The sequence below is a fragment of the Cydia splendana genome, chromosome 24 (assembly GCF_910591565.1).
Source record: "Cydia splendana chromosome 24, ilCydSple1.2, whole genome shotgun sequence".
Taxonomy (NCBI): Eukaryota; Metazoa; Arthropoda; class Insecta; order Lepidoptera; family Tortricidae; genus Cydia; species Cydia splendana.
This window is the reverse complement of record NC_085983.1, coordinates 7,335,025-7,407,113: the sequence shown is the minus strand read 5'-3', so window position 1 is coordinate 7,407,113 and position 72,089 is coordinate 7,335,025. Positions and strand designations below refer to the sequence as shown.

The 72,089-nt window shown below is 39.9% G+C and overlaps 2 protein-coding genes and 1 long non-coding RNA gene across 6 annotated transcripts; 2 read left to right on the top strand and 1 right to left on the bottom strand.

Moving 5' to 3' along the window:
- Nucleotides 1-36,700: 36,700 nt before the first annotated feature.
- On the bottom strand, nucleotides 36,701-37,930 carry LOC134802217 (uncharacterized). The gene is made up of 2 exons (XR_010145811.1): nucleotides 37,804-37,930; nucleotides 36,701-36,891 (listed from the first exon to the last, which is right to left on the bottom strand). It is a non-coding gene; the product is annotated as an uncharacterized LOC134802217 (long non-coding RNA).
- A 4,317-nt stretch (nucleotides 37,931-42,247) lies between these two features.
- Nucleotides 42,248-59,346, top strand: LOC134802384 (peroxisomal N(1)-acetyl-spermine/spermidine oxidase-like). The gene is made up of 8 exons (XM_063775020.1): nucleotides 42,248-42,390; nucleotides 43,744-43,923; nucleotides 44,775-44,984; nucleotides 45,976-46,192; nucleotides 53,683-53,861; nucleotides 54,746-55,016; nucleotides 57,231-57,340; nucleotides 58,169-59,346. Exons 2-8 carry the CDS (start codon nucleotides 43,751-43,753, stop codon nucleotides 58,407-58,409), a joined length of 1,401 nt encoding a protein of 466 aa, XP_063631090.1. The 5' UTR covers nucleotides 42,248-42,390; nucleotides 43,744-43,750; the 3' UTR covers nucleotides 58,410-59,346.
- Nucleotides 59,347-60,421: 1,075 nt separating this feature from the next.
- On the top strand, nucleotides 60,422-69,108 carry LOC134802401 (uncharacterized). Of its 4 annotated transcripts, none has more exons than XM_063775052.1 (6): nucleotides 60,424-60,972; nucleotides 62,307-62,460; nucleotides 64,352-64,552; nucleotides 65,210-65,431; nucleotides 65,959-66,010; nucleotides 67,391-69,012. In XM_063775052.1, the coding sequence occupies exons 1-6, from the start codon at nucleotides 60,850-60,852 to the stop codon at nucleotides 67,503-67,505; spliced, it is 867 nt and encodes a 288-aa protein (XP_063631122.1). In that variant the 5' UTR covers nucleotides 60,424-60,849; the 3' UTR covers nucleotides 67,506-69,012. The 4 variants fall into 4 exon arrangements, with proteins under 4 accessions (XP_063631121.1, XP_063631122.1, XP_063631120.1 ...); XM_063775050.1 differs by having other exon boundaries at nucleotides 60,426-60,972; nucleotides 64,061-64,552; nucleotides 67,391-69,007; XM_063775051.1 differs by lacking the exon at nucleotides 65,959-66,010 and having other exon boundaries at nucleotides 60,422-60,972; nucleotides 64,061-64,552; nucleotides 67,391-67,496.
- The last annotated feature ends 2,981 nt before the right edge of the window (nucleotides 69,109-72,089 follow it).

The following is a 72,089-nucleotide window of genomic DNA, read 5'->3' as shown; positions in this document are numbered from 1 at the left end:
CGCGTTTTGTTAGAGAGTGAGTCTTCTGTACCTAGTACTATTATTTATTATGTGCTACAAGGAATAAACTCCAGTCGTGCATCGGAGCTGACAGACACACACACTTTTTAGGGTTCCGTACCCAAAGGGTAAAAACGGGACCCTATTACTAAGACTCCGCTGTCCGTCTGCCTGTCCGTCTGACTGTCTGTCTGCCTGTCTCTCTGTCTGTCTGTCCGTCTATCTGTCACTAGGCTGTATCTCATGAACCGTGATAGCTAGACATTTGAAATCTGTTGCCGCTATAACAACAAATACTAAAAACAGAATACAATAAATATTTAAATGGGGCTCCCATACAATAAACGTGATTTGCCGTTTTTTACGTAATTGTACGGAAACCTTCGTGCGCGAGTCCTGCTCGCACTTGGCAAGCTTTTTATTGAAGCCTAATAAATATTATGTCCCTTCTTATTGTTACGCTCCAAAAAGTATTTTTAAACTAGGTGCCTAGAAGGCAATTATAATATAGATATGTATGTACCTAGGTAGGATAATAATGATATACTACCATAATACCTATAGTAAGAGTAGAACTATTATGTACTAACATGGATGTAAGTAAAAAGAGGTAGATATGGTACCAGGCATAGTCTAATAAAACATGGTCTTCCATTCCCAGAGTGACACGGGGCTACGTCACAACAACATGGCCGCTATATATAGCGCTATCGCATATTATCATATAGCGCTGTCGCATGATGACGTAAGCCCGTGTCAGTTAGGTGACCTAGAAAAGACGGGAATGGAGTACCAGGCGGAGTATATTATTATACCATGGTACCAGGCGCACGATCGTGAGCCATCAAATATAGGTTCCGGAACCTATATTTAGTTAGTCGTATGGGTGACGCCAACCTGTCAAGTTGTCAATATCGTTGGATCAAATTTTAGTTTTGTCAACTATGAACGTCACACGTCTACATAAATAAAAGGTCATTGTGTACTAACTAAGATTTTTATGAATAAGAGACAGACGAGTAATAGGAAAAAACTACTATTCAATTAAGTACCTATCAAGTACTTAATTGAATAGTAGTTTTTTCCTATTACTCGTCTGTATTACGTCTTAAAGAAACTTCGAATGAACTAGGTGAGAATTATAGCAAAGTCATGACCACATCATACGAGGTGAAACATTAACCAACATGACTATTGTTCTAAACAAAATACGACACAGGTTTTCCAATACACAGTTGTCCCGGAATTTAGGACATTTACAACCAATTCGATAGCTAATATGGGAGCGAACGAAAACGCCGGCATTCACATTACGCATTTACTGACAACTGCAAAACAAAATGTAATTTAAAAACAATATAATAAAATGACAAAAGGTATAAAAAATATAAATAATACATAAAACCTTATTAGTCCTCGACAACAGTCTTTACTGTACAATCATAAGTAATCAGTACGGCTACCATCAGTTTGTCACTGACATAAACGCCGTCGAGAACGTAATTTACTTTCTATACATCTCGCTCGCACTCGCATATTAGTGCAAACGGGATGTATAGAATAGTTATTTGTACAACAAGAGATCAAAGTTTGATATTTCTTCGAGTGCTTATTTTGAGTCCCGTGCAAGCGAAAGATTCTATAATAGATTCACGAGCGTAGCGAGTGAATCTAATCTAGAATCTTGAGCGTAGTAAGGGATTCAAAAGCGCACGAGATGTAAATAACTTTGATCTCGTGTAGTACACAAAAATTTTCACCCTAAGCAGTGAGAACATACCTAGAGGGACAGAGATAATAGAACCCAAGTATATCGAACTTGTATTAGACCCCGCATGTTGAAATGACATTTGACTATAAAGGTCACTTGAATGTCATATTGTCTCACTCAGTGAGCAAAATCGCATTTTGCTCACTGAGTCATTTTGTCTCACTCAGTGAGCAAAATCGCTCACTGTTTTTAAGAAGCAAAGTACCCTTGTTCGAGCTGCTGAGGTGAAAAGTAAATTACATTCTCGACGGCGTTTATGTCAGTGACAAACTGATGGTAACCGTACAGGTGCAATAAATAATACTTACTTACTTTATCTACTTAATTCTGAGTACAACTTTAGATAACCCTTAATTGGGTGATCCTTGCATAAGGGGTCATCCATTAATTACATCACACGTTTAGGGGGGGGAGGGGGTCAAGAAAATGTGACATGTTGTGACAAGGGTGAGAGGGGAGTCACAAACTTTGTGACGTCACTTTAACTTCATCAGTAATCAAAATTTTATTTTAATCATTTTATTTACTGTACAGTTCAAAAACAAGTTTTTGGAACGATAATCGTTTTTATTAGTTTAATTTTTTTTCATAATCAGTTTTGGGTTATAAATTTACTAATATTTTGACAAAAAATTGATAATACTTAATTCGATTTGCCGATTTCGTTGAAAAAATGTGACGTCACACCAGGGGGGGGGAGGGGTTTGCCAAATGTGACCAAGTGTGACAAGGAGGGCGGGAGGGGTAAAAAAACCTTGAAATTCATGTGACGTAATTAATGGATGACCCCTAAGGAGCATATTTTACATCCTATTTTGAACTTTATCTTTCATTGATAAGTTCCAAAATATACTAAATTTTAACACCCTAATTAAGGATAATTAAACAACTTATGGAAATGCGTTTCGTGAACTGTTGTTGCCAAAACTCGTTTGATAACAGAGTGTAGTATAAAAGGGATGGTTTTCCACGATTATCACACAATTTCTTTTCAACTTTCGTGCTTTTCACAAGTGAGTTGCAAAATGTCAGCTCTGTTTTTGGCTCTGTGAGCTGTAGACCTTAAACAATGTATAAATTAAAAATACTTACCTATAGTGCGACATAAAATAGTAGAAATTAAATAAAATTGAAATAAAAAATTCCATACTAAATTGTTGCCATGTTTTTCAGTATTTTACGTCAAAAATTGTGACAGTTACGTAGGAACTGGCGCCCTCGATCATTTTCTACAATTTGTTGTCGGACTATAGTTCGTTGAGTACTGAATACTAAATGAATAATGAATACTGAGTCATTATCACAGCGAACTCACAATGGTCTTAAGCCCCATAGACCCTACTGACGCTTTAAGCCTGGCAATTTCCGCCATTTAGAACTTTTTCCAAAAAACGAAACGGCAGAAAAATTCTATTAAACTACCGAACCTACCCTAGCCAAGATGCCAATCAATCGCAGCTCCGTAGCTCCGTAGCGAATGATATCAATGATACGCTAATGTCTCTCTATCGCACTAATAAGTATGGAAGAGAGATTACCGTTTCGTTCGCTACGGCGCAAACGTTTGGCACCAGTACACATTACATTTCATGCCATCGTTAAGGCCATTTTCTCAGAAATTTTTATTGATTTAACTTATATGGGCAAAAATTGGTATTTTTTTATGCAGAATTTTTTGGACTTTAACGTGGCGATGAGGCGATGAGGCTTGAATCGTTAGTTCATTTAATGTATTTTTCCCAGGTCCGAACGTTATTACCTACAAAATGGCCGCCCTCAAGACTCTCTTAATCTTGGCAGTACTAGCAATAATCCTCTATAGCACGGCCGCAGAGTGGGTAGGCCCGTGCGACCAGGTCTGTGATCGGATCCCCCCGGAGAGGAATGAGTGCTGCCGCGCGCATGGGAAAGGCAGTGCTTTCTGCTGGAGGGGGATGATGTGGTGTAACGACCCTTAGGACACACTATGTCAGCAAGTGGATCGCGCGAAACCGCCTTTCCATAGTCCGTATTTACCTAGCTGGATATTAACATTATAGAAGATATTCTTACGTAATTTGATGTGTAACCACAGCTATGCTTCGTTTGATTTATTTAGATTCTTTTAATTATCATAATAAGTAAGAACTTTTAAATTTTTGTATGAAAACGAAAACGAAAGAAGTTAGACATAAGCTATGATTAAAAGACATCATATTGTGTTATTTTTGTCCATGATTTCAATATCCAGAGAGAAAAATGGGGACCACATTTGTAGAAACGGTTGTCTACTATTCTCTTAGTCTATTGTGTTCTGAAATAAAAGTTAACACCTACTGACTGAATTTTTAATAGCGTCAATCTATCCCTTCATTTTTCTCTGAGGATGAACTGTTCTATGGGACCAGCTGTACATTTTAATTTAATTAAAAACCCCTATGCATTAAAATGCCTTACGTACATCATTTTTTAAAAGAGCTGTTACGAGTATGTATAAATTGCTCTTCAAATTGCTGGATCGATTTTTATCTATGAAGCCATGTGTCGTGGCACAGAAAAGGCGCTGGCTCAGCATTGTGATGCGGCAAGCCACATCGCTGGTATTCTGCCAGTACCTTACATACAAATATGCAACGCTAAAAACTACTTGACAACTTGTATGTGTGTGTGTGTGCGTGCGCGTACGCGTGTGAGTGTGTGTGTGTGTGTGTGTGTGTGTGTGTCTTATCCTACCGACTGCGCCAAATATGTACACTGTCGAAGTTCCTAAGTAGAATTATCATCATTTTACATACTAAAATACTAACATACATTTTATAAGTCTATTGATTCCCATAAAGTTTTAAGTCATAATGTATTGTTTGTCCGCATTTCCGTTAGTCATAATTTGGTTTTTCTCAGAAACGCGTAACTTTTCAGGATTGCCATAAAACAAACCTAACCTAACCTATCTATAGGATAACCTTACGAAACTCCTGAAAAGTTAACGGTATCAGAATTATGACTAATGATAATCTGACAATCATTACATTATGACTCTCAATAATTATGTCAAACAAAGGGATCCTATTTTATAATGTCTGATTTATTTATTTATTTAAACTTTATTGCACGATAAAAAAAATTACAAATGGTGGACTTAATGCCTTAAGGCATTCTCTACCAGTCAACCATTGGGTGAAACAGAAAACTTGTACTTAGTGCAGGATAGATTCTGCAGCTGCTTCACTTCAGCAGCCATGGCGGTGTTATGCAGGCCCGACTAGGGTTACCAGATGACAGGAATTTTCCTGACCTGTCAGCAATTTTGGCCGTTTGTCAGTGCGGCCGGAATACGAAAATGTCAGGAAATTTAGTGAATTAACAGACTTTTCTATTATGAACCTAAAAAGGTACATTATTCAAATTTACTGACATAAATCCAAAACAAATAAAATTTAAACAAATTCCAAATTTGGATTTGGTGACCCTAGGCCCTACACAAACAGCGCTTTACTCGGTGTAGCACCCCGCAAACCATAGCTAGCCGGTTTGGCGGTACCAACACTAATTCAGATATATCTAGCTGTTATTACTAAATAATATATGACCTAGTGAATCTAGTGATATACATAAATGAAAATCAACTCTTCTTTGGCCAACCCTCTTCCCAGCTGATCTGGGGTCGGGTCTCCTTGTACGTTTACGCCAGAGATCTCTGTTCTAAGTTGTCTGCGTTCATCTCTTTTTATACTTTGGCCCACCAAGTGGTGGGGGGTCTACCTCGTCCTCTGGGTCGGTTTGGTATGTTCATTTTGACTACATAGTCGTCTTCTTGCCTGGAAATGTGTATGACCCAGCGTAGTCGGCTTTCCTTAATTTTTTCATAAATACAAATCATATTTATCATAATTTCAGTAATCTTTTATTTGAAACTAACAAAACACTGTTGGTCAGTTGTTGCACCACATCATTCCCCTCCAGCAACTAGCGCTGCCTTTACCATGCGCACGGCAGCACTCATTCCACTCTGGTCTGGTACGGGGACAGACCTCGTCACACGGGGACACCCACTCTGCGGCCGTGCTGTACAGCATGATTGCGAGTACTGCCAGGATTAGGAAGGTCTTGAAGGCTGCCATCTTTAAACAGAGAGTTTTGGGCCTGGAGAAAAATTAGAGCTTGAAATCAGCCTGAAAAACAGGAGTGTCAAAGTTTTAAATATTGTTTTGTATTATTAATATTGTTTTAATCTTGTGGCTCTGTGTTCTCCATGTCCCGCCATTTGCAAAAATAAAATAAAAATAGGATCATTAATAAATAATCTAAAGTGTCATTCTATAGAACTTGCTAACTATGTAAACAAACCGCCATACTGAAACTGTCAATGAATGATGATTTTAGTATGGCGGTTTGTTTACATAATTAGTAGTTCCATAGAATGACACTTTATGTAATTATCGATCAAATTCATTTTATTTATTGAAATTACCAAATTTCACTAGCAATTAGGGCAATTAAACTCATAAGTTTTAGACATTTCAACAGAGAAACTTACTTGTGTAAAACAAGAAGGATGAAAGAAAATTGTGTGAAAATGGTGGTAATGTAGCGGTTTTTATACTGCAATTCGTTATCGAACGAGTTTTGGTAATGGCAGTTCATTTATCATGAAACACATTAAAGCAAGTCATTTAGTTTAATTTAAATTATCTCATTCTCGTTCTATGAACATAAAAGTATGTAGAATATCTGTACATGCTAAGTCGTCCACTTAGTTTTAAACGTGATGTATGTCGCGGTTATAGGTACCTGCCTTAAAAAAAATTTCACAGATTTCGTGCCTCACACGACTATCGAGCACATTGGAAATGAATCTACGGAATTCGAAAAAATATTGTCGCTGAGCGACGAGAAAGTCTGGATAAGGAAAAAGTTACAAAATAAAACTACAACGTTGAATGATAATTATTTTATTCTTAGACTAACACAAGTATCCTCCCTCTCCCTCTCCCTCTCCCTCTCCCTCTCCCTCTCCCTCTCCCTCTCCCTCTCCCTCTCCCTCTCCCTCTCCCTCTCCCTCTCCCTCTCCCTCTCCCTCTCCCTCTCCCTCTCCCTCTCCCTCTCCCTCTCCCTCTCCCTCTCCCTCTCCCTCTCCCTCTCCCTCTCCCTCTCCCTCTCCCTCTCCCTCTCCCTCTCCCTCTCCCTCTCCCTCTCCCTCTCCCTCTCCCTCTCCCTCTCCCTCTCCCTCTCCCTCTCCCTCTCCCTCTCCCTCTCCCTCTCCCTCTCCCTCTCCCTCTCCCTCTCCCTCTCCCTCTCCCTCTCCCTCTCCCTCTCCCTCTCCCTCTCCCTCTCCCTCTCCCTCTCCCTCTCCCTCTCCCTCTCCCTCTCCCTCTCCCTCTCCCTCTCCCTCTCCCTCTCCCTCTCCCTCTCCCTCTCCCTCTCCCTCTCCCTCTCCCTCTCCCTCTCCCTCTCCCTCTCCCTCTCCCTCTCCCTCTCCCTCTCCCTCTCCCTCTCCCTCTCCCTCTCCCTCTCCCTCTCCCTCTCCCTCTCCCTCTCCCTCTCCCTCTCCCTCTCCCTCTCCCTCTCCCTCTCCCTCTCCCTCTCCCTCTCCCTCTCCCTCTCCCTCTCCCTCTCCCTCTCCCTCTCCCTCTCCCTCTCCCTCTCCCTGACATTTTGCTGGGAGGTCATTATATTTACTTGTAAGTAATTTCATACGTGAGGAAAGTAGACCCTATTAACCTTAAACACGGTAAAAATACGTCAAACTCTCTCTATCTGTCAAATTCTACGGTGAATATTCGTATCATAATAGGAAGTTTACAGTCACTTACGACTTTTTATTTTCGAACCTCATCGTCACGGACGTCACGATTCCGTCAATCAATATTCCCTACGGTTGGCTACTTGCAAGCGTGTAGATATCTCGAAGACCCCAGTCACCCCCAGTGTAACGTGACCGTGATGTAGGGTTGCCAGATGCTCGGCGTTTGGTGGGATTCTCCCGATTTTTAGCATGTGTTCCCGATTCCCGACAAAGTGAAAATTGTCCCAAAAAACAGCTTCACGTTATAAAACAATAATTTCAAGTTCCGAACAGTCGTCGAGCGTAGTGCCAATAATGTAAAATATCGTTGTTTTTAATACAATTATGTACTTTAATTGGAATGTTTTTTTTCCCCACTTAAGTCCCAAAATCCCGAAAAATTTATATTTTTCCCGATAATAGCGCCTTTCGATCTGGCAGCCTACCGTGATGAAATCCTTAACAACCTATGCGTAATCGGAGAGCTTTTTTATACCGGTTTTTTTAGTCTTTGACTAACGTATGATAAGTAAGCGATATTGTACTAATTACGTATACATTACGATACAAGTGCCAAAAGTAGGGAATTCGCAACGAGAGGCGATAAATGGGGTTGGCCGGTGGAAGTTTTTAGCAGATGGCGCCATCATAGCTTGCCCCGTCAATCCCTAGAATTGTGTCAAATTTTGGTTTTTTTAATACCCTGGATGCCAGCTCTTTAAGCCAAATCTCATAGAAAAAGGGGCAAGCTATGATGGCGCCATCTAGGCAAACCTTTGACAGTTGCCAACCCCATTGAAACACAACCGAAGAAAGTGATTTAAATCGACACGAGTTGTGAATCACCTCTTCGCACGTTAATTGTACAACGTTTTACAGTAGGAACATATTAGTAGTACATACTAGCTAGTAGGAAGTAGCATCACATGTACCGTAAAATTGATTACAGTGCCATTACGTGTTGAGTAGCTGAATCATATTGGCATTTGGTGAGCTTTTGTAAGATAATTAAAGAGGACATTTATTAAGTTAACATTAAAAATGCGATCTTAATAGCTTAAATCTAATAATTTTCAGTTAAATGCCTACAATCCGAAAAGAAGTTTCACTTGTTCCGGTCAGTGGCGTAGCGTGCTAATCTAGCCGTGGGCGAAGTCTCATCTGCGAGGCCCTTTTCTTTCACTGTGTCCGAAGATGCCTCGCGCGAAGCCCCCCTTGGGGCGCGAGGCCGTGGGCGACGGCCCACTTCGCCCACGCCTAGCTACGCCACTGGTTCTGGTGAATTTAGTTTAACGAAACCAGAAAATGTGGCATAAAGCCAGAGTGGACTGTAATTGGTGATGGTACTATACTAACCCAGAAGAAGCTTATATACAGGTTGTCCCAGAACTACCTCGTCACAGTGACACCGGAGGTAGGTCAACTCAAGAGGAACCGAACCAGCCTAACATGACCCCAGGAAAAGTTGCACGGTTTTCGAGTTCACTTACTTAACTAAACTAAACTATTTTGGCTCAGCGATCCAAAGAGAATCTTGGCCTCCGAAACGAGAGCATCATGCCATCTGTCCCGATCCTGCGTAACTTCCTGCCAGTTACTAACGCTAAGCTGAAGCAGATCCGCCGGCACACTGTCTTCCCAGCGATACCTGGGCCGACCCACCGGACGGCTACCAGTCGGTCGTCCCAAGACGCCCTCTTGACAGCCCGATCCCTTACTTAAAGAGCATAAAATAATTAAATATATTGGGTTATTTCGGGTTCAGAAAAACCGATTCTGAGCCGTAATTCTGACCTCCTTACTAGGAACCAAAAACAATAGAACAAGCTTGTTCCATTCCCATCGTGGAACACCAGCAAGATCTAGCAGCATGCCGGTGATTTGTGGAAACAATGGTCGATCGGAGTCCTGGCCGTAAAGGATATTTCAGAACTTCGTTGGCAATAATAACTTAAGGGATGACTCACGCTAGACCGGGCCGTGTCCGGGCCGGAGCTTCCACGTAGTAGTACATTACGATAAAAGTGAGCAAAGTAGGACATTCGCAACGAGTGGCGATAAATTAGAATAATAAGAATAAGAATTTTTTTTTTTTTGTGGCGATAAATTGAAACACGACCGATGGATAATAAATTGAAGTTTTTTAAATCGACACAAGTTGCGGATTACCTTCATTTACAGGTCATGTCAGATATTATTGCATTAATGGTATAAGGGGATTACGGATCTAAAGGATGTCACTGTGAAATCCATGTGCAGTAGAAATCTTGACACTGTTGGTATTTAATTTTGTATATACTTAATAACCATCTTAAAACCTACAAAAATGAGGCTCAGCGCAAGCCAGAGCTAGCCGGTGGTACAGCCAACTGTAAAAATATGGGTGTACAAATCATCTCAAAAATATGTCCCATAACTCTTATGTCAGTGAATTAAGAACTATGGGACATATTTTTGAGTAAGTTGTCTACACCCATATTTTTACAGTTGACTGCACCAACACTTATTCAGAGATAATCTATCCTTATAATCTACGTAAATGAAAATCATATTTATCATATTTTCGTTAACTTTTTATTTAAAAGAATTAAACAGTTGGTCAGTGGTCTGTGCACCACATCCTGCCATGCCAGCAGTTAGCACTGCCTCTTCCATGCGCGCGGCAGCACTCTGTCCCCTCGTCTTGGGTACGGGAACAGACCTGTACGGTTACCATCAGTTTGTCACTGACATAAACGCCGTCGAGAACGTAATTTACTTTCTATACATCCCGTTTGCACTAATATGCGAGTGCGAGCGAGATGTATAGAAAGTAAATTACGTTCTCGACGGCGTTTACGTCAGTGACAAACTGATGGTAACCGTACTGACCACACTGCGGCCGTGCTGTACACCATGATCGCGAGTACTGCCAGGATTAGGAAGGTCTTGAAGGCGGCCATCTTGAAAGAGTTTTGGGCCTGGAGAAAGATTAGAGCTTAAAATCAGTCTGAAAAACAGAAGTGTCAAAGTTTTTAAAATTGTATTAGTTTTGTAACAAGTGCGGAAAATAGGAAATTCTAAACGAGTGGCGATAAATTAAAACATGACCGAAGGTAGTGTTTTAAATCGACACGAGTAGCGAATTACCTATTCGCACGTGTTCGTACAACGTTTTACAGTACATAATATGGCCCTTTAAATTTTCGACATATGCACGGAAAGTGCCCATTCTCGCACTAGTGCGGGAAAGTAGCACCATATGTACTGTAAAGGTTATTCTGAACATACTTGTGGTTCCGTGTCCTCCATTTAGAAAAATATAATAAATATAGGATCAACAATAAATAATCTATATAATAAATAATAATTGATCAAATTCATTTTATTCTATCAAACCACTAAATTTTACGACAGTGGGTTGAAATATGCGATCTGTAGAGAAGAACATCTGAACAGACATTGAAAGCGTTTGTGCCCAAGCTGACGTCTAGCTCATATATCATAGATAAAATAAATATAATTTTTTTTGAAAATCATAGATATAATTTATTACTTACTTTTTTGAAACATGAAACAAATAAATATAAATATTATATAAAAACTTATAAACTAAAAGTACCTAACTATTCTAAATTAATAAAAATAAAACATCCCTAAACCTAAACTACAATAAAAAATCACCCCTCGGCAAGCATTGACGTATTATATCTATGGACTGGACTTACGGGCACTAAAAATGGTACTAGTTCAGCTGTGTGACTCACCAATTCGAGCCAATCGCGCAGCCTAACGCAGCTAGTTGCGACCAATCGCGTGCGTGATGCGAACTCATCAACCAATCGCGTTGTAGCGGTGTCACACCGCTGTACTGGCCCCATTTTTATTGCCCGTAAGGCCAGTCCTGAGATTTTATACGTCAATGTTGGCAAGGTCCCGTAGACGCTGGCAGCATTACCTCGCTGAATTGCAATGCTTAATTTTATACATTTCAACAGAGGAACTTACTTGTGTACAGCACGAAGGGTGACAGAAGATTGTGTGAAAACGGTGGTAAAGCAGTGGTTTTTATACTATAATTCGTTAGGGATCGAACGAGTTTTGGAAATGACAGTTCATATAGCTTGAAACACGTTGTAGTAAGCCATAAAAATGTACCATGGAAGCAAGTACAAAATAATACTGCAAGTGCAATACATGTATAAAATATGTGTACAAAACGCGAGAGTTTAAGGTGCTATAAAAAAATAAAAATATACATTGTTACTACCTAAAAAAACCACTAAAACGATACAAGCGTTAATCTTTGATCAATAAATCCTATGAATGTCTATGATAAGCTCTAAAAACTTCAGAAATATAGCTGATTTGACCTGTCTCACTGAGTTCGAGCGCCAAACTACCTCGACAGAAATGGGTGCTTTTCATACCTTGACAATCTACTATTATTTGCAAAGGAGAGAGGAGAGGTACAAACAATAAATTAACTAATTATTTTTTTAATTGTATGGTGAACAATAAAGTATATTTACTTATTTACATATGGTGTTATTCTTAAACGAGTTACTGGCCTGAATTAGCTAATAATCGCAAAATAGTTATTTACGTTACGTTTTACAGTACATATGGCCCTTTAAAATTTTGACATAAGCACGAAAAGTGCTATTTTACGCACTAGTGCGGTAAAATGTCTTTACGTCTTTATAATAAATCGATTGTCTTTTGTTTTTTTTGAAGTGAAAACTTCTTTAGCGGCGCTGTGCACTTTTTGTGATGGGGAAAAAATGTTAAACACGCGACAGGTCACGTGACCGACAGATTCGACAGATTGAAAATTCGTAAGACGGACATGTGACCTGATCGAAAAACTGTTACAATGTCATTGAGTTTTCACTTGTGCCGGCACTCTCGGAGTGCAACCCGTTCTTATTTATTTTTATTTATCTGTCATTTTGACTTATATATTTGTAAGAAAGGGATATAACATAATTGATTTTAATCAGGCCCGTAAAGTTTTATGAATAAGGGGGTTAATTAGTGTGTGTAAATGTGGATGTGCGTTCAGCCGTTCATGTTATTGAAGAAAACCGGCCGGATCAAGCACTTAAATATTTCATTGAGGGATTCCCTGTGTGGAGGATAAGCATTGTTGGTTTGCAAGCCATTTGCAAACTCGTTTGGCTAAATATACATCAGATCGGAGCAGATAAAGTTGCGATGATTATTTACTTGATTGATTAAGTGCCTAGAATATTTTTTTTATATTTGAGATGAGAAAGTTCCATTGTATCCACAATAGAGGCATATTTTGAGTTGTTTCTTCATTGATGATTTTTACTTTTAATTGATGATTTTGAATGATAACATTGATAACGAACGATAAATTGTGAATAGAATCAGGCGTTACTTTCCGGAAATCCATATTAATTAAAACCAAAAATATTAGTTAGCTAATCCGCGAAAAGATAACGTGCTAGTCAATCAGTGCTAACCCGTTATATTTGCTTGCGTATTTTTTACATACACTGGGTTAGCACTGATTGACTAGCACGTTATCTTTTCGCGGATTAGCAAAGTAATATTTTTGGTTTTAACGAACGATAAGTATTTAATAACGGTAATTAAATTAGGATTTGTAACCGATGTAATAGAAGCGTGTTCAGATATTTGTGAGCACCTTGGCTGCCCCGATATACCTATCTAATGGCGACTGTACCTACAAATGGGGCATTATCTGTGAAAAGGGACCTTATTGTCGATGGCGCTTACGCCGCACAGCGTCGCGCGGCATTGTATATACAGCGGAGCATCGTTATTAATGGCGTAAGCGCCATTGACAATAAGGTCCCTTTTCATAGATAACGTCACAAATATGAGTCAGGTAGGCACACAGGTAGTTGAACCCGTCTTGATAAAAACTTATGCAAATATTATCAAGTCAGGCCGGTTTGGTGGGAGTGAGCGATACAAGGAAAATTGTTTGTTTACAAACATATAAGGTATAGGGTTATCCCGACAGGTCAAAGCCTTACTGATAATCCGATACCGATAAAATGTGATCATTGTATCGGAGAGCGTAGCCAAGATGACCTTTGAGATTGTTACTAATATCACAGAATAAATAATAGTACAGAAAGGAAACTGCCTACAAACCCGAAGTTTGACAGCAGTTCAGGGTCGAATCATGCTATCACTTTCTGCTAGGTTTGTCAAAATTCAAGCCATTATTTTATGTCGTGCATGCAAAGGGACGTCAAGTTGTGTGTCAACCCTAATAATTGCTCGGAGCAATGCTGAGCCGAACGGAGCCGAGTTTGCCCGAAGGGAGGAGTTTCGCACCCCTGCTAAAATTAACAGGCCAAAATATGTTTTCCTGCTCCCTATAAATAAACAGTAATTAAAACTTAATTATTCAAGACGTATCTATAGATGAAATAAAAGCAAATAAGGAAAAACTAAAATGCGTGCATAACGATAGGAAAAACCACACAGAATTATCCTGTACACATGTCTGAGGAAAACCGAATAACCGAATAATTTACACGTATTATATACAGGGTGAAATTTCTGACAACATATTTTTTTCAATATCTTTTAGTAACAACGCGCGGCGCACCTGCAGCCTACGCGATTCGATAAAGATATGTGACGTTCCACCGCAAAAGGTACCTTATGGCGGTTGGCGCTTAAGCTATTATTAACGCCGCTCCAATATTATTCCGGCCGCCATAAGGTACCTTATGCCGTGGAACGTCACATATCTTTACTATTTCATATCTAGTGAATCTCTAATTCATTTCCCGAATCGCGCCGTTAATCTTTGTGCATCCCGACATTCCCGACAAGGTTCTTTATGACGCTCCGTGAATTATTTTATTATTAAGTAAATAAACTTAACACATTCACTACCAGCGACCCGCTAGGCTACATATTTTCCAATGTTTTCCTCTACGCTCGAAGCGCGTAGCACCCGCTGGCGTTGAATGTGTTAAAAAAAAGTATTTTATGGCAATGGGAAAAATTAGTATAACATATGTTGACAATGTTGATATATCATTTTTAGTGTTTCGTACAAAACTTTGTTCACGGAACACTTATTTATTGTAATACCTTCAGGAAGAGTTAAAGAACGTTGGGTTTTTGTGGGCCCTTATAGTTTGTATCTTAAGGTATTTAAATAAAAGTAAACAAACAATTTGTAAACAATATATTTTCGGGTAATTATAACATTATTGATTAACCGACCAAATACAGAACCGTCTGGATCAGTCACTGAACGACCTGACTTTAACCTACATTATTTGATCGTGTAATGCCCTCAACTGGCTTAAGGAGCCATTTGAGGGTAGATTTTGTTTACTTTTATTTAAATACCTAAAGATACAGAGAGCCATCCTGTATATTGCAAATTACCCTGCAATTTCAGTGGCCCTGTTTGGTAATAACTGGTATTATGATATAAACTTGTTATGTCACTTTTTTTTTAATCTTGAACCAACAGGATGATTTGATTAGTTTTAGTAATTATTTAAACAAGTTTAATTGAGGAGGATAATTATGCTAATATTGGGTTAGTTACCGTAAAATGGGGTGAGTAGGTGCAAAACTGACATTGAAACCTCGATAACATTTTATTTTAACATATGCAAACTGAATGGTGTATATGTTGCAGTCAAAAGTGTGAACTGGTCAAAAGAACTTTTAACCGACAAAAACAGGCAAAACTGCTTTTGACTGAGCATGTTGGGGGCTATTCATAAATTACGTCATTTCAAATTAGGGGGGGGGGGGGGGGGGTCTGGACATCGGATGACGGTAGCATGAAGTAGGAGGAAATGGGGTCATTTGAAGCATGATTTTTGGGGGGGGGGGTCAAAAATCGTCAAAAATCGATCACGTAATTTATGGACAGCCCCTTGATCAAAAGTAGTTATTACCTGAAAATCATACCTATTTCTGGCAGCAGTTTCGTTTAAGGGGCGTAGCAAAAAAAAATAACCCTAACCTACCTATCTCTGGGAACAGTTTCGATTTTTGGGCGTAGCAAAAAGAAAACCCCAACCTACCTATCTCTGGGATTACTTTTGACTGATAGTAACAGTCACAATTACTATTAACCAATGCTTTTCAGGTAAAACTACTTTTGACCAACATGCTCAGTCAAAAGCAGTTTTGCCTGTTTTTGTCGGTTAAAAGTTCTTTTGACCAGTTCTCACTTTTGACTGCGACATATATAATAAGTGTTCCGGACGCTTGTATTTTAGTTTTTATTTTATTTTGGGTAGTTCCATTTCATAACTTTGACGATAAACAGGAAATCCCACCTCACCCCGTAGTCCCTCGTATTTGGGGTGAGTTGGGTTTTCATACAAAGGTGATTTTGGAAGATTGTTGGATCGTTTTTTTTTTATGAGTATTACTATAGCTCCATTTTAAATTGGAATACATTATTTTTGTAGCAGTAGCCTTAAAATCCCATCTCACCCCCCTTTCATCCCTTCTCTCCTTCTCTCCCCATTCATAACCCAACTCTCCCCGCGAACCCTACTCACCCCATTTTACGGTAATTAGTTTTCTTTTGATATGTTTGTTATGTCTTTGATATAATGATATTAACATATGTATTGCCAGCGACACGTAAAAAAACAGACGACATTGGCGTTGAACTTGTAGGTACAGTCAACTGTGAAAATATGGGTGTAGCCAACTTACTCAAAAATATGTCCCATAGTTCTTAATTCACTGACATAAGAGTTATGGGACATATTTTTGAGATGATTTGTGCACCCATATTTTTACAGTAGACTGTCAAGTACCTAATATTTTTTGCGTTAAGCCTCCTCCACACTCGTGCGCGAATCGCGATAGATAGAAGATATTTATTTACTAAGAGGCAATCGGCTTTGTATGGTGATTACAAGTCTTTGTATATTTTCTCCCTGATTATACTAGAACAGCGGTCGGCAACAAGCGGCCCGCGAACCTCTCACTTGCGGCCCGCGAGCCTCCCTGGCTATTTTGTATGTAATATGGACAACTATGTGACCCTTGGCTGCTAAAAGGTTGCCGACCGCTGTTTATTTAAGACGAAACGGGAGCTGAGCTAAAAGTCAATTTTGAGATTTCAAGCTGAATATACCCGTCGCTCTGACGGGGCGTGAGAGACTGTATTTGTGTGTGTAATGCACGCACACAGATGCGTACGCTTGCACCCGCGCGCGCCTCATTGCCGACAATTTGCAATGTTATTTTTCGTGCGTTACTGCCACGAGGCGTTCACTTATTACTTACTGTGTTGCGATTGAATTTTTTGACCCGGCTTACGTTTACGGAACTCGATAATCTTTCTACTACTGTGACTTGGCTTTGTTTACTTGACTTTGCTGATCAGCTTATTGTTTTGGACTCCGTGAGTTGTGGTTACCTATTGGACCGCACGCAATTCATCTACCTTTATTCAAGTAATTAAGCGTAATTAGCCGAAACCTTTATAAGAGTGTAATTCATAAGAAGTAAGTACATAAGATATAATTTATGTACTGGTTTGCTGTTAGCTTTTAATTGTATCACTTTACATATATGTTACTCAAATAACTAACACGGTTACACTGTTGTAAGAACATTATTTTTCAGGTAGGCCTTATTATACCTACTATAGGCCTTATTACCTCCTAGTACCTTAGTAGTAGTAGTACTACTACGGAAATTGATTCAAAGACTCAAGACTGACTTAAGTGGCAGTAGGGTGTAGGGTTTTTTCTAGGCTTAATGAGTTCGCTGAAGCTTATTTTTTATACTTAGCGCACAGAACCACTAGTTTAACAGTATCAGCTCTAACCACATGTCACCATTTTGTCCTTTACGTAACAAACTCAGGGGCCCAGAATATCCGATGTACCTATCAAATCAAGGTTCTGTACCAAATAAGGCCCGGTTATTATAGTTCGTTATTTTTTAGCATTAGAAAGAAGGTAAACAATCATGACGTGTCTTTTTATTAATAATTATTGAAAAACGCTTTCCAAAATTAGTTTATATTACTTATGAAAGCAAAAGAATATAAAAAAGTATATGATTAATACATACATACATACATACATGCAATCACGCCTATTTCCCGGAGGGGTAGGCAGAGACCACGGATTTCCACTTGCTACGATCCTGACATACCACTTTCGCTTCCTTCACATTCATAACATTCCTCATACACGCTCGCCGGTTTAGGGTGCTCTTGCTCATTAATATGATTAATATGATTTATAATTCTAACATATTTGCTATGACTTATTTTTCAATGGTAATTTTTAATAAGACATGTCAAAATCTGTTACCTTAATGCAAAAAAAACGAACTTTAAGCGTGCTAACTTTCAAAATTTCATTTTTTATAAGATAGTATAAGTAGATGGGCAAAAAATTTGCGTCCATGTCCACCAGTGAGTAAGTGATTGAGATACCTAAACATTTAACTTTATAATGTAAAATGATATAATTTACTAACCTACTCGTTTAATTTCAGGTAGGTTGAATAAGGAACCAAGTAACCATGGGGAGGAGCAGTATTTACTAACATTTTCTTTTTGGGTCTTCAGAGTGTATCGTTTCCTTTTTTTTGCACATATTACACTTAAATATATATTCTCTGTGTAAACCCTTACGTCTTTCAATGACAAAGGCAAGATCAGCAAATGTACAATTTGTATGATCGTGCCTGATATTTGAGATCACAGAAAATAAATATTTTAAATCCACTATTCTGCGACCTTCTAAAATTTTGTTTTATCATGATTCATGATCAAAAAGCTCGGATTCAATAGTCATATCAAACGTCGATTATGCAGTTGATGATGAGCTTGCATTTTCTACCATTGGTGCTGCAAATGCATCAACCGGTGGCGATAAACTTTGCCCTCTTGTAAAACAAATTACTATTGTGATTGTGTCCAGCAATAGGCCAAAATTCGGTTTACTTTCCTGTTTAAAATATTACTAATTTATTCATATTTCAGATTAGGTACATAGGTAACTGTCTGAATGTTACAATGCCAGCTGGCAAATTCTATCACATTTGTTTGTTTGGTAGTCATGGTAACATTCACTTACATTGATATCCTTATTAAGATCTGTATCTTATTATCCAGACCTTAAAATATTGCCACCGTTGCCCTTTAAAAAAATACTGTTTAAATAATTGGCTACTCAAACAATGCTTCTATAGTATAAATAATGACTACACAAAAATGGGTAGTATTGTATATAATGCACGAAATAAGGCCCGATTCTTAAGCGGGTTTAAATTTTGAGGCCATGTCCGCTAATACTATAGACAAAATATCAAGTTTAATAAACACAAAAAAAAAAAAACATTGATGGGCCTTATTTTATAATTTAGGCCTTACTTTGTAATTTAAAGTAGAGTTAGGCCAAGAAAAATCTATAGCGATTTTGATAGAACACGCAGTGCAAGTATTATTTCAAACGTCGCTTCTATGAAATTATGACATATAAATAACACTTGCACTGCGTGTGCTATCAAAATTGCTGTAGACTTTTCTTGGTCTGACTCTAAAATATTCTTTATTACACCACAAACATAAAAACAAATTTAAAAAAAACCGGCGAAGTGCAAGTCGGACTCGCACACGAAGGGTTCCGTACCATTATTTATAAAAACGGTCACCCATCCAAGTACTGACCCCGCCCGACGTTGCTTAACTTCGGTCAAAAATCACGTTTGTTGTGTGGGAGGCCCCACTAAAATTTTTATTTTATCCTGTTTTTAGTATTTGTTGTTATAGCGGCAACAGAAATAAATCATCTGTGAAAATTTCAACTGTCTAGCTATCACGGTTCGTGAGATACAGCCTGGTGACAGACGGACGGACGGACAGCGGAATCTTAGTAATAGGGTCCCGTGTTTTACCCTTTGGGTACGGAACCCTAAAACCGATTTACAATGTAGATAAAGGTAGCAACAGGCGGTCTTATCGCTGTTAGTTCTTATTCTCCGTTTGTTTAGCATTAGAGTGAAGGTGACGTGTCTTTTTTAAGCATGCAATCGTATAATTATTTAGCTTTTTTTGTAATAGTTATGTACTTAGTGGTTAATATTAGTATTTACTATTTTTTTTTTCAATAATGCTTAAAAACGAAGTATAGACATGACAACCAAATATTAACGCCATTGTAGGGCAGGATATACAGAACATGAATCATTTGTACTGTCACGCTCCGTGATTGTTGAGCCATTTAGGGTTCTAGCTAAATTGGACATTCCATAGAGTACGAGTAAGTATGGAACAACCAATTCAGCTAGGACCCTAAATTGCTCGACAATTACGAAGCGTGCCTGTAGGTACCTAAAAATTTTGTTAACCCATTTTAACCATGCAATAAAATATTTTTGATTTTGATTTCTAATTTGAAATATTAGAATCAAAAAGTTCATAATAGATTGTATATCATAACTACAAAAATGTGTTCCCTACTCTCAACCCAAAACCCCTTGTATCTTAGGATCTAGATATTTTCACACAAGACGGTTTATCGATAACTTCTTACATCACTAGATTATCGACATTAAATGTCGACTATTGCCCATCACTTTTCTGGCTGTGTACGTATTTAGAAACTTGACTCCGCCCCTAAAATTAGTGCGATAGGGACAACTGCAGCTGAGGCGAAAAATCCTGCGTAAAAATGACAAAAATCGAGGTTTCGTAGTCCTCTTTTTCCTCCCCCAAAACTTAACCAATCGTAACCAAATTTGGAAATCTAAATGATTATGAAATTATCTGTGTCGGACCGTTTTGCTTTTTTGGCTAATTGATATCAGTTTTGAATACCACGCCTCTCATTGCGGCATAGTCTATTAGGCCATTTTGGCCGTTTTTGAAGGGCTCTAGCGCCTTAAAAAACAAAAATATCAAAAAAAGCAAAACGGTCCGACACAGATATTGACAATATTAATCTGTGTTGAAAAAATCATTGCTCTAGCTTCAAAAACCACGGAGGAAAACGAGGACTACGTTTGTATGGAGGAATGACCACTCCTGTTGGCTCTTAATTTCGTCCTTGCCGACCGCTGTACTAGACTAAAGGAGCCCACACTGCCCACAGATTATCAGTTCGCCAGACGATATCTGCCTGTCAGTTAAACGCAAAAAGTGACAGTTCCGAACAACAGACAGGCTGATATCGTTCGGCGAACTGGTAATCAGTGGGCCCCTTTAAATATAAATAAAATAAATATCTGGAGATATCCTATACAGATCAATCTAGCCCCAAACTAAGCAAAGCTTGTACTATGGCTGCTAGGCGACGATATACATACTTATATAGATAAATACATACTTATATACATAGAAAACACCATTCAGGAACAAATATTTGTGTTCATCACACCTAGAGTCTACACCTCTAAATATTATAGATTTTTTTTTGTGTTTTGTATCTGTATTTTTTATGTAATTCCACATTAAGAGACCATATACATCTCTTAGTAATTGTAATACGTTAGATTGAATTGTTAGTTTTATTTTATAAAATTGTTGATGTTATTATTTTTGCTTGTATGTAAATTCAATGATGACGTGTAAAAGTGCCCTTGTGGCCTATTTGCTGAATAAATGTTGATGTTGATGTTGATGTTCAAATAAAAGCCCTTACCGGGATTCGAACCCGGGACCGGCTTCACAGGCAGAGTCACTACCCACTAGGCCAGACCGGTCGTCCTTTACACTATATTATGTATAAAGGATGACTCACGTTAGACCGGGCCGTGTCCGGGCCGGAGCTACGGGCGCTTACTTTTCTATGACATGACAGGCGATCACGTGATGCTTTCTAAAGAAAACGATGCGCCGGAAGCTCCGGCCCGGACACGGCCCGGTCTAACGTGAGTCATCCTTATTAGTCGTAACAGCCACAGGAAGATTCATTCAATAATTCACCGTATTCCCGCGCAATAAATTCTAACCCCCTTATTCATAAACGTCTACTAAAGTTGACAAGCCGATAATAATCGTTTGTCCTTTTCCATCATACCAATACGTCGGAAAGGGACAAACGATTGTTATCGGCTTGTCAACTTTAGTAGACGTTGGTAGACGTTTATGAATAAGAAGGTAAGTCCAAACTGATTTTCTATAGCTCTTGCGGCTGTTATACATAGAGGCCAATTGGAACTCATATTTTGATATCAAAATCAAATCTTAATGTTGTCATTTCGTTATCATTCACCCTTGCGTCTCTCTCGCACCCATTCACACACGAACAAGTCACGAGCGAAATGTAGCGCAAATGATATCAAAATTACATTTAGATGTTACATCAAAATGTACGTTTGAATTTAGCTCTAGGGCAGACTAGGTATATATATGAATCAGAATCACTCATTTTCATAGTATCACTAACAACGCGAACAACACAACAACTAGACGCGTGAAAACAGGTTTTAATCGTCAACCACAAATAAAGATGTCCTTTAAAGTAATGTTCCTGGTCGTCCTGGTTGCGGTAGCCATGGTTGCTCACACTGAGGCAACCAATAGGTGGACGAGGGTGCCGCCTTGTGACGAGGTGATTGCTAAACACGAATTAAATTGTCTTTATATTTTTAAATTTAGTGTGCCGAGATCATTTTAGTTAACAGCTGGGTGCCTAGCCAAATTGCCAATCGTATGCCCCGTAGCGAACGATACGCTAATGGCTCTCTGTGTCACACTGGAAGAGTGGTAGGGAAAGATTACCGTCATTGGCAACTTGGCTAGGCCCCTGATCTGATATTTTAGCAAAAAAATTGTGTAAAAGGGACAGGATGATTGGGATTTTTAATGATAAATATTTTATAAGGCGTTCGATTTTATTTTTTTATTTGTAGTGTTTGTTTTGTAAAACATCTTCAAAAAGGTTGGGTGCAAAGTTTGTTTAAGCCTTGGAACCCTTGATACCTAAAGCTAAAATATTCCACTTATCGAACCAATTTTTGGAGTCTTTTGCTTGTTCGGGTTTCAATATTAACACATTAATCTAACACTTTAAACTCTCGCGTGTTGTACACATATTTAATTACACAAACGGGTCTACCGCGGTATAATTTCATTGTTTTTACCAGAAATTCCGACGTTTCAGCTGAGTTGCACCAGCTGACCGTTCCGAAACCACAGCTGAAATATATCGCGGTAGACCCGTTTGTGTAAGTAATTAAATATGAACACACTAATCAGCAATTTTGCCCCCTTGTAAAACAAATACCTATTATTATTCACTGTTGATCTATTATCCTGTTCTGTTCCAGGTGTGCAACAGAAGTAACCCAGAGAAAGCGGAATGCTGCCGCGCGCACGGACATGCTACCTACGCTTCATGTGAAGGCGGGATGTATTGCTACTGAAGTAATTTAGTCGTGTAATACCCACTACAGGAACCCCAGCAAATAATCTGATCGTTATAATTGCAGTGTTTCCCTAAATAAATAAATATTACAAAGTTTTGTGTTTTGTATTTTACAATTAAGGCAGGTCTTGAGGTTCCAGTACACAGTGGTCAAGGATTGTCCATGCCAAGCCATGCTTTGCAATGTCATATGCGCAACTGTACAGCTTGGCAAAAAAGAGTAGAAATTAAAAAGTGGCAACACTGTAGTGTCGTCCCTTTCAAATCAATTTATATAAGAGAACGGGACGATACTACAGTGTTGCCACTTTTTAAGTTCTACTCTTTTTTACCAGGCTGTAGGCCTATATCAGGTAGATGTTCACACAATGGTGCATCAAAAAAAAAAACAAAATTGCAGGCTCTGATTGATATAAATCTATAAACTGAAAAGTCTCTTCATTGCTCCACGATAATGACATTTTGGGCTATCAACATCTAATCAAGCGGTAAAAAATTCAAGCTGTCAGTAATAAACTAAACAAACAATGGCGACTGTGTGAACACCACAGGCCACGGTACGCCACGATTCCTTTGAAGTGTGCCAAAAAACCGACAACTTCCCGATTGCCCACCACGGCTGACAACTGACGGCCAGTCGTCCGCCATTGTATACCATAGCCCCCTGTACATAATGGCGAAGGCGTGGCATGGCCCATCCTTCACCACTGTGTACTGGGGCCTTTACACAGCATTTAGACTCACGTGTATCCTGTAAACATAAACATACCATTAGTTATGGGCTATGAAGTTCAATTTATCTAATTTAACCCTTATCACACTAAGCGCTACTTGCACCATCCCACTAATCCGAGGATTTATAAGCGGTTAAACCGTTAACCCAGTGTCAAATTGTACTGGTAACCATGGTAACTCCAGGTTTAACCGGTTAACCCCGGGCTAGTGGGATGGTGCAAATCGCCCTAAGGGGTACTACTATATATTAGGCCAATCAAATTAGATCCATAAAAAGCGATTTGAGGAATTTTCCAGCAAGCTGGAAATGGTTTAATTAGCAATGCACGCACGAGAACTTTCCAAAGTTGCGAAACTTTCCACATGAGAATTTCTCGGTAACTTCTGAGAATGTTCTCGAGAACGAGAATTTATTTATTTATCGTAGTTTATACCATAATTATTCACGATAGTTTAGGTGTAGTATCCTTACCCCCAGAAAATTCCGACTTTTGGTCTACCGCTTCCGGTCAGTAAAATGTATGACGGCCCGGCCAAACGGTCAGACCTAGGTGGGGGGTGCTCGACCAAATGTCATAGAGGGACCCTGGCAGTTTTTGACGCGGCCAAGTTTTTTTCAATATGGCTGACTTTTTTTTTAATTTTTTCAAGTTTGTCCTAGCGCGCTGAAATTTTGGTCACGGAATGTCGGGGTCCCCTAGATACCTCTCTCTCTCTCTTCCTAGCTATCCATCCCACATGGTGGCGGGGTCAGCTTTCCTGCTTAACCTTCTCCACTTCGCCCTGTCCACGACATCGTCCTCGGATAGCTTGCACTCACTCATGTCCTTTAGCACTACATCCTTCCATCTTGTTCTGGGTCTGCCCCTAGATCTTCGACCTGGGATGGAAAGTTGTAGCGCCAAATTTCCTACGTAGTCAGAAGGCCTTTTTTTTACGTGACCATACCATCGCAGCCTGCTCTCCTGCATTTTATCGGCAATGTCGCGCACGCCCAGGCTTCCTCGTACGTACTCGCTACGGATTCTGTCGAGCCTGGTAACGCCGCACATCCACCTCAGCATTTTCATCTCGGCAACTTGGATGGTATGCACGTGTCTTTGAGTCGTTGCCCACGTCTCGCTGCCATACATAAGAACCGGCCTTATTATACTTTTGTATACCAGACCCTTGAGTTTCCTTTAGTACCGTTTGGTAACTAAAAATTGGTAACCAGCTTCGAAACGGGAAAGAAATACCAATTCGTAACTGGCTTCAAATTGGGACTTTTCCATTACCGATTTGTAACCACGTTTGGTAACCGGCTTCGAAACGGGAAAAATAAATCCCAGGTTGTAACTGGTTACAAAATGGGACTTTTGAATTACCGATTCGTAACCACGGTTGGTAACCAGCTTCCAAACGGGAAAAAATATCCCGCGTTGTAACTGGTTACAAAATGGGACTTTTGAAGTGACCATCTAACTTTCTAAGTGGTGACAATTGGCATTCACAGATTTTTGATAAAATGTACAGTCAGCGAGAAATTATCATTAAAACTTAAAATGAACGTATGCAATGACAATGACAATAAGTCTGAAGTGCTTTCGTATGTACACCGTTCTAGCCTCGAATTGGTACAATAAACTCCGATCAGTGAGTGACTCTGTCCCAATACGTAACCGGCTACAAACAGGTAATTTTGGATTCCCATTTTGTAGCCAGTTACAAAACTTATTTACCAAACGGTACCACTCTGGCCCAATTCGTAACTGGCTACATACAGGGAATTTTAGATACCTGTTTTATAGCTAGTTACCAAATTTAGTTACCAAACGGTAACACGCTGGCCCAATATGTAACCGGCTACAAACTGGGAATCTTGATTCCCATTCTGTAGCTGGTTACGAAATTTTGGTTACCAAACGGTACTAAAGGTTGAGTTTGACCGGGGTCCCCTAGATACCTATGAAAAATATTTTTTTTGAAAAATGCTACAATTGCGGGAAAACTGGCCACTTTTATTTTGTAGGTATGGCAACTTTTAAACGGTGCGTGATAGGTGGGAGTTGCTCGACCAAATGTCATAGAGGGCCCCGAGACAAAACAAACTGCATTAAAAAAAATCAAAATGGCCGACTTTTTTTTTTAATTTTTTCATGTTGGTCCGAGCGCGCTGAGATTTGGCATGCCGGGAGATTCCAAACGGTGTCGCCGACACTAAATCCGGCCTAACAGATTCTCCTATATTACCTCCCCTGACACCGACTTCGTACTCTAGTTCAGCCTTTTGCAATGAAAGATATTTAATTTGGTAAGTCATGTTTAGCCCGTAGGTGCGTGTTGCAATTTAACGAAGAATAAAAGCAGAAAATTATTACCCAGAAGAATACAGAAATAGAAAGAAGCAGAAAGAAGCAGAAAGAAATTGAAATCAACTTAAAAATTTAGGTAGTTAACAGTGATCAGCAAAATGTGGGTAGACGAAGAAAATCTCATAAGTAGCAGGTATAAATATCATTAACGATTTTACCAGCACGATTTTGATGATCACTGGGAAAGAAGACTTATAACTAAAGAAGCAACCAACACCAAAGATTACTAGATAATACTACAGCAAGCACAAGTGAATACGGCTCGAAACCTATTATTGGGCGCCAATGTAACAGTTTAGCTGTTATTTAGTGTTCTAGGAAGTAAAACAACTAATACATGATAAAAAACTATATTAAAAATAATAAAAAAAAACGATTTTGTAAAATTAACCAAATTTGAGGGTAGATTAAATTTATAGATCTCAGAGGTGGTTCCTTAGACAATTTAAAGCGAGCCCGTATTCAATTGCACAAACTCATGAACGAGTGCCACTCCCCTGCTGTGCGCTTGGTGCTATGGTGGTTGCGCATGTAAGTGGTGGTGACGTCACAGCCTTGAGGTCTTCACGGGTCAGCAGGGCAGCAGGTGGACTCCGGAGCCAGTGTTGGAGGCGTAGGTGGTAGGACCCCCAAGCGGGGGAAAACACTCACGCACAAAATAAATTTAGAAAACGATAGTTTCTATTGCAAATTATTAATTTTCCGACGGCCCATTTTTGGAGTCTTGCTTGAGACCGTTACAATTTAAGATGGAGCGAACACATCGCGCCGCCGCGGAAGTCCAAATGCACGAGCCATATGCATGAACTCCCCTCGCGCCCCGCGATGACGATACATACGTCACATACGTGTTTCGCGATGGATAAGCGCCTACATTGCTACATGAGCAATAATATTACAGTAGAATTATTTGTTTAGTTAGGCACTTATATTTTAGTTTTACCTTTTATAATTTATTTAGTTTTTAAGATTATTCTTAGTACCCTTTATGACAAAATTGATCACTCAGGGAGCGTTGAAACGCTAACGTTACATATAATTTATAGATCTCAGAGGTGGTTCCTTAGACAATTTAAAGCGAGCCCGTATTCACTTGCACAAACTCATGAACGAGTGCCACTCCCCTGCTGTGCGCTTGGTGCTATGGTGGTTGCGCATGTAAGTGGTGGTGACGTCACAGCCTTGAGGTTTTCACGGGTCAGCAGGGCAGCAGGTGGACTCCGGAGCCAGTGTTGGAGGCGTAGGTGGTAGGACCCCTGGAATTTATCATTATTGGACATTTAGTAAAATGCCCGATTTTGCGTTACTGCCTGCAACATTTTGCCGCGTGAAGAGAAAGCGCAAGATGAAAGTGCAGAAAGAAGGAAGGCAAGCTCAAAGCATTAAATAGTGATCAGTGATGTGGTAGAAGTATACAAAATCGGCTCAGTACTATGGAGTAAGTACTTATGCAGTAAAAATTATTAAATTCAAAACATGTAAATGTGGAATTTATATTGAAAAACAATTATGTTAAGCATTGGCAATTAAGTTTTACTCTAGTTGTATTTAACCTACACATTTACTTGGAAATTGCAAATCATGATTTCACTTTTTAGGCAAGAGGGTAGAAATTCGTTATGTTACAAGGAACAAAGGAAACCAATTGTACAGAATTACTGCGGCGAAGCGTAATAAAAGGATCTTAACTACAATTAAGCTAAACACACACCTTATTAGGAAGAAATAACTATCTAATGATACAATTAGCACATAGTAGCTATAAAATATCATTTTGCAACACTCACCCGAGCGGGGGAAAACACTCACGCACAAAATAAATTTAGAAAACGATAGTTTCTATTGCAAATTATTAATTTTCCGACGGCACATTTTTGGAGTCTTGCTTGAGACCGTTACAATTTAAGATGGAGCGAACACATCGCGCCGCCGCGGAAGTCCAAATGAATGAGCCATATGCATGAACTCCCCTCGCGCCCCGCGATGACGATACATACGTCACATACGTGTTTCGCGATGGATAAGCGCCTACATTGCTACACGAGCAATAATATTACAGTAGAATTATTTGTTTAGTTAGGCACTTATATTTTAGTTTTACCTTTTATAATTTATTTAGTTTTTAAGATTATTCTTAGTATCCTTTATGACAAAATTGATCACTCAAGGAGCGTTGAAACGCTAACGTTACAAGGCCTCTAGATTCCTATGACAAAAAATTTTTTTTGGAAAAAATCCAAGATGGCGGAACAATAAATTTCCATGTTGCAGAATGTTCTGAGAACATTCTCGAGTACGTTTCCGCTTTTTGGGAATGTTCTGCAATTTGTACATTGTTAGGAAGACCCCAAGTGAATGGGACAAGGGCAAGAGAATGATGATGATGTATTACTGTAAAACCGTTTAATACATTTCGTCCTGAATGCGTGCATCCGACTTGGAGGAATCCAAGGTGTGCATAAATTTTGGGAGCCTTGGGAGATACATTTTTGCTCGGATCAATTCCAATATGAGTTAGTCAAAACATTTATTTACATACAATATATATACAGTGGTACTACTAAACGAAATTAATAACTAGCTTAAATCTAAAATAGGCCCTTGAGGCATTGTACCAAGGATGCTGGCGGCATTTCCTCGCTGTATCGCAATGCTGATACGTTGTGCGAGGTAGCTGCCAGCTCTTCGGTCACCAGTTACGTCAACCAGACGCTTCGCGATTTCTGCGAACAACTTATGCGCGCTGGGACCCCATGGACCTAGAGTTTCAACACCAAATGGTACAAAATGGTACTCTCTACCGAGGCTCTTATATTTGTTACGTTTAGAATTAAATGAATAAGTAATTATCCTGGTTTTTAACTCTTGATTTCGGCTGTACCTACCACTACCACTGAACCGCATTTGAAGTTTAAGTCTCATTCAATTAATTTTTCGAATAAATCTAATTTGATTTCCCTAAAATTGTTTCTCTCGACTTGGCGGGGGCACCTATGCCCCGTGTCCCTGGATGTTTAATGCCCCACAGTCCATGCTCCATAGAATGTTATAAGTTTATTGTTAATTTACCTACTGATGACATTTTATTCACATATTTATTGGCTATTTAGCGTTATGTTTTTTACTATAGAAAACAATGCGCTTATGAACGTCAAATAACGCTACACAGAAGATTTAAGTCCCCCCTCAACTGAAGGAGGGTATCCCAATATGGGACCGGCAACAAACTACAAACGGATATATGCTCCTGGCCCGCGGTCTAGTACCTACACATGATTTCAACATATTCGTATGCGAAAGCATTTTTGCCCAAGCTGCCGGCCTAGCCAAGGTTACAATCGCCATCGCTTCGACAACGAAAAGCTTTATGTCTCTCTATCACTCTTTCATATTAGTGCGACAGTGACAGTTGCGTTTCGATCGCTACGGAGCGTAAGCGATTGGCATCTTGGCTACGCGGCCTGAACCGGAGACGGTTCGCAATCGCTTGATTAGTAGGTTTAATTAGCTTAATTTAAAACTCTAAGCGCCTCTTGCACCATCTCTCTAACCCGGGGTTAACCAGTTAAACCGTTAACCCAATGTCAAATTGTACTGGTAACCATGGCAACTCCAGGTTTAACCGGTTAACCGTGTTAGTGAAAGGTGCAAGTGGTCCTAAGTTAAGCAAACAATTTATTAAAAAACAAGTGTGCTTTTTTGCAAAATTTTCCTTATTTTTTTCAACGGAAATTTCTGTAGCGAACATGTTTCCATTATCTATTGACATTATTTATGGAGGGTTATTCTACGATTACACGAAAGAAGGTAAATATTCGTGGATGGTTTTATCCACGTGATAAAATAACTGTCACTTTTTAACTCCGCGGGATAGAAAGTGGCGGACACCGTTTTATCACGCTGTCACGTAGACAAGAACGACCATCATATCCGTACAAATATTATTGTATGATATAACGTGGATAATTGTAGGTTTCCATATAATATACGTAAAGTCCGCTCCAGGTATTACAACATCATCATCATTATCTTGCCCTTGTCCCATTCACTTGGGGTCGGCGCAGCTGTCTTTCTCTTCCATACCTCTCTGTCGCCCGTCATTTCATCCTTCACTTGCGTTCGTTTCATATCATATCTCACACAGTCCATCCACCAACAGGTATTACAACATAAAAACTTAAATATAAAATATAAATATATACCTACAGGGTGTGTATGTTAGCCGATTTTTCGTAGTTTTCGAGTTATGATTTTTTAAACTTTTAACTTTTGTTATGTAATTCCGGGGTTCCCATACACGGTGGCTAAAAAATAACTACATTCCCGTTGCCAGGGAGGTTTTGGGATTATACTGAGCAACTTTTACTATGAGACCAACACCGAAATCGCGAAAAAAAAATTTACCCTGCCATAGAAAATGGATCAGCCAAAATGTATGAAACAGCCAAATTTTTTTCATAACAAAAGTTATAAGTTTAAAAAAACATAACTCAAAAACTACGAAAAATCGGCTAACATACATGGGGTATATTCTGATAGCAGTGAGGAATCTAAAAAAAATTTTTGGACGTCAAGGTTTGGACCATACTGTATAAGTTATTACAATCTTACATTAAATTATCGGCATGGTACCGAAGACGTTGGCAGCTGTTCGGTCTCCTGACTACAGAATTAAATAGCATTTTTGCCTATTTGCCTGTCTAATACCTAACTATCCCTATTTTATTTTGGCAGTTGAATAGGAAAATAATACGTCGCAAGTCATTACGTAGGTACATAATAATTAAATATCTGGGAGACCGAGCTTTGCTCGGAAAATATATAAAAAAACTCAAAACAAGCGTTTTCCCAGAGATAAGACCTAGCTAGATCGATTTTTCGCCCCCGAAAACCCCCATATCCCTTCAAGTGGCGGTCAACCTGTGAATGGTCGATGCGAAAACCAGTAAACTGTCATCCACCAGTGAGTGGTTAATGAGGTGTTGACATATTTAGAGGTGAAATTGAACGCATTTAAGTATAGTTACGCTCTTCTAGCGCCCAAAATTAGGTAGCGAGTTAGAGAAGGATAGCATACCATAAGAAGCACAAAAACACTTGGTATGTTGGTGAGGACCATTGATCGGTAGCGACCGCCTAGTCCGAGGTCAGTCTGATTTTTTAAGAGGTTGTTTTGTAAAAGAAATTGTGTCTTAGGTCCCTTTTATTGATTTAATCTTAAAGATAAAACTCTTCCTTTGATAATTAAACAGCAATTACCTCCAATAATCAATTAGTTTTATGGTGGTAGTCATTTTTAACAAGGAAGCTGGAAAACTGTCATTCTTCCGGAGTTTGATTACGTCTGGCCAAATGTATAAACATTAGAATAATTTAATTGCTATATTCAAATAGCCTATATAACGCTGATTCTAACAATATGTGATTTTATATACTTTCATACATATGTAGAAAAGCTTAAATCGACGATTTTGTCAAATTTTCTTAATCTGCGCTGACCACCCACCGGGGCCCCGCCACTTGACTACTTTTCGCGTTTTTGCTGGCGCCACTTGAAGGGATATAGCAAATTTCATAGAAATCGTTAGAGCCGATTCCTCGATCCCCGAAATAGGATACCTATATATATAAATAAATAAATAATCAAGAATTGCGTTTAAAGGTGTAAGATAAGGTATTTGTGTTGTACAATCTGCAGTCTGCAGTGTCAAACTAGTGTGTTCGCGAACTGTACATTTTTCTCTCCTGTGGGCAATAGTTAACAGCTTGTGGGCATGTAGGTAATGATTTTATCATAGTTCTCTAAATAAATGAGGACCTTTTCACGTGGATAATGGTTGAATAAGAAAATTAACCTTTATAGCCCTTAACTTTTGTGTATGTCTAAGGGAAAGACGCGAACACAGAGATCTGTTTGAAGAATTTCAGAATCCACCAATAAGGAAAATATAAGTCGATACCCTCTGTAAAGGCAAACAAAACCAATACACCTGCACACCTGCAGCGAAACACAAACCCTTACATTCATTACAAACATGCTTAAAATCAAGCGCAGTTTACACCGGTCCACTTACCGCGCATTTCATGAATCACCGAGTCGAGTTTTCCTTGCACACATATTTTCTAGATAGAGCATTAAGTATGGTTCTTAATAGCCCTGGAAGCGCCTGATTTCGTCCGACCCTTTTTTTTTACTTTATTCAACAGAGGTATTAACTTCCAAGCAAATAGTGATAGTTACCCGAGGAAAAGCTTTTTTCACGTGGGGCCTAATCGCTGAAAAGTTAAAAACATTGACGTAGATCTAACTGGCCTTACGGGCAATAAGAATGGGGCATGAATGGGACCAATACAGCGGTGTGACACCGCTACAACGCGATTGGTTGACGAGTACGCAGCGCCAGCGCCGGCCACTCCAAGGCCACTTGCTGCCTCTAACGCATAAATGCGTCCCTTGGAGTGGCCGGCGTTGGCCCATCGTGTAGAGGAGCAATAACGCAACTAGTTGCGACCAATCGCGCGCGTGATGCGTACTCGTCAACCAATCGCGTTGTAGCGGTGTCACACCGCTGTACTGGTCCCATTCATGCCCCATTCTTATTGCCCGTAAGGCCAGTCCTTAGATCTACGAATTCGAGCCAATCGTGCAGTCATGGCTCTTCTACACGTTGGGCCAACGCCGGCCACTCCAAGAGACGCATTTATGCGTTAGAGGGAGCAAATGATATTGAATAGAATAAAATAGAATAGTTTTTTATTCGTAAACACACAGACAATAGACATACAGAGAAAAAACATAGTGAAAAATAAAGTGTCACGAAATGGTCCCATCTCAGCATGTTGCTGGCGACTTCCAGCGCTGATCTTCCGATGAGACCATCAAGTGAGAAATAATCACGGAAGGTAACAGACAAAAAATAGTTATTTGTACAACAAGAGATCAAAGTTTGATATTTCTTCGAGTGCTTATTTTGAGTCCCGTGCAAGCGAAAGATTCTATAATCTAATTTAGAATCTTGAGCGTAGTAAGGGATTCAAAAGCGCACGAGATGTAAATAACTTTGATCTCGTGTAGTACACAAATTTTTTCACCCTAAGCAGTGAGAACATACCTAGAGGGACAGAGATAATAGAACCCAAGTATATCGAACTTGTATTAGACCCCGCATGTTGAAATGACTATAAAGGTCACTTGAATGTCATTTTGTCTCACTCAGTGAGCAAAATCGCGAAAAAATGCGATTTTGCTCACTGAGTGAGACACAATCAGTGAGCAAAATGCGATTTTGCTCACTGAGTGAGACAAAATGACCCAGTGAGCAAAATCGCATTTTGCTCACTGTTTTTAAGAAGCAAAGTACCCTTGTTCGAGCTGCTGAGGTGAAAAATAAAGGAAAGAAACATAAAATAAACCGAAAAATAGATTACACACATTTTACCCAGCTAATACAAATAAAAAACCGGACAAGTGCGAGTCGGACTCGCGCACGAAGGGTTCCGTACCATAATGCATAAAACGGCAAAAAAAAAACGGTCACCCATCCAAGTACTGACCCCGCTCGACGTTGCTCAACTTCGGTCAAAAATCACGTTTGTTGTATGGGAGCACCACTTAAATCTTTATTTTATTCTGTTTTTAGTATTTGTTGTTATAGCGGCAACAGAAATACATCATCTGTGAAAATTTCAAATGTAGCTATCACGTTTCGTGAGATACAGCCTGGTGACAGACGGACGGACGGACGGACGGATGGACGGACGGACAGCGGAGTCTTAGTAATAGGGTCCCGTTTTACCCTTTGGGTACGGAACCCTAAAAAGAGATACAACATGACGACATAAGTAAATACATGACAGTAGAATTAAGTACACGGATTAACCGATCGAACTTGTACCATCCGGTCGGGTCATATCGTGGCGCGGCATTAAGCGCGCATAACTAGCGCCAGCGGTAGCTATTGCTATCTCATTCTACCGCATGGCTGCGTCCCTTGGAGTGGCAGGCGCTGGCCCATCGTGTAGACGAGCCATGACTGCACGATTGGCTCGAATTCGTGAGTGACACCGCTAGTACCATTTTTAGCGCCCGTAAGGCCCGTCCTTAGATATTATACGGAAACGGCTGACTCACGTTAGACCGGGCCGTGTCCGGGCCGTAGCTTCCGGCACTTACTTTTCTATGACATGACGACGAGGTGATCACGTGATGCTTTCCATAGAAAACAATGCGCCGGAAGCTTCGGCCCGGACACGGCCCAGTCTAATTGGCGATCGTGTTATCCTTAATGGTAATAAAAGGTTAATTTGCATGCAAGTAGTTGCTAGTCTACGCCTCGCTGTATACAAGCTGAAAGCTGAAACTGAGACACTTCGGTCGGCCAATAATTTATTTGTGTTGCGTCATGCGTGATCTGCAATGTCAAATAAATATAACAATTTCAGAAACAACCTTTAAGGAAAATAACACTCGTTAGGTACCTACTTGTTAAGCTAAACAAAGCCTAAACTGCATAGGTATCACAGATCCATACATTCAATACAAACAAGCCTAAAGCAAGCTCAGAATACACTGGCCCATTCACTGTGCATTTCTCGAAGTACCCAGTCTGGTTTCCCATTTCCACAGACCACATATCTTCTAGATGGACCACATAAAATCACTACGTCTGTACGTACTTACGTATCATGGGGCGTTACACATTAATGTATACTTTGTCAGGGACGCGTATAGCAGCTACCCTAATATCCGCAGAAATCTGAATTACCGTTTAAATTATACCGTTTGAATTATATATACTGTTGAATTTAAAACTGCGTTATCAAACGTTGTCAAGCGGACCCCAGGCGCCCATGAGTCGTGGCAAAAAAAGCCGGGACAACTCGAGAAAGATGATGTTATCAAACGTTATCATGGCTCCTTAGCTTTATCAGAACATTTCGTTCTGGGATTCGGAACATTTCGTTCTGGGGAACGATCTGGGATTATGGCATTTGTAGACGTGTTCGGTCGTATCGTATCTCTCTGGCTCTAACAGATAGTCGTCCTGAAAGCCGCTCGTGGCGCACCAATTACTGCGGTAATTGTGGTATTTTACAAACTACTAGCGACTATTTCAATGAACGTTTGATGACATACAAACGAAGTAATTGCTTCATAAAACGGAGTCCATATGAGGTAGTCCATGCCTTTCAAATCGTATATAAACGGAGCGAAGTCTCAAGCGCACATAACCACTCAGCTCTCCAAGATGGCGGCACTAAAGGTAGCCATGTTGTTGTTTGTGTTCGCCCTGTTGGCGACGGCAATGGCGATCCGCACGGACCCGTGCAACGAAGTTTGCAAGCGAAGCTTCGCGGAGAAAGACGAGTGCTGCCGCGCGCATGGGTACTGGAGGGGCCATGCTGACTGCCGCTACGGTTGGATGAACTGTTGGGATAATTAAATTAGACAGTGTTTGTGGTATTTCTTTGAATAAAGAGCTTTATAGCCTTATTTGTGATTATTTTAATTACCCATACCGGCCATACCATAGAGAAATATAGAGTAAGACCAAGAAAAGTCTGCAGCGGATTTGATAGCCCACGCAGTGCAAGTGTCATTTATACGTCATAATATCATGTTTGAAGTTTGACGTTTAAAATAACACGTGCGCTGCGTGGGCTATCAAATCCGCTGCAGACTTTTCATGGACTGACTCTAGTAAGAATAGAGTGCTCACTCCATACATCAGGCGGCCTAGCCAAGGTGACAATCGCTTGCGCTTCGCCATCGAATCGCTTTGTGTCTATCACTCTTCCATATTAGTGTGACAGTGACTGTTGCGTTTCGTTCGCTACGTAGCGTTAGCGATTGCCATGTTGTCTACGGGGCCAGTTTTGGTAGATACCAAAAAGACTATTATTTTCGCAGTCGACATCTAGCATCGAGTAGCGATTATCAGTACCGCTACGATACGATGTCAATTACGAAAATAATCGAATATTTAGTACCGCTACGATGTCAATTACGAAAATAATAGTCGTTTTGTTACTAAAACGGATGTATGGGGTGAGCACTCTATGTATTTTTTCTCTATGCCCATACTCAAAAAGTAGCTAAGTACATAGAGTTAGACCAAGAAAAGTCTGCAGAGATTTTGACAGGACACGCAGTGCAGATGTTATATTAAACGTCAAACTTCGTTTTCTATGGAAAGCATCACGTGATCACCTGTCATCTGTCATAGAAAAGTAAGCGCCGGAAGCTCCGTAGAGCTTAAATCATACACTTAACAAGAATCGTAAACAAAGAACTGTTGCCAGGTGCGACATCTGTCCAAACCTTTCAGTGTACCTCCTCATTGGCCTTCCCCACAGTACCGTCTTTACCATAAGGTCACACGGGGCCCGTGCCCATCCTCGGGGGGGCCCGTAAGACAGACAGTAACAGTATATTTGATTACCCGGAATAAATAGATCATAGTACAAAAATGTTAGTTTAATTAGCTTTCTTTACTTTCCAAAAGGGCCCCAAATTCTTAAGTGCCCAGAGGCCCCAGCATAGTTTAAGACGGCCCTGCTTCCCCATTACCCCCTACTCGTATTCAGAGACTTCGGTCCTGCACATATAGAATCTTTATATCCCAGACCATAACTTAAGATATGCATTTATAATCGTGCTTAATACCTACTCTTTGGTAAGTCAATGATAAATAAGTAAACGTAAACAATAAAACATTTATTACAAAGGATTTGACCTGTACATTTATCAAATAATTTTAACAGAATTTATCTTGACTGACATAATCAGTGTCTTCTTATGTCCAGCAGTTCATTCGGCCGTGGTAGCGGCAATCGACGGCGCCCTTCGGGTAGCCGTGGGCTCGGCAGCACTCATCCCACTCAGCCTTCGTCCTGAAAATGATTATAAATAAGTTTTTGGCAAAAATTACGTTTTTTGGTACAAGCTTATATCGCTGACTGTACCTATCTAAGTAAGCTACTAATACTCATCGAGACAATTAAAAAAACCAGAAACAGTTAGATTGCGTTGTTTTATCACAGAGTCCATATGGCCACCACCTCCTACTCCTGTCTCCATCATCAGATCAGCTGGATGGTACCGTTATTGCATTGTCATTCGACTTACATACGTATGCAAATTTTTAGCTTCATCGGAAACCGGGAAGTGGGTCAGATTTATAGTTCGTAGCTTTGTAATAGAGCCCGGCGGCTAATCCTATTGTCTATTGTTACGTAAAACCGCACTTGCTACTTACCTGCAAAAAAGGGTCATAATTATTGTATTTGGCACCTGAGCGCGGGCTAGTTCAACGCTCAACAAACCAGTGTAGGTGCGCTCTCCGATAACGCGCCTTTGTTACGCATCTCGATGACACATTTTAGACTGCTTCTGTAGTGTTCGACTCGCGATCGCGGCACGAGCGGTTTTACTTAACAATAGACAATAGGATTAGCTCGGGCTCTATTAGAAACCTACGAACTATAACTTGCAAGATTTGATTAGGTACAGACAGACAATGGGACAGGTGAAACTAAATAAAAGCTTGAAAATACAAATCTTAGAATAATTAAAACAACTTTATATATTGTATAGTCTGTCAAGCCATTTCCGTCAGTAAAAAAAAGCGACAAATTTAAAAAATGTAGCTATTTAGGTTAATCTTCCCATAGAAAATTTGAATTTCGCGCCTTTTGCTACTGACAAACTTGATTGACCGGCTATAAGTCTAAAGTCAATTTCAAATTCTCAAAAGTCTAAAGTCAATTTCAGTCATAAGTTTCTGATATTTGAACAATTCTCACCTGCTGCAAACTTCATTGCAAGCATCAACAAACGCCTCAGAGTAGTGCACGCCGATGGTCAGCACGACCACCAGCGCGACCAACAACGTCAACTTGTAAGACACCATGACTGACAACGGAGAACAGCAGAACTGTGAGGATGCACGCTGTGCCGCGTTTATATAGTATAATGTTTAACCCTTTGGACGCCAATGACCGATATATCCGCACCGCAGGTTCAACGCAAAAGACCGATTAATCGGTCACAGACCACAGAGCAACATAGACCTACGTGCATATGCAGAAAGTTCAATTTTAGTTTTGACACTTCGTTGACGTGGCGTCTGAGTGACAGCTTTTGTGTTTGACACGGCGTTGAAAAAGTTAAGGAAATACCTGCCTGCAGCCTGCACCTACTGGTTTTGTTTAGATAACGAGGCATGCATGCATTTGCATCGGGTTTTGGATTCCGTGCCGCAAAAAAATTACAATTGCGGCTGTCGTGAATCTATATTATCTATATAGACCTCGTTTGTAAACTTTTATTTACACGATTATTTATGGGACAGCCATATTTTTTTTGTGATTTCGGGATTGATCCCATCACTACACCTTATAAAACAAAGTTCCCCGCCGCGTCTGTCTGTTTGTGTGTTTGTATGTTTGCTCGCGATAAACTCAAAAACTACTGAACGGAGAGTGATTCTTGATGAAGGTTTAGGTGTATAATTTGTTAACCCGTGCGTAGCCGGGCGGGTTACTAGTATCAGTAAAAGTTCATTTGTATGACCTTTATATCTTACTACTAACAAGATCGGCTACATCAGCCACTTGCGAGCACACCAGCGACAGCAACGGAGTTGACAGCAGTCGCCGTGGCCGAAGTCGGCCGTGGAGTTATTATTATTATTACTTGCAAACATGTTTTAAGGGTTGAAAAAAAAAACAATGCACTGATAATATAAATAACAAGAGGATACAGAGGGGCTACCGCGAAAACCGAAATTCGCAAATTGCGGGGATCTTTCTCTTTTACTCCAATGAAGGTGTAATTAGAGTGACAGAGAAAAATGCCCGCAATTTGCGAACTTCGATTTTCGCTGTTATAGCCCAGAGCCCTTTATATTTAAGTCGTGCATACACTCATATACCTACCAGTATGATGTCATTCAATTTTCCTTATAATATACTTACTATTGAGTAAGTAATCGTATTTTCCTTTCATCCTCAAATTTTCCTATTACTATACTTACCTCATACCTGCGAAGCTGCTGATCCTGTGTTCGAATCCCGGTGACGAGTGGGTTTGGGCGGAGGTTACCAAATTCGAAATAGGTTCAATCCTGACTTTTCCAGGTGTGGTATTAATTCGTCGAATGGCTCCCCATTCGAAGTGGGAAAGTTTTAGTAGGTTTAATCATGTATAAACGACAATTATTTTTCTTGATAGTTACATTAGGTACATTAAATGTATTGTGTGAACAGAGTGACTATGTTTTGTTGCATCTCATCCATTATGTGACCTAGCGTTCTTTGATATGACCTAGGTAACCTACAGATTAGATATAAATCATATAAATATAATCTAGCAAACAAGTATTGTCAGTGACCGTAGGCAGAGTAAAAAAAACTAGGCATAGATACCGCCAACCGGGGTGAACAGGGATGGCTGGGGTGAATAGGGACAAATTTTAAAATGTGTTTTACCTGACAATTGCTTAAAAAATTACTCAAATTGTATCATATGAAATCTACTATTATTTTTAATCGAATGATTCAATTTGTGTACGTATTTTTTAAGAAACTGCCAAGTGAATCGCATTTTATGCTTTGTTCCTATTCACCCCAGGATATCCCTATTTATCCCGGTTAACGGTACTCGCTTTGAGGTTATATATAACACTTGCATGAGGAAAATACAGTAGAGATTATTTCTGCCTACATGACCAACGACTCTTGTTTATAGGTACATCGTTTCGCATTTCCATTCCATTTCCGTCAGTAGAAAAAGGCTGCAAATTATAAAAAATGCAGATGACAAGGCTGCCCTCCTAACGAAAAGTGCAATAACTCGAGTTTTGGGTCAAGTTGAGTTATATACATATTCGCGTTGAGCATAACGAGTTCTATATTTTCTTCTTAGACAGTTTTAAGGTATCTGTAACGTAAACATGTTTTTTATTAATCAAAACTGCAATATCTGAGGCAATGACTTGTGATTTACTTATGAAGAACGACATAACTGTAGTTATCGCTCTTATGCTTAGTAAAATTGTGATAACAAATGTTAGTCCAATAACTAATCATAAACGCAATAAGTGAAGTTGTTACACTTATGTTTAGGATTGTCGAAATTTTAATGATAAGTTTATTTAATAACAAGGCAATACAACTAAGTTATTGCATTTATGTTTAGGACGATGGGGCACAGACAGTATAGTTTTACCAATAACGGTGCAATATGATGGCAAGTTGTCGCATTTATGAGTAGTAAAATGTTCACTGCGGGGCGAAGGGTACGGAATAAGTTTCCATTTTGTGCCATGAGCATCCATCAGTCGCCTATTTTTGTTAGATTTTTTTACCGAATAATATAATTGCAATAGTGAGACATGAAAAACTAGTATTATTTACCAGAAGTAGGACTCTAAAAATAAATGTTTATTTTTTTTATTACTTGTGTTATTGTAATGTTATGTCATATAATCTTTAATAGAAAAAAAACCGACTTCTCAAAATAGTTTGAAATGCCATATATACATTATATTGGCCGGTATTTAACTGATATAGTAATCCACTTCGTCACCTTTTTCTCGTAGCATAAGTATTTCGTTTCTGTAAGGGTCGCAGTTCTAACCTAACCTTATCCACTTTTCTAGTAGCACTTCGTTTCTCTAAGGGTCGCAGTTCTATCCTAACCCTAACCTAATCCACAAAATCGAAATCGCCAAACTATGCATCGTTGAAGAGTTCTGTTCTAACCATCATCAGCAGTTCCACTTCATCAAATGCGACAGTTTTTAATGTAAACGCTTGATTTTCTGTTGAAAATACAAAAATCTCTATACGTATGCCTTTAAGATTTGAGGAGTTCCCTCGACCTCATGGATCCCATGTTCAGAACTCGAGCTTGACATAAATGTGGCTTAAAAACTTAACTTGCTTAATAAACATAACGAAGAGGACAAATCACCACACGTGAACTATGCGTCGTTGAAGAGTTCTGTTCTGATCATCATCAGCAGTTCCACTTCATCAAATGCGACAGTTTTTGATGAAAATACTTGATTTTCTGATGAAAATACAAAAAATCTCTATACGCATGCCTTTAAGATTTGAGGAGTTCCCTCGATTCCTCGTGGAACCCATCATCAGAACTCGAGCCTGACAAAAATATGGCTTAAAAACTTAACTTGCTTAACAAACATAACGAAGAGGACCAATCGTCAAACGTGAACTATGCGTCGTTGAGGAGTTCCCTTCTGATCATCATCAGCAGTTCCACTTCATCAAATGTCACCTTTCTTAATGTATATGCTTGATTTGAGGAGTTCCCTGAATTCCTCATGGATCCCATCATCAGAACTGGGTTTTGACAAACACGGGACCAATCTGTACCTACATCCAATTAAAAAAAGAATTTTCAAAATCGGTCCTGTAATGACAGAGGTATGGAGTAAAAAACATAAAAAGTAAAAATAAAAAAATATAAAAAAACATACAACCAAATTGATAACCTCCTCCTTTTAGATTTGGAAGTCGGTTAAAAATACACTTTTGCAACAACCATAATAGAAAAAAAAATTAAACACTTTGTCTTACTAATTAAAACTGCAATAAGTAAACTACTTATTGTACTTAAGATTCAAGCATACAGTACAGCACCATACTATAATTGCTTAAAATAATCGTAATATCTTGAATTACTTACGATAAGTGCGATAAGTATACTACTTATTGCAGTTATGGCTTGTAATTATATCATGTCTGTATTGGACCATCCTAAGCATAAGTGCGTTTGCTCATTTTTTATAGTATAAATAAATAAATAAATAAATAAATAATTATTAGGTACGTACAAATAAACTCAAAAATATTATCTATGTTTTGGTCAAAGTTTCAAGTCAATAGGATGTGTAATATTGGAGATATCAACTAAACAAATTTAAAATCTTTTACCGCGTTTTTCTCGAAAGTAGCTTGACTCTAGTTATTGCACTTTTCGTTAGGAGGGCAGAAGGGTTGACCTCCCATAGAAAATTTGAATTTCGCGCCTTTTTCTACTGTCAAATTGGATTTGCCAGAGTTTATCCTTTTTGCGTTTTAAATATCTCTTCGAACGCACCCTAATCTATTTCTGAACGAAATGAAAATGTCATAAACGTCAATGTCATTAACAGGTGTTCAACGTTCATTCGTTCATTCGGTGCCCTTTTCTTTCTGTCAACAAGTACTTATTAGAAATAATTAGAATCGTAACAAATTCTTATCTTTTAAAACCCTAAATCACTAATTATACACAACTTTTGCACTGCTGATTAATATAAGTAGTGTTTATCAAATCAGTGTCTTTCTATCAGTGCTCAAAGCAAGTTTCAGTGATTAAAGGTGAGAATTAAGTGCATAACCTAAAAATTATAATAGTTATTTATTGTTCAGTGATATGTTTCGATATGCCGACGTACCGTCTGTTGATAGGTATCTAGAGTCAGTACGGAAAGAGAAGAGTCGTCGAATGTAAGGGAACCCATACATTCTAGAAAAGAAAGAAAGAAAGAAAATACATTTATTTACGTCAAACCAAACCACTCTCCGACTCTTGTTTTTCCGCACAGACTATATGTAGTTATATTTAAAATTTTCGTCTTTACAGTAGGTTAAAAAGGAAAGGAATTTTACAGAAATAAAGTACTTTTAGTGAAAGAATTAGTGATGTACCGACTATTGATTTGGCCGACTAGCCGACTAATCGGCGCTCGGATGGCCGATTAGTCGGCCGACTATTCGGCTAGTCGCCCAGATACTTAGTTTCATCTAAGTTCGGTTCAGATGCACTTAAAAATCGTTTTATCCCTTTCATCGCGCTATTCATCATATCATAGTAACGCTAAAAAATAAAATCAATAAAAAAATCCTATGGCGATTTCATACGACAACCGAATCGACAATCGAACATGAGAAAGCGACCACACGGTCAATTATTCGAACAAAAGTTTTCGTAAGCACCCTGAATAGGAATTTGGGTAAAATAGGTGAAAAGCATACGGTAAATATTTGCTGTTTATTTCTTTTTGTACTGTTTTTCTGGCACTTATAAAGTGCCGACTAATCGGCCATTTTTGCCGACTAGTCGCCGACTAATCGCCGACTACAAATGAGGCCGGATAGTCGGCTTTCCCGACTAGTCGGCGACTAGTTGGTACATCCCTAGAAAGAATCATCTTTGGAATGGGAAAATTCGTTGTTTGTGTAGTTTATACGTAGTTACACTTAGCTTGCGTGGCATTAACTCTATAGTTATCTCTTATAAAAATACAGTAAAGTAAATTACAAAAAAATAAATTAAAATATATGTATTTCTAAGAAATAGAGAAATTTCAATAAAAGCAGTACTGTGAACTGTGATCCCCACACTACGCTCAGCCTGTACCGTGGGAATCTTAGAGAAATACCGGATACTGATGTTGCGGCTTTTATTTTAACAGAATATAATTCATATCAAAGCTACTACTTTATAAATAAGACATTTTTATTATATGAACAAAAACTAAAAAGGTCTCAGAAAGTTACAAAGATTGTTTATGTGTATGTATGTGAGTATGTATGAATGAAGTGTCTAACGTGACTCACAAGAGTTAATATGAAAATTTTTATAGCAGCTGATTGTCATACATACAATTACAAGTCAAACTACATTGACTACCTGACACTCACTAACTAAGACCATATTGTAAATTTCAGCGCAACAATGGTGCACTATGACACAATAGTAATCGGGCTCGGAGCAGCTGGTGTGACTGCTGCCACAACTCTGATCCGAGCGGGGAGACGGGTGCTGGCATTAGAGGCGCAGTCCCGTATTGGAGGCAGAGTCCATACTGTGCCTTTTGGAAATGGACTTATAGAACTGGGCGCTGAATGGTAAGAATATAAGTGGGATTAATTGTTATTCGTAATGATTATTTATTTATTAGGTATATTTGATTATTGATGAGGAAATGGATATTCCGATGTAATACTATCTACTTCTTTTGTTACTTGTGCTTTTTTTTGACATTTAGATTTTATTCTAGAAATTCTAGACCAGTATTTTTTTATACAATTTTTTTAATGTTTGACAATCCTTTTGTAAAAGTCTTAGTGTTAAATTTGATATGTATAATAATCCAATTTTATTATGGAATAATATTAACATCAATAGATTGCTCTGATAATTAGATTAAGATTAATTACGATTCATAAGAGCTTGTTGCTAGGCCTACATGAATAAAGTATATTTTGATTGATTGATTGATTGATATAGATTTGATACAATAAGGCTCTGGATCCAAATAGCAAAGGACAGAGACAAGTGGAAATCGATGGAGGAGGCCTTCACCCAGAAGGACACATAACAATATTACTTAAAACTAATTTATCAAAGAATTGTTCTTGAAATGCAATATGTAACTTAACTAGATTTATTCAAAGTGCTTAGAATAAAAGGCTTTTTTATTTTATTTTATTATTTTAAGGCTTTGTGTGGCTTTACGGTTCCATAGTCAACGTCGGGTCCACACAGAGCATACGCGCGAGGCAATTTTGTCGCACTCATGTCAAGCGCTCACCAATCCCGCTGAACTAAAGGACATAAAGACCAATTAAGCATGTTCAAAAAGATTTCGTTCCTTTCGGTCCTTTAAGGGATTTCATTCTTAACAGTTCTTCGTTCATGGCCGACACAAGCCTAATTTGTTCTGCTACTGTAGCAAAAATCTAATTCTTTTTCTCAGGATCCACGGCAACCAGAAAAGCCGCGTCTTCGACCTGACCACCCAACACAACATCATCACCGTCCCTCAGAGCCTGATCATGGCGCCGTTCCGTTCTGACGGTTCAGAAGTTGATGCGGAACTGGTGAACGAGCTCTTGGATATAGCTCTGCACATAGTTGACCATCCGCCGGACCAGCCTGAACCGCTGGGGACCTTTATCACTTACAAGTAATCTTTTTAAAATAGGGTATTTGACTGTATTTAAAACAAAATTATTTAACACCATGCATGAAATAAAGCACCAGAAGATTAATAGAAAATTGTAGACAGCAGTTATTTTGCCCTCATTCCCACTAGCGCTTTTACAACGCGCGTTAAAAAAGCGCTTGAATCTGTCCGCACTCTAAATTCGATTTAACGACCAAGGCTTAAAGTCGAAAATCCAACAACGCTTGATAAAAAGCGCCACCGCCATCGTGTGAACAAATACACATGTATCCATTTGTGTCATTCAAACGCTTTATTAACGCGCGTTGTAGAAGCGCTCGTGGTAATGAGGCCTTTTAGAGACAATTTATATTTGAAAACCCGTATAAACCTATAAAGAGTAGGTCATTTGATTGTGACGTCACATGCTAGTGTTTCATATAAATTCCATAGTAGCAAAATCGTTTTGACAGTTCGAAAAAAGAAACTGATTTGACTAGTAGTCAAATACCCTATTCGAGTATTTACTTTTTTCCTTACATTTTAGGTGGAAGATTAGTGTCATAATTTATGGCTTATGGCTTTTTTTTACAATCCAGAAATGCGACGGGAACAATATTGGCCTCTGTCCTAAAGGACAAAAGACAAAGACAAGGTTGTATTAAAATACAACTGCAATAAAATTAGATCTATTTCGAGCGGGTCTGATTAATATTCCCTTATTTTTCATGAATCTAGTAGTATATAACTGGATCTGGCATGTAAGGTGGGGGAAGTGTCCGAACAGGATAGTCTTATGTATCTTTCAGTAGGAGTAGCAGCGAAAGAGCTATTATTGTTTGTCCTTGTCCCAGTCTCACATTTTATTTGTTCCCCACCGTAAATTTAGTATGGATTATGGTGGGCAACAAATAAATTCGACCAATCATATTGTCGCATTGCGTATGTTTTGTCCCTCACGGAGGCACGCGTATACCACTTCTATAGGATCCTACATTCTATGTTTTTTTAGACTAAGAGAATACATCGCCGAGCATAAGCCGGACCTTCTAAAAGACCAAGACTTCATAACGGAATTCCTCGAGTTCGCCAACCTGCTGACCAACAACTATGAGGCGTCGGACGACTGGACGGATGTGACGACCATCAGTCGGTATGAGGAGCTGGATGGGCCGCAGTTGAACAGCTGGCATAGATATGGATATAGGACCTTCTTTGAGATTATGCTGGTAAGTTATTGTAAGCAAAGAGAATAGAGTGCATAGAGACGGATTATTGTCAAAGTAAATTATGTAGCCACTGTAAATTTACTGCCATCTTTCGATAGAAAATAAAACTGTTAGAACGCCATTTGAATTTGATCCTTATTCTTTCACTGATATGTGTAAACTTGTTAATATTAACGCCATCTACTCGACTATAGGCCAACGGTATGGTGCAATCTTTTCAAACGATGGCGCCATAACCTTCGGCCTACTCTCGAGTAGATGGCGTTAATAATTATTAATATTTAACAAGTTAACACATATCACTTATATCTGTGAAAGAATAAGGATCAAAGTCAAACAACTATGAGGCGTCCAATGATTGGACGGATGTGACGACCATCAGCCGGTATGAAGAGCTGGACGGGCCGCAGCTGAACAGCTGGCATAGATATCGATATAGGACCTTCTTTGAGATTATGCTGGTAAGTTTACTATAATGGGACTTGACGATTTGGTCGGGTAGAGTAAAAAAAGTTCTTGTTTGTTGTAATAAGGTTCACTTTAACTATTTTGGATTTTTGTATTTAAATAAATGAGAAAGACGTGTGATCTTGTACGGGTTTATTAAGCGACTAAAGGACAGATATAAATAGAAAGAGAAGGCGGGAATATACTTAAACAGGCATGCATAAGGTTCAAATTTAACACAACATACCGCCCACCAAAAGGACACTTACGTCCTTTTCATAACTTCACAATAGTACAATTTAACTTCAATCAAATTGACATTACAAAGTTTCAGTATCAACGGGCAACGCACATAATTTTGATATAGATCGTTTCACTACAGCACTACCAGATTTAACACTGTACACTCTAGTAAAACCGTCTTCAGCAGGATGTTTGTCCATGATGCGGCCCAGTGACCATTTTCCTGGAGGTAAGTTATCAGTTTTGATAAGTACTATGTCCCCTATTTTAAACTCTTTTTCTTTTTTCAGCCATTTAGGTCTTTGTTGCAGTCTGGATAGGTACTCATCTTGCCATCGACGCCAAAAATCTGCCAACAGTTTCTGCGTGAGCTGCCAGCGTGACAAGGTATGTATTTTACATTCTTTATAATCTGCTGCTGGAACAACGATAGGGGCTTCACCTATTAAGAAATGTCCTGGGGTGAGTATTTCAGCGTTTTCAGGGTCTGAGTTATCGATAGGACATAGGGGCCGGGAATTCGGGCAAGCCTCGGTCTCGGAAAGTACGGTCGTCATCTCTTCGAACGTCAAATTTGTTGTCAGAACTCTCTTTAGATGGTATTTTATGGATTTGACGCCGGCTTCCCAAAGGCCACCAAAGTTAGGGCTGTAAGCTGGAATGAAGTGCCACTGTGTGCCTTCGATAGCAAGTGTCTCTACTATTGGTCCGGTAAATTTCAATTTAGCTTCATTCCAGGCTTCTACAAGTTCTTTGTTAGCGCCTACGAAGTTTCTACCCTGGTCGCTCCACAGGTGAGTACATTTTCCTCTTCTAGCGACAAAGCGTTTGAATGCTGCTATGAAAGCTTCTGAGGTAAGGTCTCCAACCAGTTCAATATGAATTGCCTTGACGGCCATGCAGATGAAAAGAGCTATGTACGCCTTCACAGTTTTTCCTCCTCGGCCTTTGGACGTCAATATCTGGTATGGCCCTGCAAAGTCTACTCCACTGTGTAGGAATGGTCTCGAAGGAGTGACTCTCGTCTCCGGTAAATCTCCCATGAATTGCGGTTTCGACGTAGCATTTTGTTTTGCACAAGTAAGGCATTTCTGTATGTGTCTTTTGACTAAGGACTTTGCTCGTAATATCCAGTACTTAGAACGTAAGTAGCATAGCATTTCAGCCAAAGTGCCATGAAGCGTTCTTGTATGTGCATCAGCAATTATAAGTGGCACTAAAGAGTTCTTGTTTCCCAGAATGATTGGATGCTTTCTGTCTTCATCTATATTTGCATATCTGAGGCGACCGCCCACCCTGAGGAATTTGTTTTCATCTACGTATGGGGCTAGGGATCTTAGGGAGCTCTTTCTTTTTACTTGTTTATTTGATGTCAAGCGTTCTATTTCTTCTTGATACTCTTCTTGCTGTACCTTTTTTATGCAAATATTCATGGCGTTTTGTAATTCCATTGTAGTAATATCCTTATCAGTATCATCTGGATATGTCTTGTACTTTATGAATCTGAGGCAATAGACAATACTTTTAAGTAGTTCAGTTAGGTTATCAAAATCTCCAAATTGTGTAGTCAATGCCTTTTCTTGTTTTTCCAGGTCTTCAATATTCAGGTAAGTTTGAATTTTCTGTACTTTTATTTCTTCATCTGTTGTGAAATCTTCTTGTGTACTAATATTTATTTCTTTTTCAGATAACCAGCTCGGGCCGTTCCACCACAGATTGCAGTTCTTAAGTGTGGTCAGCTTCATCCCTCTTGAAGCGATATCTGCAGGATTATCTTTAGATTGCACATGGTACCAGTGTTTGTTGTTCAGGTTCTCGACGATTTCGACGACGCGGTTGGCTACAAACGGTTTCCATCTATTAGGTTCTCCACAAAGCCAAGCGATTACTATCGAAGAGTCGGTCCATGCGAACATGTTTGTTGTTGGTATTCTCATCGCTTGTACAATCTGTTTCATTAGCTTAGACAGGAGTAAAGCGCCACATAATTCTAAGCGTGGGAGGGAGATAGTTTTCAAAGGCGCTATTCTCGTTCGTGCAGCGATGATTTTGGTTGTTATTTTGTTCGTGCTTTCAACTCTTATATATACGACGGCAGCGTATGCGCGCATAGATGCGTCGCTAAATCCGTGTATCTGTATCTTTTCTTCTTCCGAGTCTGTTGTGCCAATCCATCTATCCATCTTTATATCTTTGACATTTTCAAAATCATCTCTTATCTGTTTCCATTCTTCTTCGAGCTCAGGGCTGACGCATTCGTCCCACGACACCTTTTCAAGCCATAACCTTTGCATTAGCATCTTCGCCATGACAGTACTCGGTGCGATCCAGCCTAGTGGATCGAATAGCTTTTGTACATCTGATAATATCCCACGTTTAGTTGTAGTCTTTGGCATTGGTGATAGTGACAAGTTGTATTGAAATTGATCTGCACCAAGGTTCCATACAATTCCAAGCGCCTTTATAGTTCCATCAAGGTTCAGTTCCATCTGTGCATTCGCTGATCTTTTATCTTTATCAATAGATTTCATAAATTCCATGTTATTAGAGGACCATTTCATGAGTTGAAATCCGCCTTGTTTCAGAATGCGTGTTACTTCTTTAGCTATTGCAATAGCTTCCTCAGCGGTTGCTGCCCCTGACAGCATATCGTCCATATAAAAGTCTTCTTTTATTGTTTTGATTGCCACTTCGTTGTGGTTGTTTGTTTGTTTATCGAGTTGTTTCTCTTCTTCATCGATAGCAATCTTCTGAAGTGTCTTGACCGCTAAGTATGGAGCTGGAGCGGTACCGAAAGTGACTCGAAGCATACGGTATTCTTTTAACTCTTCAGACTCGTCTTGTCGCCAAAGAATGCGTTGGTAATTTGCGTCCTCTTTTGTTACCAATATTTGGCGGTACATCTTCTGGACATCTGCCACGAAGCAAACTCGTTTCAGTCTCCATCTCATTAAAATATTTCTTAAGTCATCTTGTAGTTGTGGGCCTATCATCAGTTCATCATTTAATGAGACGTTGTTTGATCCTTTGCAGGAAGCGTCAAATACGATCCGCGTGCGCGTGGTTTCTTTGTCTTCGCGAATTACAGCGTGGTGTGGTAGGTATACTGATTTATCTTCTTTTTCCCTTTCAGGTACTTCTTCTAGATGTCCATCTTCAAGGTAATCATTAATACCTTTTATGTATTCTGTTTTCAGGTTCGGCGAACGCTTAAACCTTCTTTCTAGTTGCATGAATCTCTTTGTAGCTATTTCTTTTGTATTGCCATCAAGTACTTTAGGATTCTCAGTCTTAAATGGCAGCTTCACAATGTATCTTCCTTCTTGGTTTCGAGTGACTGTTTTTTCATATATTTCTTCACATAGCTGTTCTTCCTTGGTGTATTTTCTTTTAGTGTCTGGATCTATTTCCCATAGAGACTTCAGTGTATCTTCTATATCGACTTGATGGTGCATGACGAGGTAAGAATCTTCTTGTGGTGTGCTATCACTCTCTCCAAAAAGAATCCAGCCCAGGTCAGTTCTTTGTGCGCACGGTGTACCTGGTGGACCTTTGACTAGGTCTGCTTGCAGAATTCTAGCGTATACTCGGACCCCTAGCAAGAGATCTATGGGTCCCGAGTTGTTGTAGTTAGGATCCGCTAGCTGTAATCCTTGTAGATGAGGCCATGGTTGTTGAACAATATGCTTTTTGGGTAACTTCTTGGTCAGCTGTTTCGACATTACATAAGCTTTAACCGGTAGGATAAATGTTTTATCCCACTGTGATTTTATTTGTAGCTCACAGACGTGGTTGATTTCTGTTTTCATGGGACCCAAGCCCGTGATGCTTCCTCTTACATGTCGTCGGTCAAGCTTTAGTAGTTGAGCTGCTTTCTCGCTTATAAATGATTCTTCGGAACCCTGGTCTATTAGCGCGCGCAGTGGAATGATGTGACCTTGATTGCTTCTTGCTTCCACCACAGCAGTCGCTAGTAGTGCTGATTTCTGTCTAGTATTGAGATGTAACGCGATCACTGTGTTTGCTTGCACTTCTTCTATGTCTTCTACAACATGTAATGATGAAGCCAGTGGTTGTGAGGGACTCGTAGGGGCCACAGGCTCAGTCTGCTTTAGTTGATGTAGAAGGGAGTGATGACGTCGGTGACATATTCTACAGGACACAGGTACTCGACATTTTGATGCTGAATGCCCTGGTACTAGACAGTTGTAACATAAGTTGTTATTCTTGACATATTCGCTTCTCTCCGTAGGTTCCATCTTGGTAAACTCCTTGCAGTGACATAATGTATGACTTTCTTTACACATTACACAATTCCTGTTCTCAAAGGTAGGTGTGGCAACATGGCATGTACTTCGCTCCTTGTTTGACTTCACTTCCTTTGTATTATTCGTCAGTAGTTCCAGCGTACGAAACTTGGCCTCTAAAAACTCCTTAAAATCGTTCCACTTCGGTAAGGGTTCAGAGTCACTCTTATACGCATGCTCTTCCCAGTCTTTATGCGTCTCTGGGTCCAATTTCTGAACAAGCAAAAATATCACAAGTGGATCCCAAGAGTCAACAGAAACATTCAGGTTTTGAATGTTATGTAGACACTCTGACGTTGTATCTAAGAGTACTTTCAGTTGAGCAGCTGATTGTGTGGTCATTTTACGCTGGTTAACCAGTTTCTTTAAATTATTGTTCAAAATTAATCGTTTGTTGCCATACCTTGTTTTCAGGATCAGCCATGCTTGTGAATAATTATCAGACGTAATTTGAATGTGCCTCAGTAACGACGACGCTTCGGCAGTAACACTTGTCTTCAAATAATGTAGCCTTTGTACGTCACTTAACATCTTGTTGTTATGCACGAGTGAAATGAATAAATCCTTGAACGCGGGCCACTCTTCATAACTTCCACTAAAAGTAGGTAACTCGATCCGCGGTAAACGTACAAAGTTGTTTTGTGTTCCTGCCATAGCATAGCTTGAGTTAGCAACAGAAGTTTCCATCAAAGTCTCTTGCACTAAACTTGAAAGTTTATCCGACAAATCTCCTCTGAGTACGTTGTACAAATCTTCGTAAATAAAAAACTCTTCGTTCAAAAAATACGGCAAAACACCCCTTTGCTCCGTAGGTGTAGCCTTGACTAACTCTTGGTGGCTGTTGTTAAACGTAGCCCAGTATTCGTCAATCATTTTAATCCGAGACTCGATGTAACCCTTGGTTAATCTCTCTTTAGGGCATTTCTTTAGGTTAACTTGTGTTTTCCGAAGCACTGTAGCACTATCTTCAAGCAGGGCGAGTAATTGTTTTTGTTTTTCAGTCATTGTTAACGATAAAACACTGCAATTTCACGTACAAGTCTATAAAACGTCGTTATAACTTTTTGCAATAAAACTTGTTAATAATCAAATAAACTCATTAGGTTTGAGGTGCAATTCGTTAGCATCTGGCGGATCCTTATCTCTGGAATGCGGCTCGCTATTGTTCTCGTTGCCGGGCGGCCGGTGTCCGATGCACTTATTGATCCGGTTCGATTGCGACCATATGTTTGTTGTAATAAGGTTCACTTTAACTATTTTGGATTTTTGTATTTAAATAAATGAGAAAGACGTGTGATCTTGTACGGGTTTATTAAGCGACTAAAGGACAGATATAAATAGAAAGAGAAGGCGGGAATATACTTAAACAGGCATGCATAAGGTTCAAATTTAACACAACAGTTCTCCTTATTGAATGAATGAATGAATGAAATTAATTTATTCCAGAATGTGAATCCATATGTGATTAAAACATTTGAAACTAATTACATAATAAAATATGATGATTAAATTAAATTAAATTAAGACGTACACAAACACAACAATTAATTATAAGGACCTGAGTGTCAGGTCACCCCGACCCCGATACGACAGGCTTGTGGTAGGCCCTCCATCGCTCGTGCAGCGGACTGGCGTCCCACTCTCTGACCGCCGACAGTAGAGTGTTGGAGGAGAAGTAGATCGCCTTTCTGGCGGTGGCGATGGGAGTGGTGGTGGTTATTGGACTGGGTCAGTGGGGAGACAGTGCCTTCGGGCATTCTCGGCTCCGTTCGGCTCAGCATTGCTCCAAGCAATTATCAGGGTTGTCACAACTTGAAGTCCCTTAGCGTGCACGACCACAGATAAGAAAATGATTTGAATTTTGACAATCCTAATAGCCGATAGGGATAGTGGCATACATTAGAAAGAGACAGCATGATTCGTCCTTGAATCGCTGTCAAACTTCGATTTTCTAGGAAATGTCCTTACTGTACGGTAGTTCTATTATTTATTCTGTGACTGGGTTTCCACCAGAGATATGCGAGGAAGCGTAGCGAGGTATGTGTTTGTTAAGGACCAATAGAAAATTGCCAACTAGAGCTGTGCTAATCGAGGATGATACCTAAATTAAGTAATTCTATTGGTTCTTAACAAACACATCCTTTGCTACGCATCCTCGCACATATCTGGAACATACATTTTCCTAAATTCGTTTTTTTACTATTTTTTTTAGCATTCTACGCGACTACGCGATCTTGACGTGGCTTTTAATTGAAAAACGCTTTTTTTTTAATCACTAACTATTACTTATGAAAGCAGATGAATATAAATGATCGTATTAGATTCATAATTGTTACATATTTGCCGTGGCTTATTTTTAAAACGAGTTTTTCAATTAAAAGACACATCAAGATTGTTTACCTTTTTTCTAATGCTAAAAACAGCGAACTATAGGTTTAATCAATATATCGATAATCGGTATGCTACTTAAGCCTTGGTATTTTCTCACCACAGAACACATACAAAGACGGCCCAGGGCTCCCCAACTTGGATATAAAGCTCAACACGGAAGTCAAGGTCATCAGGGCCCCGCAGCACCCCACCGAGCGCGTCACAGTAGAGTGCAGCGACGGCAGCTCCTACGAGGCGGATAACGTCATAGTCACCGTGTCCCTCGGGGTTCTCAAGGACAAGTAAGTGTGCTGACTTGCGCTCTAGCTGAATATGAAACTGGATAAGGTGCGGGTCATCAGGGCGCCGCAGCACCCCACAGAGCGCGTCACCGTCCAGTGCGACGGCAGCTCCTACGAGGCCGATAACGTCATAGTCACCGTGTCCCTCGGGGTTCTTAAAGACAAGTAAGTGTGCTGACTTGACGCTCTAGCTGGATATGAAGCTGAATAAGGTGCGGGTCAGGGCCCCGCAGGACCCCACCGAGCGCGTCACTGTCGAGTGCGACGGCAGCTCCTACGAGGCCGATAACGTCATAGTCACCGTGTCCCTCGGGGTTCTCAAGGACAAGTAAGTGTGCTGACTTGCGCTCTAGCTGAATATGAAACTGGATAAGGTGCGGGTCATCAGGGCGCCGCAGCACCCCACCGAGCGCGTCACCGTCCAGTGCGACGGCAGCTCCTACGAGGCCGATAACGTCATAGTCACCGTGTTCTTCGGGGTTTTCAAGGACAAGTAAGTGTGCTGACTTGCGCTCTAGCTGGTCGTGATGCTGAGTAAGGTGCGGGTCATCAGGGCCCCGCAGCACCCCACCGAGCGCGTCACTGTCGAGTGCGACGGCAGCTCCTACGAGGCCGATAACGTCATAGTCACCGTGTCCCTCGGGGTTCTCAAGGACAAGTAAGACATCTTTAAAAAAAATACAATTTTAATTATAAAATATCCATTTATACGTTACACCATTTTACTATCGATTTGGAAATTTAAGTGAACAAAATAGAAATCAATAAATAAATCAGCCAGAGGTCCACTGCTGGACATAGGCCTCCCGCGACCTTTACCAGGTCAGCAGTCCACGGTGCCCCTCCCGGTACGTGTTACGATACAGTTTTGATTTTTTTTTTAGGCATACAACGCTCTTCTCCCCACCGCTATCCAAAGAAAAACAAACAGCCATAGACAAAATTAGCATAGGCGTCATGGACAAAGTCATTCTATCCTTCGACGAGATCTGGTGGCCCCACCACACTTCGTTCTTTGCATTCATATGGCAGGGAGACGACAAGAGGAGAGTGGGAAAGCATGATTATTGGACCACGAGGATATATGGAGCCAGTCGGCCTATGGGGTCGAGTAATTCGTTGACGCTGTGGACTAGCGGAAATATTGCTAAACAGGTTAGTATCACAAGGTTGTAAGTTTTTCAACATATTTGTGAGATTTTTAGCGTAATTGCTAGAATGATTAAATATTTGTAACATTTCTTCTTGATCGTATGGATCACAATTATATTTTTTTTGGCAGTGCCGAAAAAAATTCTTACTATGTACAGTCAGCAGCAGAAGTTGCTAAGCGGGCGAGGTCACCGAGGTGTTCAAAATGATCTTGACGCGGCTTTATTGTTAAGAGAATAAGAGCGTGTCAAGGTAATTTCGAACACCGCGCCCGCTTAGCAACTTCTGCTGCTTACTGTACCACCTAAAAAAATTCCTTATTACATGTAGGTACCACCCCTGCAGAGAAGTTTACATTGTATGCAGGGTGTAAGGGGGGGGGGGGGGTACTTATTCTCATGTTTTAGCTCTTACGAGTTACGTACTATACTATTGTACTATAGTATAGTTGTTCAATACCTTTAATTACCCTTTTTAGGGTTCCGTACCCAAAGGGTAAAACGGGACCCTATTACTAAGACTCCGCTGTCCGTCCGTCCGTCTGTCACCACGCTGTATCTCACGAACCGTGATAGCTAGACAGTTGAAATTTTCACAGATGATGTATTTCTGTTGCGGCTATAACAACAAATACTAAAAACAGAATAAAATAAAGATTTAAGTGGGGCTCGGGGGGCTCCCATACAACAAACGTGATTTTTGACCGAAGTTAAGCAACGTCGGGCGGGGTCAGTACTTGGATGGGTGACCGTTTTTTTTTTGCCGTTGTTTGCATTATGGCACGGAGCCCTTCGTACGCGAGTCCGTTTTTATATTCGCACTGGGCCAAATTTAAACATTAAACTTTTTCCTATTTTTAATATCTTCATGATTTGTGTTATGTTTTATGGCGGTAGGCTTACAATTTGTCTTCTTTCAGTTACTGTTATATTTATGAAGACTTCCGGTTCGAGCGCCATCTTGATGGCACGCGGCGAGATTAATTGATTCGTTTTTTGCTCATTAATATTGTTAAAGTGTAATATCGATAGCCTATTATACAGTAAACTAATGTGGTAGTGTGCAGTGAATGGAGAATTTATCTTGAAGCACGTTTAACCATCATTTTGGAGTCAACGGCCGGTTGTCCACGTGTTTCTTGTAAAGCCCGCTATCGCTTTACAAGAGCTAAATCACCGTACACTGTCTTGTACTAACCGTACAATTTCAATCGTTTTACCCTGCTACTACGACCTTGACACTGGCGAAATAGCCCCAATGGGCTGAAGCCATAATTTTAAAAGAATGAATGAATGTTATATTTATTTTTTCCTCTATGTGTTGTCTGTTTTAATTTAATTATCGTCTGTATTCCTTATTAGCTTTAAGTTAATTATAAGTTGGGTCCCCACTGAAAATAAGCGCTGCGGCTTACCGTAGCATTACGCCAGACAAAACATCCTCCAGACGAGCATAGTCGCGCTACCCCCTCTGCCACGCATACGGTAATTTTACTCCATGTTCGAGTCGAAACTGTCTTTGTGTGACGTCCGTGTCTTTGAACGGACCAATCACGGCACGGGACTTCGCTCACCTCGTCCCGCGCACCCCCGCATTTGGCATCATCGGTTGCATGAAATAATTGTTCTAAATAAACTTGGTCGAAAAGATTCCTAGTCTATGCATTACGCTGAGTGGGGGTCCTTTTAAACGTCCATCTGATAGATCACAATCGCAAGACATAGATGTCTTGTTTATAATTAACTGGTTTGGTTTGACGTAAATAAATGTATTTTCACCACACCAGCTCGGAAAGGCTTACTTTGCACTTCAAAAACTGATAGCAAAGTTGCATTTTATTCACATGTGAGGCAAAGTATTCAAATGCAAATTTTGAGTTGTTTTCTTCTGTTTGCTGGTAGAATTGACTTTCAAATGATGATTTTGGATGATAAATAATTAATAACATTCATTTGGATTTGATTTTGTTTGATGAAAATTTTTGTGTTTCACTCGGGGGCAAATTTTGTTTAACCCACGTGCTTTAAAACCCTCGCAACGCTCAAGATTCCATTTTTCGCTCCACTTGCTACGATTTTTGGAATCTTTCGCTTGCTCGGGTATCAATATTAACACGAGCGGTTAAACAACAACTTTGCCCCCTTGTAAAATAAATAACTATTTCTTTCTTTCTACAGCGATTACTCTGCTTCTAATCATATTTTGTTTAACTTTTAGGTTGAGACACTGCCAGAGGAAATAGTGAAGACGAAATGTGTAGAGCTGCTGCAGAAATTCATCGGCGACACATTAAAAATTACCGTGCCAACACCCACTGCCATTATAAGGTCAGTTTCATTCTTATTTCTTCTATTATGTATTTAGTGGGAAGCGCTGGTGGCCTAGCGGTAAGTCTTGCAATCTGGAGGTCGCGGGTTCAAACCCCGGCTCGTACCAAAGAGTTTTTCGGAACTTATGTACGAAATATCATTTGATGTTCACCAGTTGCTTTTCGGTAAAAGGAAACCGGACTAATCCCAATAAGGCCTCGTTTACCCTCTGGGTTGGAAAGTCAGATGGCAGTCGCTTTCGTAAAAACTAGTGCCTATGCCAATTCTTGGGATTAGTTGTCAAGCGGACCCCAGGCTCCCATGAGCTCTGGCAAAATGCCGGGACAACGCGAGGAGGAAGGAGGAAGAAGATTTATTTAGTGGACCTTACATTAAAACTAGATGTTTAGCCTTTTGGCACAGAAATAATAGTACTAGATACAGAAGGTTCACTCTAACAAGACGCGTCTATTATAACAGATATGACCGCTAGGTGGCGCAAGCGCGAGCAGGCGTCCGTTCCGTAGCGGCGCGCGGCAACCACTATTGCTAGACACCAACATTGGTGTGGGCCGCATGTACTTGTAGCGACGCGACGAAATCGCGAAGTGAGCCACGCCTGTCTTGGTCGCTACGCCTAATTATCGCGCGCGCGGTGAGGAAACCTGCATACCATCCGCGAAGAAATTCAAAGGTGTATGTGAAGTCCCCAATCCGCATTGGGCCAGCGTGGGGACTATAGCCCAAACCCTCTTGTGAGTGAGAAGAGGCCTGTGCCCAGCAGTGGGACGTATATAGGCTGAATTATTATTTTTTATTATTAATCTAAATTTAAATTATTTCCAGGTCAACCTGGCACTCGAACCCATATACCCGCGGAAGCTACTCCTACGATAACCTCCTCACCCCGCAATACCCCGAAGCCCGGGCGTGGCTCGGTACCCCAATCCCAGACTCTTCGGGCGCCCCTCGGGTACTGTTTGCAGGGGAAGCGACGAATCTGAACCACTTCAGTACGGTGCATGGAGCGAGCGAGACGGGCTATAGGGAGGCTATGCGACTGTTGCCTCACACTAGTAAAATATAACTTCAATGTCAAAATGACAGACGATTGTCAACTGTGTGGTAAAACCGGTAAATATAACAATTTTGATACGTACAAATTTTTACGGTACCTAAATTACCGATAATAATTTGAAAACTACTATTAATACCGGTACTCATATGAAATACAACCGTTAATGGTTTTAAACGGTATGTAAATATATCAAATTACCGGTATTGATTTTATAGCTAACCACTATTGACACTGGTACCAGTAAAGATTTTATAATAAAATACTGATAACCATAACGATAACATGTTTCTAGTCTATACCTTTTGATACATGTGGACTATACAAATACATGTAATAACTATACAAAAATTACCGGATAGAACCTATTTAAAATATTGTTATTGAGTTACGGCATTAGTTATCGAGTTATTAATGGTATTGATAGCGATACCAAAATTATCGGTAAGTACCTACCCAGATATTAAGTACCGGTATTGAATTTACCGATACTGGTTTTAATGAGACTATACAATTACACTATTATATATTTTTATATATTATATATATATATATTTTTATTGTATTAGGATGCCATTCATCTGCATTTTGTACATCGTAAATTCTTGATACCGTTGGTATATTTTTGTTATTTTAATATCATATTTGTATTTAGATATAAGCCGAAATGACCTGTAAATTTTTAATAAATAATAGACAGAATAGATACTAATGTTTTATGTTGTATACTCTGGCAAACGCACTTTGTCAGTTGAAAAAGGCGCGAAATTCTAATTTTCTATGGGAGCACAACCCTTCTACTGACGGAAATGGCTTGCCAAACCAGGGGTCTCCAAACCCTGGCCCGCGGGCCATATCCGGCCCGCGACGCGTTCCAATCCGGCCCGCCGACACCCAAAGCGAGTGCCCACTGTCCGGCCCGCGGGAGCCAGGCTCCAGGGGTTCAGCATTCATTGAGAGTGGACCCTCCCCCGGCGCAAAAACGGACGGTGGCCCGCGCGAAAGTTTCTGAGGCGCAATATATCAGCTAAAAAAGTTTGGAAAACCTTGGATATAGTCAATCTTGCCAACAATGTTCCAATTGTATAATTTTTTTTTTTTATTTAAGGCTCAATAATAATCCAAATACTCTGTTGTGTTGCCAAGTCGACTAACGTATTTAGAGTTAGACCAAGAAAAATCTGCAACGATTTTGATAGCACACGCAGTGCAAGTGTTATTTATAAGTACGTCATAATTTCATAGATTGTTTGACGTTTAAAATAACACTTGCACTGCGTGTGCTATCAAAATCGCTACAGACTTCTCTTGGTCTGACTCTACAAATGTATTAATAGTATTATGATTAAGTAATCGAATTAATTTTTAATGTGTTTTTGTCATTTATTTATTTAACCATTGATTTATTTTAAAAATGTATTCATATTATTTGTTGTAAAGTTAGTAGTAAAAGTAGCTACTCGTATGTAGAAAGAAATGCTTTATCTGTACAAGTTTTATAGAAGTCAAATATTGCCGATAGAGTCGTGTCGTGTATGTAATTTTTTAGCATTTAGACCACGTACACTCAAAGAATATAGTTTCGTATCTTGTCACAGTGACGGTCAATATGAAAGTCGCTAGAGACACAGTCACAAGTTACGAAACGGTACTGAAACTAAATTCCTTGACTGTACCTATTTTTGGTGCTGAATACTATTTAATCGGCCATTTTACCATTTTTGAGTCACTATAAGGTTGATTTCCAAATTATTGTTTAAGGCCCCAGCACACATTTATTGAACTTGAGGCGACGAACTGTCAAAGGTGACGTTTCTGGTTAAAGGAATGCTTTAAATAAATTAGAATACGCGTGAGTAAAGTGCGTTACTTGTATTTGACCTATAAAATGCATTATTTTAAACCTAAACTTTTTATTGCTTATTTTATTAATGTTTATGTAAGCCAAATCTATAAAACATATTTTCTCAGTGTTGCAATAAAACGTTAAAAAAATGTAAAAAGTTTTATTTACACGATACATTTCAGTGGTGTTTTACCGATAGTATATAATATTTACCGGTATTCAATTTCGGTATCAGACCACTTTTGTTTCAATCACTTCCCTTGGTCATTCCTAAAAGAAGAAAATAAGGGATATTTTTTTGTGTTCGTGACCTCTTACGAAAATAAAACTTGTTAACACATCCATTGTCACTAAGTGCTACGAGATACGCTCGTAGCGCGTAGCTACGGTTTCGCCGTATGTAGCGCGTAGTCGCTACGAACAGTACCCGACAGTCGAGTTCTTGGCCCTGAATGTATTAAGGGGGTAGAGTTTAGAAAAAGCATAGCAATATATCTACAGCAACAGAGTGCATTATTTATATTTTCTGTACCTAACTAATATGTGTTAAAGAAAAAGTATGCGTTTTTACCAGACATGATTATATACAAGATATAATTAGCTATAATGCTAATCAAATACATAATTATATTGTACATAATAACGCCAGATTACAATTATAGCTTATCTATAAGAAAGGATATCGAATTTGCTAAACAGTTTCTGAAATATCACGGGATATCAGATGAGGTAAGATTACAGATTATATGGTATTTAACTAGTGATGTACCGACTATTGATTTAGCCGACTAATCGGCGCTCGGATGGCCGATTAGTCGGCCGGCTAGTCAGCCAGATCATTACTTTGGTCTAAGTTCGGTTCAAATACACTAAAAAACAATCGTTTTACCCCTTTCGTCGCGCTATTTATCATATAGTAACGTGCCGACTAATCGGCCATTTTTGCCGACTAGTCGCCGACTAATCGCCGACTACAAATGAGGCCGGATAGTCGGCTTTCCCGACTAGTCGGCGACTAGTCGGTACATCCCTATATTTAACCCACTGCAAGTAACCCATCATTAGACGAGTTCTCTGTCCGACCCGCTTTTCACTACACACGGGAAAAACCATGTTATCGGCTACACTCGTAGCGCGTAGCTGGTGCTGGCAGTAAACTTGGTAAGACATATGTAAGACCCTTTAATGTAATTTGTAATGTAACTTTTCTTTCTATAGGCAAATAGACATAAAATTAAAATAAAAAATAAGTTATTACTACACCTTATAAAACAAAGTCCCCCGCCGCGTCTGTCTGTTTGTATGTTTGTTTGCGATAATCTCAAAAACTACTGAACATTTTTTCATGCGCTTTTCATCTATCAATAGAGTGATTCTTGAGGAAGGTTTAGGTGTATAATTTGTTAACCCGTGCAATGCAAAGCCGGGGCGGGTCGCTAAAGTATATATTTTTTTTATTTTATTTTTTATTTAAACTTTATTGCACAATAAATGAAGAGTACAAATGGCGGACTTAATGCCTGAAGGCATTCTCTACCAGTCAACCATGGGCTAAACCGAAAGATCTAGTTGGTGCAGGCTCAGAATACTGTTACAGTAAATTTGGAAAGAAAAAAAAACACTAAACTATAATATATGGCATTATATATGCATCATAAGTAATATTATACATAAATAAATAAATATACATACGTAAATATATACACATATATAAATATATATATACCAAAGCTATGGCAATAAGAGTAGCTAGAGTAAAAAACAAATATGTAATCTCTTGATAAACTATATAATCTTATAGTTCTGACACCTAGAGACATTTACACCTCTAAATATTATAGATTTTTTTTTGTGTTTTGTATCTGTATTTTTTATGTAATTCGACATTAAGAGACCATATACATCTCTTAGTAATTGTAATACGTTAGATTGAATTGTTAGTTTTATTTTATAAAATTGTTGATGTTATTATTTTTGCTTGTATGTAAATTCAATGATGACGTGTAAAAGTGCCCTTGTGGCCTATTTGCTGAATAAATGTTGATGTTTGATGTTTCTTCCAGAATGTATGTGTAAAAAAGTACATAGAACAAGTATGCTCAAATGATCAAAAAGAAGTATGCAGCGCTCGGCTCTTAGGAAAGAAAATGGAGTTTAAACAATTTGATAACCCGTGTTACATGGATTTTAATAACTTTTGCGATTCTCAAGACAACAGTACGTGAGACACAGACATATTAAATATATTAAAACGAGTTACTCACGTATTTTAAGTCGATCGACTTAACATGTTTCGCTCTATAACTAGTAGCATCAACGGGACCACGCATTGGCAGACAGACAGGCAACTCTTCAACATAAAATAAGTGTGATACCTGTTTTAATATACTTATTTACTTACATTTAGGGCTTGCAATTCGAATATTCGAATATTCGAATTTGTCGAATATTCGGCCTGTTTTGATATTCGAATATTCGGCCGCTCAGGTTTCGAATATTCGAATATTTTTTATTACTATAAAAAATCTATTTAATCCGCTGCAGTTACAGTTTCTGTGTGTTTTCCGGGTATTTACAGATAATGAGTAATGGTAGGTACCCAAATACGAAGGAAATAATATTTTTACTGTATTCCTCTCGATAGACTTCGTGAATACAGTGAAACCTAACTCAATTTGAAAGAAAACGAAATCAAAAAGTATGTTATTTTTACGGTGCATAAGTTTTAAGTTAAAGGGTCATTCTGTTTATTAAGACTAAACCTTGCCCTCACTTATCGCAATTCTCAAATTTGATCATACCAAACCTGCCCAACTAGGTAATCTAACTATGCACCTTTAGCTGACAAATAATCCAGTAGTCAACTAACTTTTTCCCTTAAATATTCCAATATTATATAATTAAGCCGACCATTAATTAAGGCCTCTGAGTGACTACAAGTTAATTTAAAACAGAAAATAATTACCTACTAAAAAAAATTTCTTACATACCTAGGTTTGGTTTAGATGATTAAAGTTATATTATTTCACTCAACGGCGCATTTATAATAAAAGTTTTATCTAGAAATATTGAATACGTCTTATTTTGGCGTTTTACTTGTTTTTATAAATGTGGGCATCTCATAGTAGGATGATAAAATCTAGTCAATTAAGTGGATTTCTGCAAAATATCATTAGTTTTAGCAATATGTGAAATAAGCTTTTGAATAAAACGATAATAAACCGATTTCTCGTTCTTTTTCTTATTTTTTATAATATTCGAATAATTATTCGAATATTCGAATATGTCGTCAGAAAAAGTCGAATATTCGAATACCTGAAAGTTTCGAATATTTGCAAGCCCTACTTACATTACAACAGTAGGATTTTTTCCTTTAGGTATTAAAATTCTTTGTGAAAAAAAAATCTCAGTGGTTGCCATTGGTAGAGTCATACAAAACTATTAAGTTGGCAGCGATTTTGATCCGACTCGGACAACTTTGCTTCGAGCAACACCGGCTTCCAACACCTCGGAAGGGGGGAGCCCAAACGATAGGATACTACAAATCGTTCTGCCATTTTTTGCGGGGGGAAACGTGCACACAGCCGCACTTCTGACTCACTACATACGAAATCCAATCTGTAATGACGACACAAATACATAGAATGACACACGTCAAAGACAAATCTTGCACACCTCGATCTCTTTATTGTGTACGGATGAGTCACAACACACCGCGCTAGTTGTGTGTTGATCTTGTACCTCGGCAGAGGGTAATAGTGCGAATGCCGACTCCCTTCCGTGTTGCTCGAATCAACTTTGTTTTGTTTTTTTGTAGTATGGGCTATCAAAAATCCTGGTCCCTGCGTCGTGAACGACGAAATGAGACGATTCGCGAAAGAAATTGAAAAAATAGCGGTACCTTCCCCCGAAATAGCAACTGACGATGACATAATAGATGACACAACTCGAATAAATGACGAAGTGACAGATGAAACGACATATGAAACAACAACCGATGAAACTGAATTTATCACAGAGTCGACTGATGAAACTGAATTTATCACAGAGTCGACTGATGAAACTGAATTTATCACAGAGTCGACTGATGAAACTGAATTTATCACAGAGTCGACTGATGAAACTGAATTTATCACAGAGTCGACTGATGAAACTGAATCAGTCTCGACTGATGAAACTGAGTCCACAACTGAAACCACATACGAATCTACAATTGATGAAACTGTCACAGTAGCATCTACAATTAAAATGACTGGTGATGAAAATTTAAGGATGGGAGAGGAAATTGGTAATATTGTTTATAATGACGGTAAGTACTCAAATCAAATGTCATTTATTTTCAAGCAACTACCAAATAATTCCCATAGATATCTAGCTTACGTACATTTTCCTCGCGTTATCCCGGCATTTTGCCACGGCTCATGGGAGCCTGGGGTCCGCTTGACAACTAATCCCGAGAATTGACGTAGGCACTAGTTATTACGAAAGCGACTGCCATCTGACCTTCCAATCCAGAGGGGAAACCAGGCCTTGTTGGGATTAGTCTGGTTTCCTCACGATGTTTTCCTTCACCGAAAAGCGACTGGTAAATATCGAATGGTATTTCGTACATAAGTTCCGAAAATCTCATTGGTACGAGCCGGGGTTTGAACCCACGACAGGCGTGACTCCGCGATTTCGTCGCTTTGCTACAGGTAGCTAAAAGTACATCCGTTCCACACCAATTTTGGTGGCTAGCCGTAAGCCGCGCGTGGCGCTGTCGCCACCTAGCGGCCATATCTGTCCTGATCGTAACAGACGCGTTTTGAGTAGTGAGTCTTCTGTGCCTAGTATTATTATTTATTCTGTGCCCACGACCTCTGGATCGAAAGTCGCACGCTCTTACCGCTAGGCCACCAGTGCTCGGCCCTTGGATACTGTCAAAAATCAAATTACGTGATTATTAACACTTTGTTGTCTATTTTAGGCTCCAAGTTAGCTCTTAGGCAGGAAAACTCGACCCGCTTCCCCCCAATGAAAGGAATTTTAACATATAAAGAAGAACCGTGCGAAAAATATGTAAAACCGTGCCCGAATCTCTATTTCCCTGTATGCCTATACTACGAGAGGGAGAACCCGGATAATGTCACGTATTTCTACTTCATAAACAGCTGTGAAGCGCGGCAATGGACTTGCTATCATCCTGAGCGTAAGTGGAACTTTGATTCCCATCTTCCCCTTTTATAATAGGCTAGGGCTAGATGACCAATTTTTACGGTTCCGTACCCAAAAGGTAAAAACGGGACCCTATTACTAAGACCACCGTCTGTCTGTCACCAGGCTGTATCTCAAGAACCGTGATAGCTAGACAGTTGAAATTTTCAGAGATGATGTATTTCTGTTGCCGTTATAACAACAAATAGTAAAAAGGACGGAACCCTCGGTGGGCGAGTCCGACTCGCACTTGTCCGGTTTTTATTAATGGTGTCAAATCTCTCTATCACATCATATCATATCATGATATCACACATCTCATGTGTGTAATAGTCTTTCCCTATCACTCTTCCATATTAGTGCGACAGTGACAGTTGCGTTTCATTCGCTACGGAGCGTATGCGACCTTGCCTAAGCCAGGGCTAAACACCCTGAGCCTTTAAAGCCGTAACACACTACCGCACCGTGACCTTGGTGCGGTGCGATAGTGTGTTACGCCTTTTAAAACGCTCATTCTTACAGATAAAATACATGGCTCGAGCAGTTTAAGAGCTGGATACTGCGCTCACATTCAGTAAGTTTAGCTTAGAGAGAGAAATTCTATTTAACATACAAACATTATTGGTAGAAATAATTAAAAACCGACAGCGTATCAAACTAGATATACCTACTAAAGAAAAGATGACCAAGACGATTAAGAGCCAACGGGAGTGGTCATTCCTCCATACAAACGTACTCCTCGTTTTCCTCCGTGGTTTTTGAAGCTAGAGCAATGATTTTTTCAACACAGATTAATATTGTCAATATATGTGTCGGACCGTTTTGCTTTTTTTGATATTTTAGTTTTTTAAGGCGCTAGAGCCCTTCAAAAATGGCCAAAATGGCCTAATTGACTATGCCGCAATGAGAGGCGTGGCATTCAAAACTGATATCAATTAGCCAAAAAAGCAAAACGGTCCGACGCAGATAATTTCATAATCATTTAGATTTCCAAATTTGGTTACGATTGGTTAAGTTTTGGAGGAGGAAACAGAGGAGTACGAAACCTCGATTTTTGAGATTTTTACGCAGGATTTTTCGCCTTGTCCTTATCGTACTACTTTTAGGTGCCGCTTCCGTTAGCGAGACGGGTATATTTACCTAAAATATTTAAAACTCAGCTCCTGTTTCGTCTTAAGTCCACCGGTAGCCACGGCAGACATGTTTTGCTCTATAACAAGTGAGCACGCGTTGGCGGACCGTTTTCGGCATCATTATTTTGACAATAATGTCGAAAACTGCATCCTGAAGCCCTGAGCTTTATTATAGGTAATTCGCAACTCGTGTCGATTCCTCTTTTCCGCACTTGTATCGTAAATAACTATTACCGTCTTATGGTTCTATTTTATGTAACTGTTAGCTCATTCTGTTGCCTGACAGGCCGCACACAGGCGACCGATCGCCCCATACACAGACAAAACATCCTCCAGACTGAGCATAGTCGCGCTACCCCCTCTGCCACGCATACGGTAAATTTACTCCATGTTCGAGTCGAAAGTGTCTTTGTGTGACGTCCGTGAACTCGTTCGTCGTTTGAACGGACCAATCACGGCACGGGATCTCGCTAACCTCGTCCCGCGCACCCCCGCATTTTTGACAGCATCGGTTGCATGAAATAAATGCTCTAAACTCCGTCTAGAGGATTCCTAGACTATGGCCCCGTATTACCTTATTTACACATTACATTAGACTTATTATCTCAGAATGAGTTACTTAAATTTAAACCTTAACACTATCACAATAGTTGCTTTTTTACGACATGATTGCTTTGGCACGCGACTAAGACGCCTCTCTTTAAAAGAAACAAAGGCTTTTGTTTAAGGGATTAGGGTCTGAGGCCTAAAAATAATTTGAGACAATGCATACTAGTTACTATAATATACTATACTAGTTGTCCTATAATATTTATTTATAGGTACATAAACTACGCCCGGTTCGTCCATGTGATCTCGGCGTATGGCCACTACGGCTGGCTACAGGGGCCCTGGCGGTTCAACCACATCCTGAAGCCCCACGAGCGCCTTAACTAATCTCATACGTCGGCGTGGGGCCACTACGGCTGGCTACAGAGGCCCTGGCGGTTCAACCACATCCTGAACCCCCACGAGCGCCTTAACTAATCCCTCACATGTCGGAGTGGGGCCACTACGGCTGGCTACAGAGGCCCTGGCGGTTCAACCACATACTGAAGCCCCACGAGCGCGTTAACTAAACCCTCACATGTCGGAGTGGGGCCACTACGGCTGGCTACAGGGGCCCTGGCGGTTCAACCACATCCTGAACCCCCACGAGCGCCTTAACTAATCCCTCACATGTCGGAGTGGGGCCACTACGGCTGGCTACAGAGGCCCTGGCGGTTCAACCACATACTGAAGCCCCACGAGCGCGTTAACTAAACCCTCACATGTCGGAGTGGGGCCACTACGGCTGGCTACAGGGGCCCTGGCGGTTCAACCACATCCTGAAGCCCCACGAGCGCGTTAACTAAACCCTCACATGTCGGAGTGGGGCCACTACGGCTGGCTACAGGGGCCCTGGCGGTTCAACCACATCCTGAAGCCCCACGAGCGCATTAACTAAACCCTCACATGTCGGAGTGGGGCCACTACGGCTGGCTACAGAGGCCCTGGCGGTTCAACCACATCCTGAACCCCCACGAGCGCCTTAACTAATCCCTCACATGTCGGAGTGGGGCCACTACGGCTGGCTACAGGGGCCCTGGCGGTTCAACCACATCCTGAAGCCCCACGAGCGCCTTAACTAATCCCTCACATGTCGGAGTGGGGCCACTACGGCTGGCTACAGGGGCCCTGGCGGTTCAACCACATCCTGAAGCCCCACGAGCGGCTTAACTAAACCCTCACATGTCGGAGTGGGGCCACTACGGCTGGCTACAGGGGCCCTGGCGGTTCAACCACATACTGAAGCCCCACGAGCGGATTAACTAAACCCTCACATGTCGGAGTGGGGCCACTACGGCTGGCTACAGGGGCCCTGGCGGTTCAACCACATACTGAAGCCACACGAGCGCATTAACTAATCCCTCACACGTCGGCGTGGGGCCACTACGGCTGGCTACAGGGGCCCTGGCGGTTCAACCACATACTGAAGCCACACGAGCGCATTAACTAAACCCTCACATGTCGGAGTGGGGCCACTACGGCTGGCTACAGGGGCCCTGGCGGTTCAACCACATACTGAAGCCACACGAGCGCATTAACTAATCCCTCACACGTCGGCGTGGGGCCACTACGGCTGGCTACAGGGGCCCTGGCGGTTTAACCACATACTGAAGCCACACGAGCGCATTAACTAAACCCTCACATGTCGGAGTGGGGCCACTAAGGCTGGCTACGGGGGCCCTGGCGGTTCAACCACATCCTGAAGCCCCACGAGCGCATTAACTAATCCCTCACACGTCGGCGTGGGGCCACTACGGCTGGCTACAGCGGGCATTTTTTATGTATTTCTCTTTGTTATTCTTGGGTCAAATAACATACGCGATAAAATGAATTTAAGTTTTATTGTTTACAATATTGTAAATAGATGTTCAAATAAATTATACAATATTCATCGCCTTTTATTTTTAATACTTTCTAAAAACCACTTGTCAATACCATTCTTAGCTGTAGCGTTTTTTTGCGTCTCTAGTTAACACTTTGACCGTCAAAGACGTCAACAGAAGCGCGCGGCTACATAGTACGTTGCTTCTGGAAAAAAATATATGGAAAACTTGGCATAATTAATAGAAGACTTTTTTCAATTGGGATATGTACGTTATGGACCGAAGTTATTTTTCATCAACCCTCCCTAACCCTCCCCCCTCTGCGTCACCCCCCCACACCCCCGCAAAGGGCCCGAAACGCGGTTTTTCTAAATTTTTAAGAAAACCGTTCAAGATATAGAAAAAGTGTGTAGGAACGAAGTGATCCTTAGTAAATTTGCTATTTATCTCTTATACACACTATAGTGCTATCACTTATAGTTTTTGTGAAATCTGTCACCATGTATGCAATTTTTTTAGAATTTTCGTTTTTTTTCTTTTGTAAGATAACTTTTCTCAAAATATACTTACGATATCGCCAAATTTTGTTTAATTTAAATAAATAGTTAATATGTTCTTTAAAATGGTGTATTATTTATTATTAAACTCCTTCATTTGACGATGCTATGCCATTTTGAACATACATCGTCTTCAAACATTTTTAAGCTCACCGAACATCGTTACTATTAACCACTTGACTGTGAAACAGATCGCACGGTCGCGTTTTTATAGCTTGCCTTACATAGAAGGTAGCCTATAGAAGTGGTGTGCGCGTGCCTCCGTGAGGGACAAAATATACGCAATGCGACAATATTAAAAACACGTTTTAACATTCCTGATAATATACCAAAAACAATAATCTACGTATTTCGGTCGGGTTATTGAAATGAAATGAAATTTTTTATTTGTTGCCCACCATAACCCATACTAAATTTATGGTGGGGAACAAACAAAAGTGAGACTGTGACAAGGACAAGCAATATTACCGCTTTCTTGCTACTCCTACTGAAAGTTCTATAAGTGTATCTCGTTCGGTCATTTGGCCCCTCCCCAGTTTCCTCTCTATTATTGTACCTCTATGTTGCCTCACCTGTTACGCTCTAACAAGTATGTAAGTGCGAAAGGGACGCGCATAGTGATAGCCGATAAAAATGGAACCGTGCTGCGCTGAACGAATTTTATACAACACAAACGAGGGTGAACTCACGATTTTTGACCACCACACACATGAAAAGTTCATCATCTTCTTCGCGTTGTTCCCGGCATTTTGCCACAGCTCATGGGAGCCTGGGGTCCGCTGGCAACTAATCTGATGATTTGACGTAGACACTAGTTTTTACGAAAGCGACTGCCATCTGACCTTCCAACCCAGAGGGGAAACTAGGCCTTGCTGGGATTACTGGGATGTTTCCTCAAGATGTTTTCCTTCACCGAAAAGCGACAACTAACGCGAGGAAGAAGATGTGTGTGGTGATCAAAAATCGTGGGTTCACCCTCGGTTGTGCTGTACCTATAAATTTCGGTCAGGATCCGTTTCATATACAGACAAGTGGTTAATAACGATATTAGCTGACATTGAAAATATTTGAAGGCGATGTATTTTAAAAATGGCATAGGATCGTCAAATGAAGTAGTTTAATAATAAATAACACATACATTCATATAATCACGCCTATTTCCCGGAGGAGTAGGTAGAGACCACGGTTTTCCACTTGCTACGATCCTGACATACCTCTTTCGCTTCCTTCATTTTCATTACATTCACGCACGCATACACGCTCGCCGGTTTAGGGTGTTCTTGACCTGGCCTTTCTTCAGGATTTCCCCGATCTGATATGAGAAAATCCGCCGAGGTCGACCCCTTCCAACTCCCACTTCCACTTCTCCCTTATACACTCTCTTTGTTGGCCTTCTTTCACTCATTCTTTCCACATGTCCAAATCATCTCAAAATACCTTTCTCAATTTTAGTCACTACATCAACATTCAGTCCACACTTTTCCCTTATCACACTGTTCCTAATTCTATCTTGCAATCTCACACCACACACACTTCTCAGCGCTCTCATTTCCACTGCATTCACTTGGCTCTGATGCCTCTTCTGCCATACCCAACTTTCGCTACCATACATAAGTGTAGGCACCAACACCCCTCTATGAACAGCCAACCGTGCTTTTTGCGACACCTTCTGGCTGCTCATTAAAGCGTTAAGTGCCCCATTCACACGATTTCCAGCATTCACTCTCCTTTCAATGTCTTTATCATGCTTATCGTCCCTAGTGAACAAGGTTCCCAGATACACAAACTGTTTCAATAAATAATACCCATTTTAAATAACATATTAACTATTTACTTAAATAAAAAAAACTGGTCAAGTGCGAGTCGAACTCGCGTTCCAAGGGTTCCGTACATAAGTCCGACTCACGCTTGACTGCACATTTCTAATAGGTTTTCCTATTATCTATAGGTAAAGTACTATTTTGTGTAACTTTTCAAAATTTTAGGCCCAGTAGTTTCAGAGATAAAGGGGGGGGGGGGGGAGGAATGGTCGGACAGACAGACAGACGCACGAGTGATCTTATAAGGGTTCTGGTTTTTCCTTTTGAGCTACGGAACCCTAAAAGCGTGAAAGATATCGTAAGTGTTATTTGAGAAAAGTCATTAGAAGAAAAAAAACACTGAAAATGCTAAAAATAGCATCTTCCGTGACGTATTGCGCAAAAACTATAAGTGATAGCAATATAGTGTGTATAAGAGATAAATAGAAAATTTAATAAGGATCACTTCGTTCCTACGCCCTTTTTCTGTATCTAGAACGGTTTTCTTAAAAATTGAGAAAAACTAGGTTTTGGACCCTTTGCGGGGGTGTGGGGGGGTGACGCAGAGGGGGGAGGGTAGGGGAGGGTTGATGAAAAATAACCTCGATCGACAACGTACATATCCCAATTAAAAAAAGTCTTCTATTAATTATGCCGTAATTTTAGCTAATTTCACTGAACTAACAGCCGAATATCACCTTATAACCTTCCTGCATTCACACAAGGTTCACAATGACGCGCCGCGCACGATAG

What these genes read in the sequence shown, in the direction of transcription:
- LOC134802384 (XM_063775020.1), top strand. Translation starts at nt 43,751, where the DNA reads ATGGTGCACTATGACACAATAGTAATCGGGCTCGGAGCAGCTGGTGTG. An exon ending in CTCGGGGTTCTCAAGGACAA is followed by an intron (nt 53,862 to 54,745) that starts GTAAGTGTGCTG and finishes TTTTTTTTTTAG; the next exon opens with GCATACAACGCTCTTCTCCC. An exon ending in ACACCCACTGCCATTATAAG is followed by an intron (nt 57,341 to 58,168) that starts GTCAGTTTCATT and finishes AATTATTTCCAG; the next exon opens with GTCAACCTGGCACTCGAACC.
- LOC134802401 (XM_063775050.1), top strand. Translation starts at nt 60,850, where the DNA reads ATGCTAATCAAATACATAATTATATTGTACATAATAACGCCAGATTAC. An exon ending in TTGCGATTCTCAAGACAACA is followed by an intron (nt 62,461 to 64,060) that starts GTACGTGAGACA and finishes GTTTTTTTGTAG; the next exon opens with TATGGGCTATCAAAAATCCT. An exon ending in GACTTGCTATCATCCTGAGC is followed by an intron (nt 65,432 to 65,958) that starts GTAAGTGGAACT and finishes TCATTCTTACAG; the next exon opens with ATAAAATACATGGCTCGAGC.